At 37.1% G+C, this 72089-nt stretch overlaps 2 protein-coding genes, 3 long non-coding RNA genes and 1 pseudogene across 6 annotated transcripts; 4 read left to right on the forward strand and 2 right to left on the reverse strand.

The window, feature by feature from the left end:
- The first annotated feature begins 14360 nt into the window (after positions 1-14360).
- Positions 14361-19260, forward strand: LOC145066458 (disease resistance protein RML1A-like). The gene is made up of 6 exons (XM_079013716.1): positions 14361-14943; positions 15354-16488; positions 16588-16986; positions 17088-17948; positions 18045-18679; positions 19037-19260. The coding sequence occupies exons 1-5, from the start codon at positions 14426-14428 to the stop codon at positions 18672-18674; spliced, it is 3543 nt and encodes a 1180-aa protein (XP_078869842.1). The 5' UTR covers positions 14361-14425; the 3' UTR covers positions 18675-18679; positions 19037-19260.
- LOC145066459 (uncharacterized) lies at positions 19217-21630 on the reverse strand. Of its 2 annotated transcripts, XR_013688745.1 has the most exons (5): positions 21465-21630; positions 21254-21343; positions 20797-20934; positions 20614-20697; positions 19217-20098 (listed from the first exon to the last, which is right to left on the reverse strand). It is a non-coding gene; the product is annotated as an uncharacterized LOC145066459 (long non-coding RNA). The 2 variants fall into 2 exon arrangements; XR_013688744.1 differs by having other exon boundaries at positions 20797-21343.
- Positions 21631-22509: 879 nt separating this feature from the next.
- Positions 22510-25534, reverse strand: LOC145071326 (uncharacterized). The gene is made up of 5 exons (XR_013690396.1): positions 25116-25534; positions 24320-24487; positions 24092-24238; positions 23293-23382; positions 22510-22692 (listed from the first exon to the last, which is right to left on the reverse strand). It is a non-coding gene; the product is annotated as an uncharacterized LOC145071326 (long non-coding RNA).
- A 19145-nt stretch (positions 25535-44679) lies between these two features.
- LOC145066278 (disease resistance-like protein DSC1) lies at positions 44680-49733 on the forward strand. Its single transcript, XM_079013485.1, has 5 exons — positions 44680-45322; positions 46067-47207; positions 47298-47744; positions 47832-48668; positions 48769-49733. Exons 2-5 carry the CDS (start codon positions 46158-46160, stop codon positions 49333-49335), a joined length of 2901 nt encoding a protein of 966 aa, XP_078869611.1. The 5' UTR covers positions 44680-45322; positions 46067-46157; the 3' UTR covers positions 49336-49733.
- Positions 44805-45326, forward strand: LOC145067660 (toll/interleukin-1 receptor-like protein pseudogene; annotated as a pseudogene).
- Positions 49734-60762: 11029 nt separating the features above from the next.
- Positions 60763-63332, forward strand: LOC145071433 (uncharacterized). Its single transcript, XR_013690456.1, has 3 exons — positions 60763-60847; positions 62718-63047; positions 63168-63332. It is a non-coding gene; the product is annotated as an uncharacterized LOC145071433 (long non-coding RNA).
- The last annotated feature ends 8757 nt before the right edge of the window (positions 63333-72089 follow it).

Consider the following 72089-nt stretch of genomic DNA (forward strand, 5'->3'; position numbering starts at 1 on the left):
TCCACCCTCACTTCCCACCGATGACACATCAAAATTCCCACAACCAACTCACACCATCCCACCTGATGTACCAGCTACTATCATCCTTCCAATACACCAACCCACTGAACCCGATCCCATACCATCCCACGAAACCGAACCATTGTCACCCATCACCGACTCTCTAACATCTACCTCCTCCTTTACTGCCTCATCTTATATGAGTCCTCTGCCATTACCATAAGTCCCACCCTCACCACCATAACCCCAACTCCCTCCAACCCGATCACACAAACAAAATTCTAAATACTACAACCTCTCATTTGTAAACACAACCACACTACACCCTATCCCTCCGACCATTAAACCAAACACTCATCATCAAGCTCTCAAAGACCCACACTGGTGTGAAGCCATGGACCATGAATTTAATGCCCTATTAACCAACAATACTTAGGAATTAGTTCCTAAAGCCTCTCATACAACTATTGGATGCAAATGGATCTTTCGTATCAAACAGAATCTTGATGGAACCATTGCTAAATACAAAGCACATCTTGTAGCAAAAGGTTTTCTTTAACAATATGGCAAAAGATTACTTTGATATCATCAGCCCTGTCACTAAACCAGTTACCATTCAAACCGTCTTAACCATTGCCCTCTCTTAAAACCAGCCACTTCGCCAACTTGATGTCAATAATGCATTTCTCCATGGTACTCTTCATGAAGAAGTGTTTATGTCACAACCTTCTGATTTTTTTCATCCTCAATTTCCTACTCACATCTGTAAACTCAAAAAATCCTTGTAATGCCTCAAACAAGCACCACGGGCATGGCACACTAAACTCACCACATTTCTTCTATATGTTGGCTATCTCAAATCTCAAGACGATCCGTCTCTTTTTATCTACAATCACAATAATATTCTTAGATATCTTTAAGTATATGTCGATGATTTTGCCCTCACAGACAATGACACCTCATTCCTAATGACACCTCATTCCTAGATACCTTTGTGACTAGTTTAGCCAACCGTTTCTCCATCAAAGACATTGGTCCACTTCATCACTTTCTTGGAGTCAAGTTATACCCACTTCCAAGGGTCTTTTCTTGTCTCAACATCTCCATATGCAGGACCTATTGACTCGGCTTAACATGGATGGTGCTAAAGAAGTCGTTGCCCCACTAAACTCTTCAGTTTCTCTCAACGCTCAAGACGGGCCGGAGAGTGTAGATCCTACACCATATTGACGGTTAGTTGGCTCACTTTAGTACTTAACATTCACAAGACCAGATATTTCCTTTGTTGTCAACAAACTGTCGCAATTTATGCATTCACCCTCTGAGATCCACTGGAAATCCCTCAAATGTGTTCTTCCATACTTGAAAGCTACAGTACACCATGGCTTGTTTCTTAAACATAGTTCATCAATAGATCTCTGAAACGACCCACAAATACGACCCAAAATTTTCATTTTTCAATATAACCAAAAACCATAATCTGAGTGTCATATCATAAAAACCATACGTGATGTATCCCAAACATAATAAAAACAACACTGTGCGGAAACTGTATCATATCCATGTCATATAAAAATAAAAAACTAAATCAACTCCCAGGATAAAAGCTGAAGCTGTGGTGTGTGCGATGTCATCATCCCGAGCTCTTCCCTCTGCTAGCGGAAGTACCTGAAACCAAAACTAAAACTGTAAGCACGAAGCTTAGTGAGTTCCCCCAAACTACCACATACCATACAATACATATAAAGCACATACTGGGCCTTGCCCACTGCATCAGACCGAAGTCTGGAACTAGCTGCATCGGACCGAAGTCCGGAACTGACTGAGACCTTGTCCCCTACATCGGACCAGAGTCCGGAACTAACTTCATCGGACCGAAGTCCGGAACTAACTGCATCGGACCGAAGTCCGGAACTGATCGATCATGGCATAGCATAGAACATAACAACTATTATAATCACATATACTGCATACTGCATCGGAATAAAGTCCAGAACACATAGCACAAACATGCTTGTATCACAAAGACATCAAGCACTCTAACTACTGCATCAGACCCAAGTCCGGAACTACTGATAATTAAACGGGCCGGCATTGTGACCGCAAACCCGTTCCTACTGAAAGGAAACTCACCTCGTGAACTGGCTGCTGAGTGAATAGCTCTGAGGGCTAACTGCTGCTGCTCCGGTATCTCCCCGGCTACAAGTCCATAAACACACTCAATCAAATACTAAACACTGCACTGGGTAAAATGACTCTTTTACCCTCGGTCAAAGTCAACTCTCGGTCAAGGTCAACCCACAGTTGACCTGACTCGCCGAGTTGGGCCGCGAACTCGCCGAGTCCCTATTCTCACTCCTCGACCCTACTCGCTGCTACTCGTCGAGTATGGCATCGACTCGAAGAGTACTCTCTCGATCCAAGAACTCAGAAAATCTTCATCCGACTCGCCGAGTCCTATGAACAACTCGACGAGTTGTTCTTGAGCTTAAGAAGATTTCCTTAGACTCGCCGAGTTGTATGAACAACTCGCCGAGTCCCTCCATTACTGAGTCTACCCTCAAACTCGCTGAGTCCACTCCACTACTCACTGGTCCCACTCGACACCGCTCAAAAGGAAGAAATCGGGGACTCGCGACTCGACTCGCCGAGTCACCGCCATGCAACTATTCTACACTCGATTCTGCTCGAATCCAATACATACAAATGATAGATCTGAGTCCAATAAGCTGATTTACCACGTAAAGTTTCCAACTTTACGTGTACAAACACATGAACAAGGGAATAAAGGCTAAAAGATGCTTAAAAGGGGTAGATCTAGGGTTAATATGAAAAATAGCTCCATAAAGGCAATAGATCTGGGCTCTACAACTCCTAAATGAACAGATCTAAGGTTATCTCGGCATAAGAGAGCTTCCATATCAACATAAGGCTATAAGAAGGCATTAACAAGATCTAGAAAGGGGGGTTTAAGGCATAAAAGAGAAGGAAATCTGAAAATACCTCTAAGAGCTCTTGCTTTCCCTTGAATCTCTGCTCTACAATCCTTCTCCTTGTTCCTTTCTTCTTCTCCTTCTTCAAGCCTTCACAATAGCACACAAAATCACTTAGAATCACTCAAGAACGAATTAGGGTTTTCTCACAGCTTTTGAGGGTGAAGGAGGCGAGATTGGGGGCTATAAGGTGGCTTAAATAGTGGGCAACCCGGGGATTTAGGGTTTCTCCCAGACGGACAGACTCGCCGAGTCCAGAATATGGACTCGCCGAGTCGCCAGCTAACACGTGCTCGAAAACCCGACCCTACTCGGTGAGTCAGGCTATGAACTCGCCGAGTCCCTCTTATAAAACTTCAAAATAAATACCAAGGAATTATCATACCGGAGACGGGTCGTTACAATTCTCCCCCACTTATCTTAGACTTCGTCCTCGAAGTCTGCTACGGCTGAATCTGCAAATATCTCTGGGTAGTGCTCCCTCATCTCCTCCTCAGCCTCCCACGTCCATTCCGATCCCTTCCGGTGCTGCCACTGCACCTTCACTAACTGAATTACCTTGTTCCTCAAGGTCTTGGTCTTCCGGTCCAGAATCGCGACCGGCCTCTCGATATAATTCAGGCTACTATCAACCTGAATATCCTCTAGGGGAATGACTGCTGACTCATCCGCCAAACACTTCCTCAACTGAGACACATGGAAAGTGTTGTCGATCTGACTAAGCTCCTCAGGAAGATCTAACCGATAAGCAACCCGACCCACCCGGGCCAAAACCCTGAAAGGACCAATAAATCTGGGGCCCAACTTGCCCCTCTTCCGGAACCTGATGACACCCTTCCAAGGTGAGACCTTCAAAAGGACCATATCCCCCACCTGGAACTCCAAGTCCGAACGCCTCCTATCGGCGTAGCTCTTCTGCCGACTCTGAGCAGTCTGCAGTCTACTACGGACCTGCTGGATCAACTCAGTCGTCTTGAGCACCACCTCCGTGCTCCCGATGACCCGCTGACCGACCTCGCCCCAACAAATCGGGGTCCTACACTTCCTCCCATACAGCATCTCAAAGGGAGGTCAATCAATGCTCGCATGATAACTGTTGTTATACGAGAATTCCTCTAACGGAAGATACGTATCCCAACTGCCACCGAAATCTAGGATACATGCCCTAAGCATGTCCTCGAGAGTCTGAATCGTCCTCTCGCTCTGCCCGTCCGTCTGAGGGTGGAAAGTCATGCTGAAATGGAGACGAGTACCCATCTCGTCGTGGAACCGCTTCCAGAATCTGGATGTGAAACGGACATCTCGGTCTGACACCACCGATACCGGCACTCCATGACGTGCCACAATCTCTCGCACATAGATATCGGCTAACTTCTCCGCCGATATACTCTCCTAGATCGGGATAAAATGAGCACTCTTCGTCAACCGATCCACTACTACCCATATCGAATCCACTCCACGTGCGGTCCGGGGAAGCTTGGTGACAAAATCCATGGTGATGTCCTCCCATTTCCACACGGGAATGTCTAACGGCTGCATCCTGCCGTGAGGTCTCTGGTGCTCCGCCTTGACCTTCCGGCAGGTCAGGCATCTCTCGACGTACCAGGCGACGTCCCGCTTCATGCAGGGCCACCAATAATTAGGTCGAAGATCTCGATACATCTTCGTCGCCCCTGGGTGGATAGAAAACCGAGACTTATGAGCCTCATCCATCAACACTTGCCGTACTCCACCCCAGTACGGTACCCACACTCTCCCGTGAAGCGTCAGCAAACCACGACTATCATAATCAAACGAGGCTACTCGGCCCACGATCCTCTCACACTTCTGTCTCTGCTCCTTGAGGCCCTCCACCTAAGCCTCCTTGATCCGCTCCAACAACGGAGTGATCACTGTCATCCTCAAACATAGATCTCTGATAGGGGCCGCCGACACTTTGCGGCTTAGGGCGTCGGCCACCACGTTGGCCTTCCCTGGATGGTAAAGGATCTCACAATCGTAATCCTTTAGCACATCCAACCACCTCCTCTGCCTCATGTTCAGACTCGGCTGATCCATAAGGTACCTCAAACTCTTGTGATCCGTGTAAATAGTACAACGGACCCCATAAAGGTAATGCCTCCAAATCTTGAGGGCAAACACAACTGCCCCCAGCTCCAAATCATGGGTAGGATAATTAGCCTCGTGAGGCTTCAACTGCCTCGAGGCATAAGCTATCACATGGCCTCGCTGCATCAATACTGCTCCCATACATGTGATCGAAGCATCACAGTAGACTACGAAGTCCTCTACTCCCTCTGGCAAGGTAAGGATCGGAGCCTCGCACAACCTCTGTCTGAGGGTCTCGAACGCTGCCTGCTGCTCAGGCCCCCAACGAAATACCACCGACTTCTTGGTCAGTCGGGTGAGCGGCACTGCTATCTTGGAGAAATCCTGAATAAATCTCCAATAATACCCTGCCAACCCTAGGAAGCTCCGAATCTCAGATGGAGACTTCGGGACCTCCCACTGCATCACGGCCTCTATCTTGGCCGGATCTACCAAAATACCCTTCTGGTTGACGAGGTGACCAAGGAACTGCACCTCGCGCAACCAGAACTCACATTTGGAGAACTTTGCGAAAAGTCTCTCCCTCCTCAAAGCCTCCAGCACCTCCCGCAGGTGCTCCTCGTGCTGCTCCTGCGTCTTGGAATATACCAAGATATCATCTATGAACACTATCACTGACCGATCCAGCATCGGCCTACACACGCGGTTCATGAGATCCATGAACGCGGATGGAGCATTGGTGAGCCCAAATGGCATCACCACAAACTCATAATGACCATACCTGGTCCTAAAAGCAGTCTTCTGTACATCCTCATCTCTAACCCGCATCTGATGATAACCGGAGCGTAGATCGATCTTGGAGAACCAAGACGCTCCCTGAAGCTGATCAAACAAATCATCTATCCTCGGAAGTGGGTAACGGTTCTTCACCGTTACCTTATTCAACTCCCGATAATCTATACACATACGATGCGACCCATCCTTCTTCCTCACAAACAGGATCGGCACTCCCCAAGGCGAACTGCTCGGCCGAATGAAACCCTTGTCTAACAGCTCCTGCAGCTGTGTAGACAACTCCTGCATCTCAGGGGGAGCTAGTCGATACGGTGCTTTGGCTATCGGAGCCGCACCAGGAATTAGGTCGATCCTGAACTCGACCTGTCTCTCAGGAGGTATCCCCGGCAAATCCTCGGGAAACACGTCCGGGTAGTCTCGAACAATAGGAACATCATCAACTGTCGTCTTGCCCTTCTCCCGGGCATCCAAGACGTAAGCTACAAAACCAGCGCAACCCTGCTGAACATAGCGCCTCGCCCTTGCGGCGGAACAAAAGGTCGGTCCCCGCTGTGGCCTCTCGCCCTGAATCACTAACTCTCCCCCACTGGGAGTGCGGACCCTCACTAGCTGAAGCTCACAATCAATCACCGCCCCATTGGGCTTAGCCAATCCATGCCCACAATAACCTTATTCCCTCGCAGGGAATAGGTACCAGATCCACTGAAAACTGCTCATCAAATAACTGAAGAGAACACCCTCTATGCACTCTGCCGACCCTCACGGTCCTATCATCTGCTATCTCAACCTCTAATGGACAACCCAGCTCCCCTGGAGCTCTACTGAACCTCTTGGTAAGCGCAAGAGATACGAATGATCGGATAGCCCCCAAATCGAATAATACCAAAGCAGAAATGCCGTTCACAGAGAACGACCCTAAATAAAACATACAATCATAAGCAATATTCAGACGATAATAATAATAATAAAGAGATGAAGGGAAGATACATACCCGTCACCACATCAGGAGTCGCTCGCGCCTCCTCTGCTGTCATCTGAAACGCCCTACTCTTCGCCACTGGCGCATCAGCTCGGCCCTGCCGGCCATCTGTAATCCTCAAGGTAGCAGGGGCAGGTGCAGCCACCTTCCCTGCTGCGGCTAAGCTCTGACACTGGGACTTTTTATGTCCCCTCTGATTGCACTGAAAGCAAATCAGATATGATGCTGCAACGGCAGTAGCAGGGGCCGTACAGTCCCTACTCAAATGCCCAATCCGACCACACTTGTAGCAGCCGGAACTCCCTGCCTTGTACGCCCCCTCGTGCAATCTCCCACACTTGCCACATCGACCGTGGCTCTGCTGACTCCTAGATCTGTGATCTGAAACCTTGGGCTTTTTGCCCGAACCGCCTGAACCCGAAACCGCCTCCGGTTTCCTCTCTTCTCCATCTCGAGATCAATCTCCCTCTCCCGAGCCCTAGCAATCATATCTTCCAGCGTTTTACAGCTGGACCGGCTCACAAACTGGCGGATATCGCTCCGCAACATCTCATGATAACGGGCCTTCTTCATTTCCTCATCAGCCACGTACTGAGGAACGAGAAGAGCCCTCTCCCTGAACTTGGCGGTGATCTCCGCCACTGTCTCTGTAGTCTGGGTGAGGTCCTGAAACTCCCTAGCTAACTGCTGCACCTCAATAACCGGTGCGAACTCCGCCCTGAACCTGGTAGAGAAATCAGCCCGAGTCATGGCGTCCAATGTTGCGTCATCTCCAATGGAGTGTCCGACCTCCTCCCACCAATCCCGTGCCCTGTCCTTCAGAAGCCAGGATGCCAATCTGACCTTGTCCCCCTCGGGACACCTGCTAGTGCGAAAAGCATTGGCCACATCCGCCAACCATCTGGTACTCGCTATGGGGTCCCGTGCCCCATGATAGTCCGGAGCTCCACATGCCCTGAACTCCCTGAAAGTAAGGGTGCGCGACCCCATCATGGCCGCCACCTCGGCACGGAAGGTGCCCAATCTCTCATCCATCAGCTCCAGAATCCCCTCCTTGATCGAACCGAAGATCACAGGAGTCTGCTCTAAAATGATGCGCGTAATCTCCGAAGAAAGAAACTCTCGGGTCTGCTCATCTATGCGCTCGTCCCCCGAGCCTGAACCTGATCCCTCCCCGGCACCTCCGCTGCCGACTGCTGGTCTGGAACGCAAAACCACCATTCTGAAACACATCACAACTACATCAGAAAACTGAAATATCACAAGGGATCATTGATACTACAACTAGCTCCCTGGTCTTGTCTCAGCCTTTCTTGATTCGAGTACGGATCCTCTGCTTTCAGTAGTACGGGCTCATACTACCTTCCACATCTATCCGTACTTTCTTCAAGAACTGCCTTGACTCCACCAAGTCACTTCTACTACTACTGATCTCTGCTACTCTCATCCTAGGCTTGCCCTAGGGAAACCTCAGACTCAACTCAACTAGTCCTCAGCTGCTGAAGGTCTCCTTATAATGCTAATTAGCCACCACCTGAACACCATCACATGTGACGAGGATCAGATAATCCTTCAAGTAAAAGACCCGTCCCTATAACGGTTGGACTCAAACAAGAGCTGCGCAATAGGGCCAGTTCCAGCACTCTGGGATTATTCAACCCTGATCACATGTAGTGTGACGTGTTCACCTAATGGCTAACTCCCATCACTCAGAACTCCCACAAAGCATGAAGCAAGCAGCATTCAGATAAAGGAAACATACTCAGGCAAAATTATTCTCATAACGAGAAACTGTACTAGCATACAATGCTAAGCTCATACTATAAGGCATAACCTAAACAGGCTATCCTACTGCTGTCTACTCGATACTAGCATGCAATACTCATAAAGCTGTAACACATAAAGCAGGCACATAAGGCATCCTCCTAGATCCTTAGTTCTATACTAGCACGTTGTTCTACTGAAACTGAAACTGAACAAATAACTTGTATGGGTAATTTGGGAGTACTTACTTGAGCTCGGCTGATCGCATGCACCACACCCTTATCTTGTTTAAAAATTTCTTTCTTTCTAAGTGCTTTCAAAATTCTTTTAGAAAACATTTTCCTTTTTAAAAAAAAATCTTTTTATTTCCCCTTAGTTTGAGTTCAGATACACCCGGAAGTGTATCTGAATCCCTCAAGCCAGGGCTCTGATACCAACTTGAAACGACCCAAAAATACGACCCAAAAATTTCATTTTTCAATATAACCAAAAACCATAATCTGAGTGTCATATCATAAAAACCATACGTGATGTATCCCAAACATAATAAAAACAACACTGTGCGGAAACTGTATCATATCCATGTCATATAAAAATCAAAAACTAAATCAACTCCCAGGATAAAAGCTGAAGCTGTGGTGTGTGCGATGCCATCATCCCGAGCTCTTCCCTCTGCTAGCGGAAGTACCTGAAACCAAAACTAAAACTGTAAGCACGAAGCTTAGTGAGCTCCCCCAAACTACCACATACCATACAATACATATAAAGCACATACTGGGCCTTGCCCACTGCATCAGACCTAAGTCTGGAACTAGCTACATCGGACCGAAGTCCGGAACTGACTGGGACCTTGTCGCCTGCATCGGACCAGAGTCCGGAACTAACTGCATCGGACCGAAGTCCGGAACTAACTGCATCGGACCGAAGTCCGGAACTAATTGCATCGGACCGAAGTCCGGAACTAACTGCATCGGACCGAAGTCCGGAACTGATCGATCATGGCATAGCATAGAACATAACAACTATTATAATCACATATACTGCATACTGCATCGGAACAAAGTCCGGAACACATAGCACAAACATGCTTGTATCACAAAGACATCAAGCACTCTAACTACTGCATCAGACCCAAGTCCGGAACTACTGATAATTAAACGGGCCGGCATTGTGACCGCAAACCCGTTCCTACTGAAAGGAAACTCACCTCGTGAACTGGCTGCTGAGTGAATAGCTCTGAGGGCTAACTGCTGCTGCTCCGGTATCTCCCCGGCTACAAGTCCATAAACACACTCAATCAAATACTAAACACTGCACTGGGTAAAATGACTCTTTTACCCTTGGTCAAAGTCAACTCTTGGTCAAGGTCAACTCTCGGTCAAAGTCAACTCTCGCTCAAGGTCAACCCACAGTTGACCTGACTCGCCGAGTTGGGCCGCCAACTCGCCGAGTCCCTATTCTCACTCCTCGACCCTACTCACTGCTACTCGTCGAGTATGGCATCGACTCGACGAGTACTCTCCCGATCCAAGAACTCAGAAAATCTTCATCCGACTCGCCGAGTCCTATGAACAACTCGACGAGTTGTTCTTGAGCTTAAGAAGATTGCCTTAGACTCGCCGAGTTGTATGAACAACTCGCCGAGTCCCTCCATTACTGAGTCTACCCTCAAACTCGCTGAGTCCACTCCACTACTCACTGGTCCCACTCGACACCGCTCAAAAGGAAGAAATCGGGGACTCGCGACTCGACTCGCCGAGTCGTTCTTCCGACTCGCCGAGTCACCGCCATGCAACTATTCTACACTCGATTCTGCTCGAATCCAATACATACAAATGATAGATCTGAGTCCAATAAGCTGATTTACCACGTAAAGTTTCCAACTTTACGTGTACAAACACATGAACAAGGGAATAAAGGCTAAAAGATGCTTAAAAGGGGTAGATCTAGGGTTAATATGCAAAATAGCTCCATAAAGGCAATAGATCTGGGCTCTACAACTCCTAAATGAACAGATCTAAGGTTATCTCGGCATAAGAGAGCTTCCATATCAACATAAGGCTATAAGAAGGCATTAACAAGATCTAGAAAGGGGGGTTTAAGGCATAAAAGAGAAGGAAATCTGAAAATACCTCTAAGAGCTCTTGCTTTCCCTTGAATCTCTGCTCTACAATCCTTCTCCTTGTTCCTTTCTTCTTCTCCTTCTTCAAGCCTTCACAATAGCACACAAAATCACTTAGAATCACTCAAGAACGAATTAGGGTTTTCTCACAGCTTTTGAGGGTGAAGGAGGCGAGATTGGGGGCTATAAGGTGGCTTAAATAGTGGGCAACCCGGGGATTTAGGGTTTCTCCCAGACGGACAGACTCGCCGAGTCCAGAATATGGACTCGCCAAGTCGCCAGCTAACACGTGCTCGAAAACCCGACCCTACTCGGCGAGTCAGGCTATGAACTCGCCGAGTCCCTCTTATAAAACTTCAAAATAAATACCAAGGAATTATCATACCGGAGACGGGTCGTTACAATCTCACTGCCTTTTCTGATTTTGACTAGGGTAGTATTTAATGTGGCGATCGATCAACTACTGCCTACCTTCTCTATCTCGTTGAGTATTGAATTTGTCGACCTCGTCATTTATTACTTTAGCATGTTTCCCGTGGATATTTATATATTGTATGTGGTTAGTAAAGCCCACTTCTTAGACCGGTCCTCCACTCACTACCCAGTCTGCGAGCGGTTGCACTTCCTGTCCTTTCTTTGTTTATTTTATTTACTTTGTACTATTCGACCTATTTTATGGGATACGGTTATGATGCTTGCATATGGTATATTCTCATACATATTTTCCTAAAACTAGTGGCAATGCTTGTAAAGCCCACCTGGTGGGTACCGGGCTGGTAGTGGGTTTCCTTGGACTACCGACCTGGTACACCATTAATCTACTCCACCGATCTACACTATAAATATGCACAGTTCGGATCTCTAAAAGAGGGCGTCATCTTTATTTTTTGCATTCGGAGAATGAAGCTAGTGTGTAGTGATGATACACGATGATGGTGGTCTTTACCCAAAAAAAAAGAAGAGAAGAACAAGAGAGGCAATTTTTAGGGTCTAGGTGGCGGTAGAGGGTGTTTCTTTTATGATTTGTGCATTTTTCATGTGTTTTTCTAGCCATTGTGTTGATAGACCTGATAATTACATCTTCTAGATCATTTGGTTTATGTATCTAGTTTAAATATTTGTTTTTTGCTTTGTAATTTGGTTATTGGACCTATGGTTTTTGTTATGTATCTAGTTTGATCTAGGGTTTTTGTTTTTTTAGAGGGTTGTTATTGTAGTTGTTGCAATCGTCAAAGGTTACTAGAGGTGGTTTCTCGATTATTGAACACAAGTGGGGGTGGTTTTGGCAATTAAATGACCATATATTTAATTAGGCAGTTGATTATTCCACGAAAAAATTTCGTTAATCCATTTAATCTAATTTTTATGACAATTATACCTTATTTAAATTATCCTCCCTAATAAATGAAAATAGTTTTGCCACATGTCACTCTCTCATTAACTTGGACACATGTCATTTTTTTGTATTTTTGAATAAATGTTTTTTCCATGTGTTATTTTCTCATTGTTTATCTTTTTTTAATTAACACATCATATTTACACCTCAATTAATAATTGTCTTATTTAAAACTAACCATTAAATTACAATATTACAACTCATATATTATTAAATATGTTTCCTTTTAAATTCAAATTTTAAATTTCAAATTTCAAATTTAAATAAATTTTTGTTTAAATCTTCATATTTAATTTTTTTTTGTTTTATCCAACCCGTATAACATACGGGTCACACAACTAGTTAGATATATATTGGATTCTAGTTTCTTTTGGGCTTCTTCTTTCTTAAGCTAATTATACCAAATATACCACCCACTCTTTTCCTTTGACATTTACTCCGTATTTTGTTTTCTTTTTGGACATACATCCCTCATTTTAATATTTTTTCTTCTTTGATCATTCTTTACACCACTAATTTTTCTTAATTAGGTGTTATAAACACATTAACTAGAAAAAAAACACGACTTCAAACTAATGTAATATCAAATCAAAATAAAATATCGCCCAATAAAAATATTCAAGTTAATACATATCAAATATTCAAAGTACTCATATGCTATGCAATTATCGCGGTCCCAATTCCAATAACGGTCACCGGCCGCTGTTTGAAATTGCGGTTCGCAATGGTATAACGGTTTTTTTATATAATACATAATTCATATATTCACATATTTATATTCAACTGTTAATAAGATACAAACACTCTAACATTTCACAAATTTATGTTTTTATAATTCACAATCACATGTTCACAATAATACAAGTTCAGTATAAAATATTCAAAATTAAGATGATAATTCATAACTGGTAAGTAAATATATGCTAATAGAGAGGTAAATGTCATGTCATATATATACTAACATGATAAATGTCATAACTCATAGCATACTAACATGACAATAGATAACATAATAACATGATAATTGACATATCATCACTTGAAAAAGTTGGATATGCTTTTAAATCAAGTAATTTAAATCCTAAATGTTTGAACTTGAGACCCCTCTTGTAAGGAGCCTAAGCATTATTCGATGAGCCTAAATCCCAAATGTTTGAACTTGAGACCCCTCTTGTAAGGAGCCTAAGCATTATTCGATGAGCCTAAACATTGCATTCTCATTACTTATATAACCAATATTATCAAACATTTCATTGCTCATTTGGATGACACAAATATAAATTGAAGTTTTTTGTGTTTTTGATGATTCAACAAGTTCAAATCTTGAAGGATCTTGTGTAATAGAATTTTTTTTTTCCTTTTATTAAATGGTTGATTGTGTATCAGTTTTATTTAATTAATGTGTTTATAACCTCTTTAAAAAATTGGTTGTGTAAAGAATGATAAAAAATATTAAAGTGATGGATTTATTGTAAAAAAAATAAAAAAGGAAAAGGGAAAATGGTGGTGTAAACAATAAAAATGAGCAAAGAATAAAAAGATGAGGGATCTAAAGTGTAAATAAATTACTTTTGTTATAATCTGCTTATGAAGAACGAAGCAGCAGGCAATTTTTTTTTTTTTTTAAATCCATTGTATATCTAAATAGAATAGGGGTGTAGTTGTCAGACTCTTAATTAACTGCATTAATCAAATTCTTTGGTGGAAAAATAATTGTCCATTCAATTTTATATTTTTTTAACATATTTAATTAGTACTTCTTTAGTTAATTTATAATATAAAAAGGTTAAAATAAATCAGCAAGGAGCCTTTTTACAATGATTAAGAACCAAATTTGAAACAAAACAAACTGTTGAGAACCTTCTGAGTGAAAAAAATAAAATTAAGGAACAAATGCATACCTTACCCAAACCATATGGACAATTCGGGTAATTTACTCTAATGTGAAGAAGTGAAAAACATAGTGACAATTTTATCTTAGTTAACTTTATCAAAATATTATACGCCTTGTAAAATAATAGATTATCACATTTTTAATAGTATTAATTGTTTAAGTAGTTATTAATTATTTATAATACTCCACATTTAATTAGCCAAAATTCAATATTTTCTCAGCTAAAATATCATATGTAGTGTTTGTCTTTTCGAAAAGCCAAGAAACAAGTCAGCTATACAACAAAACAAAAATTGACTTTGGTAAACGTTGACTCAGCTACCAAACACGAGACATTCATCTCGAATTTCGATCTATGACAACCAAAATCAGAAGCAACGAAACTTATAATCCCAGCTGATCATATACACTCTTGTATTTCTTTTCAACTTCCATGGCCATCCTCACTGAATTACCAGAAGAACAAGAAGCGGCAATAACATATGATGTTTTCCTGAGTTTCAGAGGGAAAGACACTCGTCTGGGTTTTATGGATCACCTCTACCAAGCTTTGGTGAATGAAAACATCTCTACCTTTCTTGATGAGGAAGAGGTTGAAACTGGGGAAGAACTTAAACCCGAGCTTGCAAGAGCTATAAAAAGCTCCCGTGCTTCCATAGTTGTGTTGTCTAAGAACTACGCATCTTCAACATGGTGTCTGGATGAACTCGTGATGATCCTGGAGCAACGATGGGTCTCTGATCATATTGTTCTCCCTGTTTTTTACAACGTCGAGCCGACACATATCAGGAAGCAAGAAAGCACTTTTGGAGAAGCGTTATTTGAACACAAACAGAGGATTGAGTCCGAAAAGGATGCAGAGAAGAAAATTCAAGGGGCTCGTAAGTTGGAGATGTGGAGGAAAGGACTTACAGAAATTGCTGATTTGAAAGGAAAAGATGCAACAGGAAGGTAAAACTTTTATGCTTTATTTCCGCAGAAGTCTTATCATTTTGTGTCGACAGTATATTATCAGCCTATCCAGGATGCAATAGGAAACAAGGAAAAGTAAAAGGGAATCAATTAAACTGGTGTAATAACAAACGACTTTGCTAACCGACACCTTGAGAATCGAAACACAAATAAAACTATCATCTTGAATCTTGTTGAAGCCATCTGATGATATAGTTTCAGTCTAAATTTTCCGTTTCAATCAAGCTCTCAACCAAATCTTTTAAGTCCTGTAACATCCAGGAATTCATTCGGGTCATAATGGATTCTTAAAATAGATTTGAAGGATTCAAAAGACTAATTATCGATTAAATTTATTAATTTTGATTTACATGGGTTGACTTGTTTATCATATTTAATTCAATTTTCAGAAGAGAGACTGTATTCATTGACGAACTTGTTAAGGAAATTAGTAGTAGACTGGAACTACACACACGGACTAAAATCCCCCATCTAATTGGGATGGACATGTCTATTCTTACCATAAGTTCCTGGTTGAAAGGAGGATCATCATCAAAATCTGCTGAAATTCTCACAATATGGGGAATGGCGGGGATCGGAAAGACAACTTTGGCAAAATATATCTATAGGTTGCACTGCCATGAATTTGAAAGAAGTAGCTTTGTTGAAGAGATCGAAAGAAAATGTGCAGAACAAACGTATGCACTACTTGATTTACAAAAACAGCTTCTTAGAGATCTTCTTAGGAAAAGAAATACTGAAGAACATGATGTAGATGTGTGCACATCTAAGATTGAGAAAGCATTACTTAATAAACCAACACTTGTGGTTCTTGATGGTGTCGATAACTTTGAGCAGGTAGATGTGTTGATCGGCACAAAAGGTTTTCATCCAGGAAGCAAGATTATATTAACAACCAAAGATGGGCCGTTAACAGAAAAAAGTGCAATTTTTGGCATAAAAGTACCTCCAAAACATACAAAGCATGAACTTTATGGTTTAAGTGCTACAGAATCTCTAAGACTTTTATGTTGGCATGCATTCGGACAGTATGATCCTAAGGAAGGTTATGAGGAAGAGGCAATAAGAGCTTCAAAGTTTTGTGGAGGACATCCACTCGCGCTTAAGGTTTTAGGTAGTTCCCTAAATAATGAAGATGTGGGGACATGGAGTGAGACCTTTGAAATGCTAGCGACGGGAGAATTCCATACTCATGTACGCAAGGTACTCCAGATTAGCTTTGATTCTTTGCCATCTGAAGATTGCAAAGAATTGTTTAAGCATATTGCATGTTTTTTTGTTGCAAAAGATAGAGAAGTTACCGAAACAATATTAAAGGAATGTGGTATTCGCACATCATATGGGATCAAAAAGCTCATCGATAGATGTCTTCTCACGATTGGAGGAAGAAATGAGTTGAGGATGCACCAATTGCTTCAAGAGATGGGGAGAGATTTAGTTCGCAAGGAATCACCTGAGAAGCCATGGAAACGTAGTCGTGTATGGAATCATGGAGAGTCGCTCAATTTGTTGAAAGAAGACAAGGTAATAAAAATAACATACTCTTCATATGTAATCATTATTTTTGTTTCATCTATTAAAGACTATGCATATAAGGCTATCCATCATTATCTACATGACTAGGGTACAGGAAAGATCCAAGGTCTTGTCCTTGACATGAAAATGTTGGAGAAAGAACCTTTACGGGGATTAAGTGTTCCAGGGCATGAATTGGAAGACAATGATCCCAACATGATTTTTGGAATAGGCCCATCAAACCATAGCATTCTAAAGCTCTCATCTTCTCATTGCAAGAATATTGAATTGAGAACAAATGCATTACGGAAGATGGATAAACTAAATCTACTCCAACTCAATCATGTAAAGCTCAAAGGATCCTACAAGAATTTTCCAGAAGGTTTAAGAGGATTGTGTATGCATGGCTTCCAATTGAAATACATACCTTCAGACTTACCAATGGAAAATTTGGTTGCTCTTGACATGTCTTACAGTAATCTCACACAGCTTTGGAAGAAACCAAAGGTATTGAATTCACAGATTTAATTTACTTCAATTCATTTTTTAATTGATTATATGATATCTTCCTAATACTGTTCTTGATTGAATGATCTTCAATGCATCAGATTCTTGTGTCATTAAAGATTCTTAACCTGAGTTACTGCAAGTTTGTTAGAATTGGTGGCTTCCCTGGGCTACCTGCGCTTGAGAGATTGATCTTAGTAGGATGTGAAAAGTTGACAGAGGTGTGTGAATCAATTGGTGGATGTGATGAACTTGCTTTTCTTGATATGAGCTACTGCAAGGAGCTTCAAAAGATTCCAAGCAGCATTGGCAAGTTAAAGAAACTTAAAGTTCTATCAATAAACGGTTGCGTAGGCGCAAGTGCCTTTTCCAGTGAGATGAAAGTGCTAAATGCAGACGATATTAGCATGAAAACTGATAATTCTTTCTCTTCGCTTACAAATTGTATACCAGCAAGTCCAAAATCACTTTTGCTTTCATTGGCTCCATCATTACTATCCTTGTCACTTAAAAATAATAATTTACGGACTGAATCCTTTCCCAAAGACTTTAGTAGCTTGTCGAAGCTGAAGGAATTATATTTAGATGGAAATCCAATTGATTCTTTGCCTGATTGTGTGAGAAGCCTTATCAGGCTCGATAAACTCAGTCTTACAGGATGTTCAAAGTTAACATCAGTTTGCTGCCCCATAATTAGTACACTCAGAGATTTGCGCGTGGATGACTGTCAATCACTCGTTAAAGTAACATTTCATCCAGGAAAGCCACCATACTCTTGTAATTACCTTATGTCGGATTCCGTAACTGAAGTTGAAGGGCTAATCAAAATCCAAGATTTAGCGCAAATTGATGAAAAGATACTATGCAATTTAGGGTGGACAAATATACAGCATGTGAAATATCTCGATCTAACGATCTGGAATTCCGATTCATGGATAAGTGTAAAGAAACTTCCAATCCAGGTACTCTCCCTTTCACACACACACACACACAGATGCACAACAACACCATGAATCAATATTTTAAACTTACATCCAATTTATATGTTGTGCATGCAGATGTATTTTGAATATGGAATATTCAGCACATGTTTTCCCGGGGAAGAGCTTCCAAATTGGTTTGGTAACAGAAGCCCTGGATCATCATTATCATTTACTATTCCATCATCTCCAGTGAATAAAAGTCTTCAGGGATTAAATATAGGCTTTGTGCATATGTTTCCGGGTACAGGACGGGTTAGTGTTTTAGGGATAAAAGTAAGGAATGTGACAAAAAATCGCAGCTGGACATATTATGGTGTTGTATTTGCTATTCAAACAGAGAATGGAGGTTTAGTTTGGTTAAGCCATTGGATGTTTGCTAACAACGAGCTTGAAGCTGGTGATGAAGTTATTATTAACATAATAGATGATGAGGAAGAAGATGTAGAGCAGGATGGTGTAATAGTAACGGAGTGTGCAATAAGCCCTGTATACACTACTGGAGACAAAGAAGAAGATCCGTTGGGTTATTACAAGTCATGGAAAGTCATGGTTGGTGAATATGTTCCACGTTTGGAATTCACAATAGGAAATTACCTCATTACAAGAAGGATCAAATATATTTATCCTCGTGGAGAACATGGGCATCGTTGGAGGGGCATAAAACCCATGCATAGAGCTAGATATCGATATGGGGTTTTGCGATAACAAGTGTAAGTATTTTAATAAAATTTATCATCAGAGGCATCGCATAGAAATGGGTTATAGGCAAATAATTATTGACTATTAGGTTATAATTCCTTCCATACCCTAATTGACTATTTCCCTCTATTGTGACTGCTCTATCCTCCCGATATTTTTCAGAACATAGATCCCCTAATTCCCCTCGCAGAAGAGAGACTGTTTCCTGTACTGGTCATTGATTCCATTTGTATTTGGTCCATTAAAGTTATATAGACTTAGGTGATGGCTTGTTCAGTCAACCAAATAAAAGTTAAAGGGGGAAAAGGAGTTAGAATAACTATAAAGGAATATTCTAATTTTATTTCTACTTTATGGTGTTGATTCAGGAAAGAGAACTAGAAAGCCTTCCGCTGCCATTGTATCTGAATCCAGCAGAAAAGAGAATATCTTGTTTAGACATTTTGATGTAAAAAGAGCATTGCTTTAAATAAGAACCATGTTCATTTTCATATGCACATTAGGTGTTTCGTAAAAGTTCTCAACCATATCTTTGTTACTTGTGGTATTGATATTGCTAGTTTTAAATATTGGGATCGATCGATGTTTAATATTTGGCAGGAGATGGTATGTACAAACTTGTTTCTATCACTGGAAACTTGTATTCATCACAATTGTCCAGGTTTGTTGGTTGTTTAACCTTATATAATGCTTAAATATGATGTTATTACATAAACTCCACATCTCTCAAACCACAGTGTATGGCATAGATTGAAGACCCCCCCAGATCCAATGAAGTACTCTGCTACATTCTCTTTTTCCTGCACGTCAAAAGCAAATAGTCTATGAAAGATGATTTTAGAGGCTCATTACAATTACAACACTGATCATTCCAGAATTTTTATCAGCTCCATTTCACAAATTTCTTGTCATCAATCCAAATGCATCTATATTATTCGAGCTGAGCTGAAAGACAACATCAACTATATTTTTCCAGGAGCACCGTGAGCTTTCTAACCAAATCCAAGGAGAGTAAACCATCATCACAATGTATGTTTTTCACTGCTTTAGCCCAAAGCTATCTTTTTTGTTCTTGAATCTCCAAATCCATTTACAATACCTAGTCCTGCCCCCTTGCCTTTATCTGCCATGATTCTATTCCATTTAACCCAAGCCACATGAGATTCATTGGGTTATTCTCCCCAAAAGAACTTACTTCAAAGCATCTAGTGTTCTAGCTCTTTCAAACTTCACATCGGGACTTTGAAAATTGAAAACCAACAATCCCCTCATCCTGTCTGTTACGTCATTTTAAATTTGCTGTGAATAAATTTAAGTAAATAGATGTGTAACGTTGTTACCTCAACTAGCCAATCGACGATAATACCTCTCATCCTGTCTGTTATGTCATGTTGTTGTGACATGTATGTTGGTGAAAAACATGTTAATACCTGCAACTTTATTGGAAAATGTCATTCATTTTGGTCAAGCGGAAATGGGAATTTAAATATGTCTCATTCTACATTCAATCTTTTTTTTAATAACGCATAATACATTGAAAAATCTAGTAAATTATACCTTGTGTTTTCAACTTCAGATTAGGACATTATACTTTAAAAAGAAATGAAAGTAGGATGCTATAAACGTTATGCTATTTCTTGCAATTAATTCAACTTTGACCTCTTTTCCATATTAAGGCATTATATTTCAAAATTTTACTCATACATACCATTGTACTTCCAATTTTTTTATAAGACATTATACTTAGGTATTTTTGCCACCAAATAGAATTGTAATCAGTTTGCCAGTTTAGTCCATGTGTATGGAATGTATGGTTCCCCACTACTCATTTTTTACTTCTAGTAGAGACACAAATCTTCCATCAACGAATGCCCATGAATACATAAAACAAGAATCCTAATGACAAATGTGCATATAGACAAATAAAAAAAAAAATTAAATCTACCTCTTGCATTTAGTAGTGGGCAAAAATTTTATCAATGTACTCAATCAGCATTGTCAATGTCCAAAAGCGGCTCCTCGTATACATCTTCATCCCGAAATAAGGATCCAATACTTTTAAGTTATTTTCAACTTAAAAGAAGAAAAGAACAAGAAGATTAAACCCAAAGATGAGAAAATAAATTACCATCGTCTCTATGTCATCCAGCATAGCTTCTGTATGTTGAACAAACATTGGTGCATTGAAATCATCTTCAGCATCAATGATGCTCAAGTTTTCAGTCTCAATCTCATAAGAGATAATTTGGAATTTTGGCTTTTTACCCTGTCATCAAAAGGAAGTTGATGTATACAATATGCAAACTTAGATATACCATAAAAGAAATAAAAATAGGGGTTAAAGTCGCTCAAACTGTAGGCAGATTCTTACAATTTGTAAAAAGAAATCACAATGTATCCACAAAATCAAGAAATAAGGACTTTTACAGACTTAGTATTGGATCAACTGGAACAAGTTTCTTACTAACCATGGGTTTTTTTTCTAGAAAGAAAGAATATCAACATGGGTACTTGACGAAAGAGAAGATCATTGTTCACAAAGGTTAATCGATGAATAAGAAAGATACACAAGTTGATTTTATTACCCTGGTAAACCATTAGCAGCATAAGGATATGCTGGTGGAGCTCTGATGATGTTTTTGTTGATATTACTCAATGCTCTCCTCCTTTAAAGCCTAAAAGTATCAGATTTAAGTAGGTTTATAAGAATTTTTCCTTATTCAGACATTTTATCAAACAGGTCGTCTACATTTACTGAAGAAAGAACTACTACTTGTGGATCTTCATTTCAATTACCTAGTGTTCTTGTAGGGCGGATTACATTTGTTTTCTCTGGAAGATTTTCATTTGTTTTCTCTCTCCTGCCACCACAATGCTCCCATATTTCATAATCACCAAACAGATGTTGGGTAGGGCATTCAGGCATTTGAACATCCACAAATAAAGATCTTTGTGTTTCCTACACTGAAGGAGAGAATGAAAATCAGAACATATACATGGGATTTGAGTGCTCAAAGGACGGAGATAAAACAATGAAATATGCTCTGAGATGTTGTGAACCTATTATTACAAATCTGCATCTTTCTACATGACATACTTTACTTACTCATCTAGATTCTAGCATGGTTTTGGTGTTAATTGGTATGAGGAAACAACTGAGACATGCATAAAAGTGACAATGCAGAAAACTATTGTTCGTTTTTTTGTGATTAGAAGATTAGCTCATAAGTTCACAGATAGTAAAAACATGGAAAACAAACACTACAAGAAAATTTCGATTTAGCTACGAAAAAATTCCGTAGCTAAAAGCTAAAATTTTGTAGCTAAACCTGAATAACTACAAAAATTGCTACGGAATTTGTCAATGAGATTCCGTAGGTATATTTCTTGTAGCAAACTGTTTAGCTACAAAATTATAGTTCCATAGCATTTTTGCTACGACATTTATTACGTAGCAATTTAATTACACTATACTTCTGTAACAATTTCGTAACAATGAAGTGCGTAGATAATTCCGTAGCCATTTGTTCCGTAACAAATTCCGTAGCCGTTTGTTTCGTAGCAAATTTCGTAACCATTTGTTCCGTAACAATTTCCGTAGCCGTTTGTTCCGTAGCAAATTCCGTAACCATTTGTTCCGTAACAAATTTCATAGCCATTTGTTCCGTAGCAAATTCCGTAGCTAATTTTTCAGTAACAAATTTCATAGCTATTTGTGATGTTTCAAATTTCATAGCCAATTGTTCCATAGCAAAAATAGGTTCCAAAGCAAATTCATAACGATAAAAATATTCAAGAAAATCCAATTTCCATTTATAATATTAATTGAAATATATAAAAATGCAATAAAATATAATTTTAATAGTTACATAGATTTTTATAGATATATTACATAACTGAAAATCCTTTTACATAGTTCCCTAATCATCAAACCTAAATATTCATTACAAATATTATCACAGTTCAAATTGGAACCACCACAAACACACAAACAACCACAAATGCTCAACAAAAATGGCACAACCTGCAAAATCAAATTTATAAACAACTTTATTAACATTAAAATCTCTTGTATGAAATCCCATTATATCTCTAGTTTTTGACCAACTAGAGATTTAACATCTGGAAATAAACAAAAAATAGAAAAAACAATCCAACTCTTCTATTTGATACACTATTGCCATATACACAAGACACAAAATGAATCACCTTTTGAGCACCATCAAATCTAACGTTAGCATGTTGCCAACAGGATTTGAAATTAAGTTAAAACAAAATCACAATACAATGATCCTAGACAACTAGATATTAACTTGTTTTTATAAAACAAAACTTGATTGTCTATTATAAAAGGTAATCTAATAATTAAAGATTCAGATGTTTAAGTTTTTGTGTGCTTTCGTATCTGCAATATAATCACAGATGATTGTAAAAAAACCAAATTTGCATAATGAAATTTTGTAATGGTAGTGGCAGGAGTTGTTTATGATCTTATTATTTATATTGCTACCTATTTCCAAGAAACCAATATAACAAAAATTATTAAATTGAATATTATAGTTGGACTTTGTTTTCTTTAATTTTTACCATCAGCTGATGGGATTGTGTGGTAACGAGTGATTACCTGTTAAGCTTTATAGAGATTTTTCTAGCTCCCAACAAGCCATGACTACATCCATTGCATGGACACGAACAAGAATATAAAATAGTGTGCCTACACATGGAAAAAATGAACGGTTGAATATATGAAAAAAAACAATAAAAGATGAGATCAAAGATTCTTGAAATGAAGTTATAAACAAAAGATTTTGAAAAGGTAAGTGAACTATGCATTTACTCTATTCTTAGTGGCAAAGGCTTTGGAATAAGAGTATCATGATTAATTACCCTTGCCATTTGGGGGCCAATTTGGCCCGTAAAGTAAAGAAAAAAGTCTCAGGACATGTGTAATGTTAATCCTTAAAGCAACTTAACCGTTTTAAGTTTTACCCCTCGTAAACTTTACCCTTTCAGAAGAACTAATTATTATATCTTGTGAGATAATAACTATTCAAGAGGAAACATGTAAAGCATATTTCAATGGTTTGAATGATCCATTTATCGCATCATACAAGCTACAATGTCTTATATAAAGATAATACCAACACATCAAAATGAACATAAAGCATGATGGAACATGAAATCATAATGATTTATGGATGATTAAGAGACTTCAAGATTGAAATTATATGTGAAAAAAATCCAGATCTGAAGTGTAATTGTTTAAAGATGATTAAAGCCCAAGTTGTGTCATAGTGTTTAATGGAACATCCGTAATAGAAGTAGATCATAATGGAAACAGATTATGAAAACACTGTCAGAACTTTATTATTATTAATTGTATTGGAATATAATTCAAAGTAAATAAGAAACAAGTTTTTTACCTTTGGGGTTCTTCCAATCAGTCTCTGATATATGAAGGGAAGATTTCTAACAATCACAATCTGCCACTTTCCAATAAATCGTCCTCATTAAATATATGTCCATGAGCTTCCTATGTTGCAAGGGTAGTTTCGTCCCAAAATACAGACCTATATGTAAGTGTGATATCATTAGAATTAATTACCCATAAACTAATTCAAATTATGCATATTAATATGCAGAGTACATACCTTTTCAAGTGAGGCATTTGACATCCCAATCGGGTGATAAAGATCATCCCACCACCAAATGTGAGAGTAGGAACGATACTTTTTCATGGTTTTATGAAAGTTTTGTCTTCATTTGATGTTGTTAATCCATATGTTGAAGTTCTTCAAGAGGTAGAATCTTTAAGCAACCTGATACCATATACAAAAGTTTATCATAAAGTGAATAGAAATGTCCTTCCAATCTATTGCAAAGCTGAATAAAAAGAAGGCATACTAAATCCTAATTACAATTTATTCCCAAACCCTAACTCTATTCTTTCATTGCTAATTAATCATAGCTAGTAATAGTATGCCATATCATTATATTCATATCATCTTTTCTAGCTTGTCAATACTGTTCTTCTTCTTTTTTTTTTTTTTTTTTTTTTTTTAAATTAATTCATGCGTTGAATTTTGCCCATCATATTCATACTATCAATTTAAAAATGATATAATCCAGATTCATGGAGTTTGGGAGAGGCATATATGTTCATATTCATCTTAATGCTCTATTTAGAATAACATTACCACCATTAACTTTGAGGTCGTAATTTAGTAAACATGAACTAAAGAGTTTCACAATTTAATCATTGATTTTTACCATGGATTGTTCATATCACTAATCTAGAAAAAATTCTAGCCTTTTACCAATCCAGCCAAAGCGATAAACAACTTGTAGTCATTAAATCAATCAAACTTTGCTCAAGGAACAAGACCTACGCGCATATAATCATAATAAATGCAATTCAAACGCTAGAAGATATTATGAGTGACTTACATGGAGCATCTAGATGATTTAATCTCCCTTCGATTTCTTAGCCAGGATACCACTACATTAGGTTTTTTTTTCATGAATACCAAGTCTCGATTTGATCGTACTCGATCTCCAGCCAAATTCCAAAGCCTCGAAAAGAAGAAGTAGCATTGTCGCATCAATAAGCAAAACCGACCATCATCGTGTTAGATGCTAACTCACTTTCCCTCAGAACTCCAACTTTCTTGCTTTCTTCGTGGATCTTAACGCCGAATCGGGAAGGTCATGCACCGAATCAGTACATTGTTGTTGAACAATTATGCCTAATTACACCGCCGGAGATCTGTGTAATGTCGGTAGTAGTCGACGGCATCAGAACTTCGTTGAAACTATGGGTGATTTTATTCTAGCCATCTAACTTGGGGAACTATGAACAGATTTGGATCGAACAAAAAGGAAAACATGCACTTATACCCCTTGTACTTTTGAAATTCGCCAAGCCTATCCCTATTAAAAATAATATTATAACAAAATAATGATAATAAGAATAAATAAAAAACTTATAAAAATACGTAAAGAGATTTATTAATCATAATTAAATTATAATTAAAAATCACAACACGATTAAAATCAATAATATATTTTTGTTGGTAAAATATTATTCTGTTTTTTACTATGGAAGCATATTCCGTAACTAGTTGACTACGGAATATTCCGTAGCCACATAGCTACGGATTCAAATTTTGTAGCTATTTTCCAAATTCAAAAACAACTTAGATACACAAATAACAACAATTAACATTTCCGTTACAAGTTCCGTTGTAAATTAGCTATAAATTTTTAGTGTGTAGCAAATTTTTGTCACAAAATAGCTACAAATTTCTATTGTGTAGCCAACTAGTTACGGATTTTTATTTTATAACCGATTTTTATAGCCAACTAACTATGAAAATGGATTATGTAACAAGCTTCATAGTAAACTACCTACAACCAACAACCCTGTAGTATATTACGTAGTAAAATAGCTACAAATTTTAATTTTGTAGCAATAATTCGAGATTTAGCTACGGAAATGCAACTCTGTAGCCATTTCCGTAGAAAAATAGCTACGGTCATCCATTCTGTAGCGTATTCCGTATTAAAATATCTACAGATTTTGATTGCGTAGTAACTTTTTGTAGTTATTTTTAATTTAGCTACGGAATGTAACTCCGTAGCCATTTCCATAGCAAAATAACTATGAAAAGCCATTTTGTAGCACATTCCGTAATAGAATAGCAACAAATTTTGATTTTGTAGCAACTTTCCGTAGCTATTTAGGATTTTTCTTGTAGTGCAGTTTTTGTGTATGAGTAGGAATCTTTTAGACTTAATATGAATAGGGTATGACATTTCTTTGTATTTAATTAAGAACCAAGTTTTTTTCAGCAATTAGTACTTAGGCTCCAAGTATATTATCCTCTGTTTCCAGTTTATTGTCCCCTGTTCTTCCCTCTTCATCTTTGTTTCAAGTTCATCTGTTTCTTTGCCTTGGTGCACAAGGTGCAGGGGAGTAAATCTGCCCATGTCATTATATTACTGGTATTGAATCAGCCCTTTTGAGGCAAGTCTTTCTCAACCTAATTGCAGCTTTTCTTTTGTTTTATAAAAGGTTTCGTTCCAAAAAAAGGACCGGGTGTTTTCTAGTGAGGACTAAATAGATTAATAAGATGGGACAGAATAAATGAGGTATACATGAAAGCAGGATCACAAAATTACTCCTCAAAAGAACCAGAAGATTAAATACTGTGTCAAGTGTGGATGTGTCTACTCCTATTTCCAATAATTTAGATGCAGTAAAGGGAAAAGCAATTTATCAGCTTATCATTTGTTGATATAGAAATAACAGGCTTGGTGTAGGTGAAATGGCCCCATTAGCTGGAATTGGGGTTACACCACCTGCAACAACAAATGACAAAACTTATTATCATTCCTTTTTTTTCTTTTCACATCTATGGATATGCTTACTATCATGACCTGAGAAAGAAAAGAAAATTAGATACTACAGAGAATCAAATGGGCCTTAAGAATAAGATCCTCCTACCTTGGACATAGAAGGGCAATATGACTGGATTACAATTTTCAACCACATAAAGATCTGTTAAATGTTCTTTTAGAAAGTAATCATAAAGGAAGCACCACTTGGATTTACCATCAACAAATGATGGAAAATTTCAAATTTGAGGCCTCGGCATTACATCGAGCACCTGGTGGACAGAATTTGCAAGCCAGTTTTATAGGACTCAAAATCACAAAAAATAATAATAATAGAAATACAAAAAATAAGGAAAGAACGGATCCAATGGCACATACATTGGCTACTTTATCCTTCATGTAAATATGGTTTTTCGAATTCTGCCATTGTTATCAGATCTTGAAACTTTTCTACAATAGAAAAATCATTTGTTAAAAATAAACTGAAACAACTATGAAATAAAATAAATCAGAGACTGTCATACCTTCTTGACAGATTTTTGCACACACTATTGCACTGCTCATATATTTATCAAGCCCAAGAAACATATCTACACGTAAATATAGAATCAGGAGTTGTTTCAGTTCTAACACAAACTCGACCTCAATTTGATGTATGGTCATCCTTCCACCTGAAAAGTAAGAAAAAAATAGATACATTGTAATTTATTCACTACAAATTTGCCACAAAACATACCTGATGTGGTGGAAATGAGGTTCCCATCTGCAAAAAAAAAAACATATTTATATAAAGAGAACAAGCCCAGATTTCACACATTGTCTATAACTATCGATTTTAACATATAGTGTCCTGGAGTTGTAGCTAACATCCATGCTACCAATTACCAAAGTAGAGCAAATTCCCATTTAACGTCAGGCATGTTGCTCTGTAATAACCTTCGTTCCCCTCTACCTTTATCCCGAAATCAAAGATGGCTTACCATCATATGGAAAATTTAGTATCAGTTTTGAAATCTTGATTCTGTGTTTCAAGGTATTTCTCAATTCCCTTGATTATTTGTTCTCATTTTTTTCTAATGCATAGACAATGCATGCTAACTGTTTGTGGAAATGCCCAAGTGAAACTAATCTGGGATTTTGCGTTTTTGCTATGCGTTAAGGTTTTCATATGTATGAACTGCATATCAATGAAGCATGATATTACTTAAATTCCATTTTTTTTATCTTCATGGAGTTATCTTATGTTTGGAACATCCTTGCTTTATTGGTACTCTTCGTGTTTCTCTCTCTCCAATTTTGACCAGATTGGAAGTTTTCACAGGAGTTCCTCAAGGGTGAATATTTTGCACACAAACTTTTCTTTTTTCTAAATATGAAGTACTTTTTTAGTTAATCATGTTGGGGATATATAGTAACTGACTACTTCTCACTTGATATCATTTGATGGGAAGAAAATATAAGCTGAGTTTCTGTTGCATCATGAAATTTTCAGGTAAACTATATGAAATGTTATTTTGGATATATAGTACAATGCATTCTTTTTAGGGTTAAATTGCAATAAAGAGCAATGCACTTTGACTTCATTTCTAATTTGATAATTAGACTTTATAAATCGTTTTCCAAAAATGAATCTTTGATGTAAATTTGAAAAACTTATAAAATGATGAGGTAGTTTGATGATTTTACTACCTATTTTCGAAAGTTAGGTGATTTTGGTGAACATTTTTAAAGTTTTGTGATCAGGGAGGTTTTACTTCAAGGGAAAGGATAAAAATATACTTGAGAAGTTGATTTATCTTTTGATTTCTTTTATATATTATTATAGTTTTCAATCTTTATATCTATTTAACATCTTTCCTTGTGGTCCTGTTATCTAATCTTGGTCCATGGCTGTCAAATTTAACAGCCCAAATGTTAAGTTTGGGAAAATGGCAATTATTAAACAAATGTATAAATGGGGGCAAAATCGTCATTCGATATTTTTGACATATGTTTTCCTATTGGGGGTGAGGTGTTTGCATCTTGCTACTATAGGTAAAGAATTGCATGTTAATGCTCTGATGGGTAAAAACAAAATACATCACCCCTATTATGTTAAATGCTTCAAGTAGCACTGGATTTATGATGAGTTGTTTATTAAAATTTATTATTTCAGTGGTAAAACTTGTGTGGATGCTAGGAGTCCTTGGAAGAGGGTTGTGTATAGTTAGCACTAACTATAGCTTCCCCTATTGCTTTTTAGCTTTGAAGCATTTGTCCGAAGTTGACCTAAAATACCTTTATGAAGCAACATATATCTGCACAGTGATATTTATTCTAATGTTTTTGTCTTTACTAATTTAATGGATTTTTTCAATTTCAAGCTTGAAGTGTAGCGTTTGGTCTAAATTATTGTGCCAAGGAGAGCTTATTATGGACACCTGCCACAAAAAGTATGTATCCTGCACATATCATATTAAATTCTATTTTTTGGCATATAATTTTGTTTGGTAGTGAGTAAGTTGTAAATTTATATACTTCTTCCAGCCTGACTAAGGTTCAATCATATATAACTTTTTTAGTTTAAAGTAATATTTTTTTAATAAAAAAAGTCATTAAATTCCAAAGAACTTTTAATAAAAGTAATATAATTTTTGTTGTTTTAGAAAACTAAAATGGTATTTTTTTAATAAAAACTCTCTCTCTCTCTCTCTCTCTCTCTCTCTCTCTCTCTCTCTCTCTCTCTCTCTCTCTCTCTCTCTCTCTCTCTCTCTCTCTCTCTCACGTATACCACACGTAGAACATACACAACCCACAAACTCCTGGCTACCGAGAAGCACATTATATATCATCACCATGGCTACCATGGCCACCATCGTCGACCTCCACTGGCCACTATGCTAAATAGGCAATGGGTGGTGCTTCGTGTTGGTAGCTTTGAGTCATTATATCCTTAGTAGAAGCATAAACCCCTAGAATACTCATGATTTTACCATTCTAGCATTGCACTTTGAATTTCTCTTTTAAACAATATACTTTGGGTAGTGGTTTGAAATTCAAGGTGACAGTTGGACTCAATACATTGTATCCACTATTAAGTCATTGGTTTCCAACTTTGGGGGTCGTTTAATGATGTATTAGGAGGCTAAGAACCAAATTAACCCAAGAAGACAAAGTTGGAAAATTATATATTTTGCTCGTTTCTGCCATATTTTGCAAAAGTTATAGAAAGATCAGGGAATATTGGAATTGAGCTAGCCAGTTCCCAACGTTCAGGTTTTTAGTCTAGCAGTTGATGATTTTTTCCTTGACCGGTTGATGAATCTAACTAGGGTGAAAATTGTCATTTTCACTTATTGGTTCGAATATAGTTGCATTGATATATGCTGTTTTGTAAAATTCATAGTAAATCATAGAAAAATAAGTAGGCTTAGTGTAATATATCCATTTATAGGTATAGAGCTGAAATTTCTGAATATGTAATAACATTCTTGATTGATTGGGTTTAAGGGGAGAAAAATTGGTCTTGAACAGTTTTTGGGGTTAAAAACTGGAATTTGAACTAGGACTAACTAGTTTAAATGATAGGCTATTGTTTCTTATTAATACTCTAAAACACTTATATAAGGAAAAAGTAAGTGCCTTGAGTCCATTGGAGTTTTGGTTGTTGCTCGTTGTGATCCATATTATATTCGACGTGAGTTTCTTACTACACTATACAAATGTGTATGTTCTTTTCTTATAATATGTATGGTTATAGTATGCATGGTTTGGTATTAGAGAGTGTAGAGTCTAATATGTAAATTCTATTTACTTGTTCAGTCGGGATTGCTTTGTACTAGATGACTACTTGTGTGGCATGTCTGGATTACTTTGTACGGGATGATTACTTATATTGTATGACTGGATTGCTTTCTATCGGAAGACTACCTATGTGGTATGTCTGGACTGCCTTGTACCAGATAACTACCTGTGTGGTATGTCTGGATTGCTTTATACCGAATGACTACCTATGTGGTATGTCTAGATTGCCATGTACGGGATGACTACATGTGGTATGATTGGCTTTCGAATTATGTGTGTATATATATATATATATATATATATATATATATATATATATATATATATATATATATATATATATATATATATGGGTTAGGTTCATGTGAATGACCTAATTTTATGAGACCGTGAGACGCAATACTAGCCACTCATTTAGTAGATAAAAAAAATATTTAAATGCAAAATAATTGAAAATTTTCGAATTTTTTTTTCAAATATTATTTTCGGAATTTATAGTTTCCAAAAAAAATAAAAAAATACCAAAAAAAAACAATAAAAAAATACATTTTTTACATATTCTAGTAGAATATTAGAATATTCTACATATCTGACAAATCTAGTAGAATATTCTAACATTCTAAAAATCACGTTTGAATATTTACAGTGTAATATTCTATTAGAATAATTCACGTATTTAAAAAAAAAAACTATAATTTTGTTTTATTTTTTTTTATTAATTTTATTTTTTTAGATAATTAAAGTTCCAAAAATAATAATTAAAAAAAAATTTGGATTTTTCATTTTATTTTGCATTTTAAAATTATTTTTAGATTTGATCTCACAGTCTTTCAAAATTAGGATGGTCTCAAATGAACCTGAACCTATATATATATATATATATATATATATATATATATATATGTGTGTGTGTGTGTGTGTGTGTGTGTGTGTTTGTGTGTGTAATAGGTCTAAAGTATGTATATTGATGTATGATGTTCTGTTGGAATTCCTTAAGCTTCATTCTTAGGTACTGTTAAAGGGAAATGCAAGGTTTGACAGTACATGCAGACAAAATTTGATATTTTATCTCAAATGTGAGTTCAGTAACTTAATTTCGATGTGTAAAACTTATGGTTTGGGAGATATTGTTGAATTCTATTAATGTAAATGTTTTTAATTAAATTTAATGGTTTGTGTACCCTATTTTTTTTTAATAAATGGATTTTTAAAAGTTTAAATTTATTGAAATCTTTGGGACGTTTCAAGTTGGTATCACATCACAACTTGAGTGAATTAGACACAATTTGGTGTGTTTAAACTCAAGTTTGTTGCTCGGAAATGTTTTCTTAAAAATTTTTGAAAATAAAAGGGACAATTTTGGAGACAAGGATCGAGGACGCAATGTGTACAGTTAGCCGAGGTGGAAGGAAAAGGTTAAATGTTTGAAGTGGTTTATTGCTTTCTAGGACATAAGGTGTATGTATGCTAGATAGTCTGATACTTTTCATGTTGTGTCAGATGTTGTGTCAGATGTCTGTTATATACTATTTGGAATTTATGCTAGTACTGATAGGTTGTTAAGTTAATGCCTTGGGTTGTATGTCATAAGAACTATATAGACTTAGAATGCATGATTTAGCCCAGCGTGAAACTCTCGTTTGAGTCCAACCATTCTGATGCGAGATTTATTATTCGAATGACTATGTAGTTTTACATTGTATATGAATATGCATTCACGAAACGACATGTCAGGACTGGTGGAGACTCCATGTGAAATTGTAACATCCCAAAATACGACCCAAAATTTTTGTTTAAATAGTAATAAAAATCATATACTGATTGTCATATCATAAAAACCATACGTCAAATATCTCAACTCATAATAAAATGTCATGAAACAACTGTATCAAATCAAACTACGAATCAAAACAAACTCCTAGGAATAAGACTGAAGTTGTGGTGTGTGCAATGCCATCATCCCGAGCTCTTCCCCTTACTTGCGGAAGTACCTGAAACCAAAACTGAAACTGTAAGCACGAGGCTTAGTGAGCTCCCCCAAATGACCACATACCATACAATAACATATAAGCACGTACTGGGCCTTGCCCACTGCATCGGACCGAAGCCCGGAAACTGCATCGGACCGTAGTCCGGAACTGACTGGGACCTTGTCCCCTGCATCGGACCGGTGTCCGGAACTAACTGCATCGGACCGAAGTCCGGAACTGACTGCATCGGACCAAAGTCCGGAACTAAATGATCATAGCATAGCATAACACATATCTACTAGCATAACACATATCATTTAGCATAAACACATATACTGCATACTGCATCGGACCGTAGCCCGGAACACATATCACATAATACTGTCTGAGTCACGAAGACATCAAACATACTGACTACTACATCAAACCAAAGTCCGGAAACTACTACTAACTAAAAGAGCCGGTATTGTGGCCTTAGACCCGTTCCTACTGGAAGGAAAACTCACCTCGTAGCCTAGCTGCTGAAAGGATTGCTCCGGAATTTGTCTGTTGCGGTTCCGGTTTCACCCCGGCTACAATATCCATGAGCACCATCAATCAAATACTGATAATAATAATAATACTGAGGGTAAAATGACTCTCCTACCCCTGGTCCAAGTCAACCTAACTGTCAAAGTCAACATTCAGTTGACCTGACTCGTTGAGTTGGGTCGCCAACTCATCGAGTCCTTACTCTTACTTTCTTGATTCCTCTCGCTGCTACTCGTCGAGTTTTGGCACAAACTCGGCGAGTTCCTCTTCGCTACTAACACTCCAACAATCTGCATCCGACTCGCCGAGTTGTATGAACAACTCGTCGAGTTCTCCTTCATCAGATGATAATTCTAGCTGTGACTCGCCGAGTTGTATGAACAACTCGTCGAGTCTGTTCTTGAAGTATGAAGATGGCCTTGGACTCGCCGAGTTCTTCCACGAATGAGTCTAACCCTCTAGCTCACCGAGTCCACCTCTCACTCATTGGTTCCACTCGGCATAACTCGAAAAAGGAAACACAGGGAACTCGCGACTCGACTCGCCGAGTCAGAAGAATGATTCGCCGAGTCATATGCATGCAAACATTATATACTCGATTCTACTTGAAACCAGTCCATACCATTAATAGATCTGGGTTCCTGGGACTTGATTTACACGTAAAGTTTCCAACTTTACGTGTAAATAACATCAAATGAAGGTTTTAAGGTTCAAAGCACACTATAATAGTAGATCTAGAGCTTTCATGCAAAATGGATCCCTTAAGGTGATAGATCTAAGCTTCTGGAGTTCAAATCTAGCTAGATCCGAAGGCTAATCAACTCCATGAGTCCTCTATGCTACTATTAAGCCAAGAAATGGTTCAAGAATGGCTTCAAAAAGGATATTTAAGCATAGAAACAGAAAAGGGCCAATATATACCTTACTTTCTTCTAAAATTCCTCAAGGATCTAGGATCTCCTTCTCCTCTTCTCGATCTACCTTCCTTTATTTCTCAAAATCTTCAAAGAACACACCAAAAACACACAAAATGTAAAGAGGGCTCTAGATTTTCGAGAATGATGCTCAGAGGGGTGATGGGGGCTGACTTGAGGCCCCAAAAGTTGTTTAAATAGGGTGCAAACCCTTGAAATCAGGGTTTCATCCAGACTGGCGGACTCGCCGTGTCCGGAATATGGACTCGTCGAGTCGCCAACTTAAACGTGCTCGAAATCGCGACCCTACTTGACGAGTCCAGCTACCGACTCGTCGAGTCCCCCCCTTAAAACTTGAAGAAAATAACAATAAATAGAATATAAATATCATACCAGAATCGGGGTGTTACAACCCTCCCCCACTTGTCTCAGACTTCGTCCTCGAAGTCTGCTGTTGCTGAATCTAAGAACAACTCGGGGTAATTCCCCCGCATCTCCTCCTCGGACTCCCACGTCCACTCAGAACCCTTCCGGTGCTGCCATTGTACCTTTACCAACTGAATCACCTTGTTCCTCAAGGTCTTCACCTTCCGATCCAAGATCGCAACTAGCTTCTCGACATAATTTAGGCTGCTATCAACCTGAATATCCTCAATGGGCACTATTGCCGACTCGTCCACCAAACACTTCCTCAGCTGAGAAACATGGAAAGTGTTGTGGATCTGGCTAAGCTCTGACGGGAGATCCAACCGATAAGCAACCCGACCCACCTGGGCCAAAATCCTAAAAGGACCAATGAACGTGGGGCCCAGCTTGCCCCTCTTCCGAAACCTGATAACACCCTTCCAGGGCGATACCTTCAGGAGGACCCTATCGCCCACCTGGAACTCCAAATCTGAACGTCTCCTATCGGCGTAACTCTTCTACCGACTCTGCACAGTCTGCAGTCTGCCACGAACCTGCTGGATCAATTATGTCGTCTTGAGCACCACCTCGGTGCTTCCAATGACTCGTTGACCGACCTCGCCCCAACAAATCGGGGTCCTGCACTTCCTCCCATAGAGCATTTTGAAAGGAGGTCGATCGATACTCGCGTGGTAACTGTTGTTATACGAAAATTCCGCTAACGGAAGCTACGTATCCCAACTGCCACCGAAGTCTAGAACATATGCCCACAGGATATCCTCGAGGGTCTGAATCGTTCTCTCGCTCTGTCCGTCCGTTTGAGGATGGAAAGCGGTGCTAAAATGGAGACAAGTACCCATCTCGTCGTGAAACCGCTTCCAGATCTGGAAGTAAAACGGACATCTCGGTCTGACACCATTGATACAGACACTCCATGACGTGCCACCACCTCCCTCACATAAATATCAGCTAACTTTTCTGCTGATATGCTCTCCTGGATCGGTATAAAATGAGCACTCTTCGTCAACCGATCCACAATAACCCATATAGAATCCACTCCACGCGCAGTCCTGGGAAGCTTCGTGATGAAATCCATGGTAATGTATTCCCATTTCCACACCGGAATGTCTAACGGCTGCATCTTGCCGTGAGGTCTCTGGTGTTCTGCCTTAACCTTCCTGCAGGTCAGGCACCTCTCCACATACCAAGCGACATCCCGCTTCATGCAAGGCCACCAATAATAGGGTCGAAGATCTCTATACATCTTCGTAGCCCCTGGATGAATGGAAAATCGAGACTTATGGGCCTCATCCATCAACACTTGTCGTACTCCGCCCCAGTACGGCACCCAAACTCTCCCGTGAAGGGTCAACAATCCTCTACTATAATGGTCAAAAGCTACTTGGCCCACGATCCTTTCACACTTTTGTCTCTCCTCCTTGAGGCCCTCTACTTGTGCCTCCTTAATTTGCTCCAATAATGGAGTAATCACCGTCATCCTCAAACAAATGTCTCTGATCGGGGCCGCTACTGCCTTGCGGCTCAAGGCGTCGGCCACTACGTTGGCCTTCCCTAGGTGATAAAGGATCTCACAGTCGTAATCCTTCAACACATCTAACCATCGCCTCTGCCTCATGTTCAGATTCGGCTGATCCATGAGGTACCTCAAGCTCTTGTGATCCGTGTAAATGGTACAACGGACCCCATAAAGGTAATGTCTCCAAATCTTGAGGGCAAACACCACTGCCCCCAGCTCTAAATCATGCGTAGGATAATTAGCCTCGTGAGGCTCCAACTGTCTCGAGGCATAAGCTATCACACGGCCTCGCTGCATCAACACTGCTCCCATACCTGTGATCGAGGCATCACAATAGACTACAAAATCCTCCACTTCCTCTGGCAGGGTAAGAATCGGTGCCTCGTACAAGATCTGCCCGAGGGTCTCAAACGCTACCTGCTACTCAGGCCCCTAATGAAACGCTACCGAATTCTTGGTCAGTCGGGTGAGCGGTACTGCTATCTTGGAGAAATCCTGGATGAATCTCCGGTAATACCCTGCCAATCCTAGGAAACTCCGAATCTCGGATGGAGACTTCGGAACCTCCCACTGCATCACGACCTCAATCTTGGCCGGATCTACCAAAATACCATCCTGGTTGACGAGGTGACCAAGGAACTGCACCTCGCGCAACCAAAACTCACACTTGGAGAACTTCGCGAAAAGTCTCTCCTTCCTCAAAACCTCTAGCACCTCTCTCAGGTGCTCCTCGTGTTGCTCTTGAGTCTTGGAATACACCAAGATATCGTTTATGAATACTATCACAGACCGATCCAGCATCTGCCTGCACACGCGGTTCATGAGGTCCATGAATGCGGCCGGAGCATTGGTGAGCCCAAACGGCATCACCACAAACTCATAATGACCATACCTGGTCCTGAAGGCAGTCTTCTGCACATCCTCGCCTCTGACCCGCATCTGGTGATATCCGGAACGTAAATCAATCATGGAGAACCAAGACGCTCCCTGAAGTTGATCAAGCAAATCATCTATCCTCGGAAGTGGGTAACAATTCTTCACCGTTACCTTATTCAGCTCCCGGTAATCTATACACATACGGTGCGACCCGTCCTTTTTCTTCACGAATAAAATCGGTGCACCCTAGGGCGAACTGCTCGGCCTGATAAATCCCTTGTCTAGCATCTCTTGCAACTGCGTAGACAATTCCTGCATCTTTGGGGGAGCCAACTGATACGGTGCCTTGGCTATCGGAGCTGCACCAGGGACTAGATCAATCCCGAACTCAACCTGTCTCACAGGAGGTACCCCCGACAATTCTTCCGAAAATACATCCGAGTAGTCTCGCACCACCGGAACATCATCAATTGTCACCTTGCCCTTCTCCTGGGAATCTGAAACATAGGCAATATAGCCGACACAACCCTGCTGAAAGTAGCGTCTTGCCCTCGCTGCTGAACACAGAACTGGCCCGCGTTGTGGCTTCTCTCCCTGAATCACTAACTCTCCCCCACCGGGAGCGCGAACCCTCACCAACTGTAGCTCACAATCTATCACCGCCCCATTGGGGCTCAGCCAATCCATGCCTACTATGACCTTATTCCCTCGCAAGGGAATTGGGACTAAGTCCACCAGAAATTGCTCATCGAATAACTGCAGAGAACACCCTCTGTGCACCCTTGCCACCCTAACGGTCCTATCAGCCGCTATCTCAACCTCAAGTGGACAATCTAGCTCCCCTGGAGCTCTACTAAACCTCTTGCTAAGTGCAAGAGAGACGAATGATCGGGTAGCTCCCGAATCAAACAATATTGTAGCTGAGATGCCGTTCACCGAGAACGACCCTATACAAAACATATAACCATAAGAAACAATGAAGAAATAAATACTGAGATAAGGGAAAAATACATACCCGTCACCACATCAGGAGTCGATCGCGCCTCCTCTGCTGTCAGCTGAAAAGCCCTACTCTTCGCCACCGGCGTCTCGACTCGGCCCTGATGGCCATCTGAAATCCTCAAGGTAGCAGGAGTTGGGGCTGACACCTTCCCCGCTGACGCTAAACTCGGACACTGGGACTTTTTATGTCCCCTCTGATTGCACCGGAAGCAAATCAGCTCTAATGCCGCAACGGTGGTGGTAGTGGCTGTACAATCTCTGCTCATATGCCCAGTCCGGCCGCACTTGTAGCAGCCGGCACTCCCTGCCTTGCACGCCCTGTCGTGCAATCTCCCACACTTTCCACACTGAGCGTGGCTCTGCTGACTCCTAGCTCTATGATATGAACCCTTGGGCTTTTTGCCCAAATTCCCTGAACCTAGAGCCGCCTCCGGCTTCCTCTTTCTCTCCATCTCAAGGTCAATCTCCCTCTCTCGAGCCCTAGCAATCATGTCATCCAACGTCTTACAGCTGGACCGGCTCACGAACTGGCGGATATCACTCCGCAGCATCTCATGATAACGATCTTTCTTCATTTCCTCATCAGCTGCGTACTGAGGAATAAGAAGAGCCCTCTCCCTTAACTTGGCGGTAATCTCCGCCACTATCTCTGTAGTCTGGGTAAGATCTTGAAACTTGCGTGCTAACTGCTACACCTCAATAACCGGTGCGAACTCGACTCTGAATCTGTTAGTAAAATCTGCCCAGGTCATGACATCCAAGGCTGTGTCATCCCCGATGGCATGACCAATCTCCTCCCACCAATCCCGTATCTTGTTTTAGAAGACAGGACGCCAATCTGACCTTGTCCCCCTCGGGACATCTGCTAGTGTGGAAGGCGTTGACCATATCTGCCAACCATCTGGTGCTCGCTATGGGGTCCCGCGCCCCGTGGTAATCTGGAGATCCACATGCACAGAACTCCCTGAAGGTAAGCGTGTGTGACCCCATCATGGCCGCTACCTCAACACGAAAAGTACTTAGTCTCTCATCCATCAACTCCAAGATACCCTCCTTGATCGAACCAAATATCACAGGAGTCTGCTCAAGTATGGTGCGAGTAATCTCTGAAGAGATAAAGTCCCTGGTCTGCTCATCCATCTGCCCGGCCTCCAGGCCTGATCCTGATCCCACTTCGGCACCTGAACTGCCGACTGCTGGTCTAGGGCGTAATACCACCATTCTGAAACACAACATAAAAACATCAGGAACACTGATATATCTCAAGGAATCACTACTACCACAAGTTTCCCGGTCTCATCTCAGCTTTCCTTGATTCGAGTACGGATCCTCTGCTTCCAGTAGTACGGGCCCATACTACCTTCCACATCTATCCGTACTTTCCTCAAGTACTGCCTTGACTCCACCAAGTCACTATTACTGCTAATGATCTATGCTACTCTCATCCTAGGCTTGCCCTAGGGAATTCTCTGACCATACCCGATCCAGTCCTCAACTGCTGAAAGCCTCCCTGTGATGCCAATTAGCCCTCACCTGAATACCATCACATGCGGCGAGGCTTGGATAATCCTTCAAGTAAAAGACTCATCCCTACAACGGTTATACTTAGACAAGAGCTGCGCAATAGGGCTAAGTCTAGCACTCTGAGATTATTCAACCCTGTTCACATGTGACGTGATGTATTCACCTAATGGCTAACTCCCATCACTTAGAGTACCACAAAGCACAAAGCAAGAAGCATTCAGACATAGGAGACCACTCAAGCAATTCTATCCTCATAAAAGGGAAGTTGTACTAGCATACAATGCTATGTTCATATTATCAGGCATAACCGAAACAGGCTATCCTACTACTGACTACTCTATGTTAGCATGAAATTCTTATAAGGCTGAAACACATAAAGTAGACATATAAGGCATCCTCTTAGATCCTTAGTTCTATACTAGCATGTTGTTCTACTGAAACTAAAGCTGATATTCACAACATAACTTGTATGGGTAATTTGGGAGTACTTACTTGAACTCGGCTGATCGCATGCACCACACCCCTTTTCTCTTTTCAAAGTTCTTACCTTTCTTAAAAAAAATTCTTTTTACTTTTCTAAAACTCTTTTCTTTCGAAAAACAGTTTACCATTTCCTTAGTTTGAGTTCAGACACACCCGAAAGTGTGCCCTAATCCCTCAAACCAAGGCTCTAATACCAACTTGTAACATCCCAAAATACGACCCAAATTTTTTGTTTAAATAGTAATAAAAATCATATACTGATTGTCATATCATAAAAACCATACGTCAAATATCTCAACTCATAATAAAATGTCATGAAACAACTGTATCAAATCAAACTACGAATCAAAACAAACTCCCAGGAATAAGACTGAAGCTATGGTGTGTGCGATGCCATCATCCCGAGCTCTTCCCCTTACTTGCGGAAGTACCTGAAACCAAAACTGAAACTGTAAGCACGAAGCTTAGTGAGCTCCCCCAAACTACCACATACCATACAATAACATATAAGCACGTATTGGGCCTTGCCCACTGCATCGGGTCGAAGCCCGGAAACTGCATCGGACCGTAGTCCGGAACTGACTGGGACCTTGTCCCCTGCATCGGACCGGTGTCCGGAACTAACTGCATCGGACCGAAGTCCGGAACTGACTGCATCGGACCAAAGTCCGGAACTAAATGATCATAGCATAGCATAACACATATCTACTAGCATAACACATATCATTTAGCATAAACACATATACTGCATACTGCATCGGACCGTAGCCCGGAACACATATCACATAATACTGTCTGAGTCACGAAGACATCAAACATACTGACTACTGCATCGGACCAAAGTCCGGAAACTACTGCTAACTAAACGAGCCGGTATTGTGGCCTTAGACCCGTTCCTACTGGAAGGAAAACTCACCTCGTAGCCTAGCTGCTGAAAGGACTGCTCCGGAATCTGTCTGCTGCGGTTCCAGTTTCACCCCGGCTACAATATCCATGAGCACCATCAATCAAATACTGATAATAATAATAATACTGAGGGTAAAATGACTCTCCTACCCTTAGCCCAAGTCAACCTAACTGTCAAAGTCAACATTCAGTTGACCTGACTCGTCGAGTTGGATCGCCAAGTCGTCGAGTCCTTACTCTTACTTTCTTGATTCCTCTCGCTGCTACTCGTCGAGTTTTGGCGCAAACTCGGCGAGTTCCTCTTCGCTACTAACACTCCGACAATCTGCATCCGACTCGCCGAGTTGTATGAACAACTCGTCGAGTTCTCCTTCATCAGATGATCATTCTAGCTGTGACTCGCCGAGTTGTATGAATAACTCGTCGAGTCTGTTCAGGGCATTGACTCACCGAGTTCTTCCACGAATGAGTCTAACCCTCTAGCTCACCGAGTCCACCTCTCACTCACTGGTTCCACTCGGCATAACTCGAAAAAGGAAACACAGGGGACTCGCGACTCGACTCGCCGAGTCGTATGCATGCAAACATTATATACTCGATTCTACTTGAAACCAGTCCATACCATTAATAGATCTGGGTTCCTGGGACTTGATTTACACGTAAAGTTTCCAACTTTACGTGTAAATAACATCAAATGAAGGTTTTAAGGTTCAAAGCACACTATAATAGTAGATCTAGAGCTTTCATGCAAAATGGATCCCTTAAGGTGATAGATCTAAGCTTCTGGAGTTCAAATCTAGCTAGATCCGAAGGCTAATCAACTCCATGAGTCCTCTATGCTACTATTAAGCCAAGAAATGGTTCAAGAATGGCTTCAAAAAGGATATTTAAGCATAGAAACAGAAAAGGGCCAATATATACCTTACTTTCTTCTGAAATTCCTCAAGGATCTAGGATCTTCTTCTCCTCTTCTCGATCTACCTTCCTTTATTTCTCAAAATCTTCAAAGAACACACCAAAAACACACAAAATGTAAAGAGGGCTCTAGGGTTTCGAGAATGATGCTTAGAGGGGTGATGGGGGCTGACTTGAGGCCCCAAAAGTTGTTTAAATAGGGTGCAAACCCTTGAAATCAGGGTTTCATCCAGACTGGCGGACTCGCCGAGTCCGGAATATGGACTCGTTGAGTCGCCAACTTAAACGTGCTCAAAATCGCGACCCTACTCGACGAGTCCGGCTACCGACTCGTCGAGTCCCCCCTTAAAACTTGAAGAAAATAACAATAAATAGAATATAAATATCATACCAGAATCGGGGTGTTACAGAAATAGAGTAGAAGAGTGAATGTGATTCTTACTAACTTAGAAGAAATGTTAGTGTATGCTAGTGTAGAGTGTTTGTGATATAATTTTCTATTAGATTGACTCCTTGAAAGTTTTTTTTTTTGCTTTGTGCTATGAGAAACCTATATTGATATTAATTAAGTATTAATCAAATGTGTTAGGTTACATGCACTAAAATTAAATAGATTTAGAATGCTTGATTAGGCTCTATTGTGCTACCCGCGTTTGATTCTAACCGTTGTAGTGCATGATCTTTCAATCGAAAGATTTCTCAATTTTAGTTAATGCAATTGTATTCGTAAGAATGTTAGTTAACATTGTTAAAAGTTTCTTTTGTGACTGTTTACTCACCGTTTTTTAACTTGTATTCTGACGATTGAATTTTGGAAGCTCTTATATCCGGAGAGGCACGCAGGGTGGTTAGAATGTGATGTAAATTATATTAATAGGTTCTTGTTATGTACTACTCATTTAATAACAATACTTACTTTACTGCAAAAATTTTGATTGACAGTAAACCATGTCGGTGATCTCATTATTGATATAGCGTAGACAGGATGACGGTCGACGGACAGTTGTGTTGTCAGCTTTCATCACTGATACATTTGATTGGAGTGACATGGCTGACAGATTCGTTTACCTAACTTAGGTAGACTGCGATACAATATAATTGTGTTTAGATTACATTACCTAAGTATTTATATACTGTAATGTGATTTGGTGATTAATTGTTTCTAACATTTTTTTTGTAGCTTTACATCCCAATCAATATACCAAATGCTTACTGGTTTTTGGGTGCTTTGGATTTGAAGACATTCAAAATGACTATATATGATAGTCATTGGAAGAGCAACTACTCTTCAGAAATTGAGAATTGGTTTATTGGTATGCGAGCCTGCATTCACAGACTGCTAGTCGGTATCAACTACTTAGGTAGTGAACCAACTGAGTCAATTCCACTTGAGATTTTGAACATGACACTCGAAAAGGCCCTACAAGTACCTCAACACATTGATAGTAGAGAGTATTGTGAGGTGTTTTTGTGTTGGTTCCTAGAGACGTTAATCATCAAGAAATTGTATTTTATAGAGGGTATAAGGGGTCCATGGGCTATGACATATCGTTAACGATTAGCCTATTTTTTTTGGGGGGTAGAAGGACAAAGATGATTTGAACATTGTATAATTATTTAAAACAAATCCCTTTAGTTTTTTTTTTTTTTTTTTTTTTTTTTTTTTTTTTTTTTTGATTTTAAGATTACAATTTCATTTTAGATTTTGTAAAACCAAAATTTATACAAAAAGAACAAAAACACATTTTACGCATAAAAAAAGGAACTATTTCGAAACAATGGTCTGGAACCCTACTCCAGTCCAGAACACGGTATCCAGACAAAATGATTATTTTACAAAAAAAATAATAATAATAAAATAAAATAAAATAAGAAATTCGAGTCATTTTTTTCAAAGAGTTCATTTGTACGGGTTAATTTACTCAATTTCCCTTTAAATGTTTATGTAATTATAAAATAATATTTTAACATATTAATTAAAAAAGAAAAGAAAAATGAGAGGTGATGTGATAAGACTCCGTAGCTGTTAAATGAGGTGAAGGGAGAATAACGAAAAGAAAATTTGATATGACGTTTGATGTGAAAACTCAAAACTATGATAAAATGAATGACCACACCCATAGCATTCAGTATTAGAATATTTTTCAAAGTTTCATCCACCATAAAATCAAACTTTTTTAAGGCCAAATCACTTTCTTCAAATCTAGAATCACAATGCTCCTCCATGTCATTGTAATCAACAATAAAAACTATAACTGTCAATAACAATAAATTACTTGTAATCAAGAGATGTAGCTCAATTTAAACATTCTTACCTTCTTAACAGTGTGCACATGTATTCGTTCGGTAATAAACACCAATAAAGTTACACTCATTTAATTTAACCCTCCATTTGTTAAACCTTTTGGTGTTATAATAAACCAATATCCATGTAATACCATTTAATCGAACAAAGTGTATTATTCACATAGATAGGTCGTAGGCAATTGGTAACTTCAAATATAGTAAACACTGGAAAAAAAAAAAATACATATTGCGATGTTCAATTGAATGAAAAACAAAATTATAATATAATGATTTTGGTGCAGTTAATTTTAGCAAACAATATAATCAGCCAATATTGAATATTTTCTAAAAGTTAAACATCATAATTCATATGTTATCATGTTAGCGATACTTTTTCCAAAAGAGAAGAAAAAAGTATTCACGCGGAGACCAAATCAGCTAAAGAAGACAACATACATTGACTTTGCTGCCAAACATTGACTCTTGACTCTAGTACCAAACAAGAGACATTCATCTCGAATTTAGATCTAAGACAACCAAAATCAGAAGCAACGAAACTTATAATCCCAGCTTATATACACTCTTGTAATTCTTCTCAAGTACTTCCATGGCCATCCTCACTGAATTACCAGAAGAACAAGAAGCGGCAATAAAATATGATGTTTTCCTGAGTTTCAGAGGGAAAGACACTCGTCTGGGTTTTATGGATCACCTCTACCAAGCTTTGGTGAATGAAAACATCTCTACCTTTCTTGATGAGGAAGAGGTTGAAACTGGGGAAGAACTTAAACCAGAACTTGCAAGAGCTATAAAAAGCTCTCGTGCTTCCATAATTGTGTTATCCAAGAACTACGCATCTTCAACATGGTGTCTGGATGAACTCGTGATGATCCTGGAGCAACGAAGGGTCTCTGATCATATTGTTCTCCCTGTTTTTTACAATGTCGAGCCGACACATATCAGAAAGCAAGAAAGCACTTTTGGGGAAGCGTTATTTGAACACAAACAGAGGATTGAGTCAGAAAAGGATGTGGAGAAGAAAACTCAATGTGCTCGTAAGTTGGAGATGTGGACGAAAGGACTTACAGAGATTGCTGATTTGAAAGGAAAAGATGCAACTGGATGGTAAAACATTCATACTATATTTTCACAAACTTCTTCACTTTTGTATGGAGAACCAAGTCCATTAAAAATCCCACAATCCATGGAGACAAAAATAATCCAGGGGTATTTTGGGAAAAACTGTCATATTTTAAGTTTTTGGTATTTGTTTAGAATTCTATTTTCCATTAGCCGTATTGCATTAGGTTTCTTTCATTGTTTAGTATAAATAGGATTCATCCATAGTTGTTTTTTTAATTCTTAGTTCTAACTAGTTTTGTTTTTACCTTTTCTGTCCCAAGTTCTTTTTCATCACCTGATCACGTTTCTTTTTTGAAGTTTTCTAGAACAAAGACTTGCACTTGTTCTATTATTGCATCTGTGTTTATTTACACTTGAAAGACTTGGTTAACAAGTAAATTTTCCAAAAGTTTTTTGGTTACCTGTTCTTCCTTTCCTCTCCCCTGTTTTCTGTCCCTGTTGCTTTGTTGCTGTCACAAAGCTTAAACCTTAAACTTAGAGCATACCATTGTGAGATTTAGCTTTTAACCATTGTTGGGATTAAAAGCTTTGTGGGGACTAAGCTGTCGAAACATATACAAAGTGCCCACCCTTATGGTTAAACTGTGCGTATATTTTTATTTTAGTCCCTTAATTTCATATTAATTAAAAGGATGCAAAACACTAGTTATTGTCTTATTGATCAGTTTAATCAATTTGATATATGGGCTGCTGTATCTTCTTGATAGAATTTGATTCCTTTTTCAGAAGAGAGACGGTGGTCATCGAAGAAGTCGTGAAAGAAATTAGTACTAGACTGGAACTACACTTGCAAAGGAGAATTCCACACCTAATTGGGATGGAAGATTCTATTTATACCATCAGTTCCTGGTTAAAAAAAGAATCTTCTGAAGCTGCTGAAATTCTCACAATTTGGGGAATGCCCGGGATCGGAAAAACAACATTGGCAGAATATATGTTTACCTCGCACCGCCATAAATTTGAAAGTAGTAGCTTTGTTGAAGCCATTGGAAGAAGATGTGCACAACAGCCATATTCGCAAATAGATTTGCAAAAACAGCTTCTTGGAGACGTTCTAAAGAAAAGAAAGATTGAAGAAAATAATGCAGATTTATGCACATCTAAGGTTGAAAAGGCATTATCTAGGAAAAAGGCACTTCTGGTTCTTGATGATGTTGATAACTTTCAGCAACTGGATGTGCTTATTGGAACAAAAGGTTTTCATCCAGGAAGCAAGATTATAGTAACAACCAAAGATGGCTCCCTAACAGAAAAGTGTTCATTGTTTCGTATGAAATTCCCTCCAAAACATACAAAGCTTGCACTTCATGGCTTAAGTGACACTGCATCTATGAGACTTTTATGTTGGCATGCGTTTGGAAACAATGATCCGAAGAAAGGTTATGAGAAAGAAGCAGAACGAGTTGCCAAGTTTTGTGGAGGACATCCATTGGCTATTAAAGTTTTGGGTTGTTCATTAATTAATAAAGATGCAGCCATATGGAGTGACGTCCTTGAAATGTTGGAGGCAAAAGGATATTTAACTGATGTACAAGAGAATGTACAAAAGGCTCTGCAAATTAGCTTTGATTCTTTATCAGGGGACTGCAAAGAACTTTTCAAGCACATTGCTTGTTTTTTTGTTGGAAAAGAAAGAGAAGTTACACAAACAATATTAAAGGAATGTGGGTTTCAAACATCATATGGGATCAACAAGCTCATTGATAGATGTCTTCTCAAAATTGGAGGAAGAAATGAGTTGAGGATGCATCAATTGCTTCAAGAGATGGGGAGAGATTTAGTCCGTAAAGAATCACCTGAAAAGCCATGGAAGCGTAGTCGAGTATGGAAACATGAGGAGTCCCTCGATTTGTTGAAAAAGGACAAGGTAAATACGACATAGTCATTAAGAGTATTCGTTAGCTAGCTTTATCATCTATATAAAAATTAGTGTTTGTTGTAATTTTCTTTTTGATAGGGCACCCATAGGATTCAAGGTCTTATCCTTGACACGAATCTATTGAGAAAGGAGCTATCGCATAGATCAGGTAGTCTGACTGAGCATAACTTCCAAAATGATGATGTGAACAAGACTCTTAGAGCTGCCCAACCAATCCAGATGGTCTATGAGTTCTTTTTAAGAATTTGGTTGTTTTTTGCTCGGCTTCTCCTAATGCTTTCATCTTCTCATTGCAAAAAAGTCGAATTGAGAGCAGATGCATTAAGAAAGATGGATAAGCTAAAGCTACTCCAACTCAATCATGTAAAAATCAACGGATCATACAAGAATTTTCCAAAAGGTTTAAGGTGGTTGTGCATGCGTGGATTCCATTCAAAATTCATACCTTACGACTTACCAATGGAAAATTTGGTTGCTCTTGACATGTCTTACAGTAATCTCACACAACTTTGGAAGAAGCCAAAGGTATGAAATTAAAGCTTTTACTTCAACTTTTAGTCTATTAATACCTTCGTGATAATATTCTTGATTAGAGGATATCCAATGCAACAGCATCTTGGGTCATTGAAGATTCTTAATCTGAGTAATTCCAAGCTTGTTAGAGTCGAAGGCTTCTCCGGGTTACCTGCACTTGAGAGGTTGTATCTTACAAACTGTGAAAGCTTAGTTCATGTGTGTGAGTCAATTGGTGGATGTGATAGCCTTCTTGTTCTTGACTTGAGCTACTGTGATAAGCTTAGTAATGTTCCAATTAGCATTAGCAAATTAAAGAATGTTAGAATTTTATCATTTGACGGTTGCTTAGGTGCTAGTGAATTTCTAATGCGGATGAAGGATATGAAGTCATATGCATATTCCTCTTCTGTTGGAGAATTTATACCGAAAACTCCAAAATCAATTTTGCTACCTTCACTAGTAACCTTGTCGCTTGTAGGCAGTAATTTATCTAATGAATCCTTTCCAAAGAACTTCAGTAGCATGCCAATGTTGAAGGCATTATGTCTAAGGAAGAATCCAATTGATTCCCTGCCTGATTGTGTGAGAAGCCTTAGTAGGCTTGAGGTACTCGACGTTGGAGAATGTTGGATGCTGAAGTCGGTATTGTACCCTCCATTTACAATCAAACAGTTGTCTACTGAAAAGTGTTTGTCACTTATTAAAATAACATTCCATCAAGAAATGTTGTCACCACCAGTTGTGTATTATGATTGGTCGGAGTCATTGACCGAAATTCAAGGCATAATCAAATTTCAAGCTATTGCACAAATTGAGGACCAGATATTATGTAGCTTGGGGTGGATAAATTTACAACATGTGAAAGATCAGAGGATCCGGATATCGGAGTCATCCTTATGGTCTCGTGCAAAGAAACTCCCAATTCCAGTCCAGGTATTCTCTTTCTTCTGCTCTGTTGCTATGGATCTCACAAACACAAACACACACACACAAATATGCAGAAAATTCATACAATCGAATGTTTTATTCGCAGATGTTTTACGAATTTGGAATATTTAGCACATGTTTTCATGGGAAAGCAGTTCCGGATTGGTTACATCATAAAAGCAAGGGTTCATCAATATCAATAGCCATGCCATCGTCTTCAATGAATAAGAGTATACAAGGAATAAATATAAGCTTTGTGCATACATTTCCAGGCATAGGAAAGCAAAGTCGTTTAAAAATAAAAGTACAAAACGTGACAATAAATCGCACCTGGATATATTATGGTCATATTTTTTCTTTCCGAGAAACTGATGAAGATATGGTATGGTTAAGTCATTGGATGTTTGGGAATGAGATAAAAAATGGTGATGAAGTTTGTGTTACAATATTAGAAAATAAACTATATGGTGGAGTAATGGTAAGAGAGTGTGCAATCGGTCCTGTGTACACTAATAAGGACAATAATGAAGAAGATCCTTTGAGTTATTACAAGTCGTGGAAACATATTATTGGTGGTGATCTGTCCGATTTTCAAGTAGCCTCAGGAGAGTACTTTCTAAACAATTTTCGTTTTATTTCTCATTACCATGTATTTAAAAGACCTCTTAACTAATTTTCTTGTGGTACAAAAGTTAATTTGTAAAAAATTTTCTAATTCCAAATTTTAAAAGGTATACTAATGAGATTATCACTCCTTAATATTGAATATGAATGGACTTACAGATCATGAGGGTTTGTATTAAGTAGTTAAACGTTTTCTCAATGATAAATATCACGTCAACATTTGGGACAAGTCTCTCTCAACCCCAATCGTAAGCAGTATAGTGGTGTTAGGTATTTGGTCAAAACTTTGTACTTTACAGCTTCTTGCAGGTTTTCTTCTGTTTTATAAAAGTTTTCGTTCCAAAAAATGTGGGGTGTTTTCTATATAAGGACTAAATAAAGTACGGTAATAAAATGTACTATAGTTAGGGTAGAATACCCCTGTTTAAAAAACCTTACTCAATAGTTAAATATATTTTACGACAACAACTTTTGATGTGAGGTCCAAACTTTTAATTTTTTTGCGAGTTTAGTCCGTTTTGCTTTGAACATTTTTTAAATGACGATTTTGCCCTTATTTTTTCTTTTTTCATTTTTTTTATTAATCTTATTAATTTTTTATTAAAATAAATAAAAAGAAAATTGAAACTAATTTCTCTCTCTCTCTCTCTCTCTCTCTCTCATCCTCTCTCTCTGTACACGTACCTATCTTCTTCTTCCTGAAAATCAGTCCAGATGAACAAAAAAACACCGATAACAAATTGTTGAAGTCGTTGGTTATCAATGGAGATGGAGAAAACAGAAGGAGAAATCATATCTAGGTTAGGGGCTGTTTGGCAAGATCTGAATTTTTAAGATCTGAATTTTTAAGAGATCTGAATTTCTAAGAGAGTCTGAACTTTTAAGATCTGAATTTTTAACGTGCTGTTTGGTTGGAACCTCTTAATTGCTGTGCTGAATTATAAAAATGACCATTTTACCCTTCTGTATTACTTTTTGTTGAATTCATTATTTTTGTTTATAAAATAACGAACTAACTTCTTGAATAATCATAATATATATATATATATATATATATATATATATATATATATATATATATATATACAAACACTATATAAAATGCAAATTAAACTTAAATCAAAATTAGACACAAATCTATCAACTATAGCAATCAAAATTGCTTTGTTTTGGATAACATTGCTATAACAAAATAGAATCACATTACTATAAATCAATAAAAGTATATTACTATAAACACACTTTTAAACAAGCTTACAAAAATAACCTGAGCTATATGCTTATATGCTTACATTACATGTATACAACCATGTTTTTGTGTGTTCCACATGAGTGATATCTCCATAACCTTCAAATATACACCAGGGACAAAAATGTCAATAAAGATTCACAATATGTTTGACTCTACATCAGTTTGATTTTTCTTCTCCAACTCCACCATTATCATTTGAAGTCATTGCAGTATAGTCCCGATATCTTTTCAACTGTTGATTGCTCTTGGAAGGGGATTATCTTCCTTAAATAACAAGAGCAATGATGGTAACGATGAATAACCATGGATAACTAGCTTCTAATTTCAAATACAGGAGAACTAATCAAGTTTATGAGGAAAAAAACTGATCAAACTGCAAACGAACACAAATCTACCTATAATAAATAATACAGCTGACTTTAAATCTTCAATACCATCAGATGAAAAAAGATTAATACCGAAAACAACATCATAATAAAAAACATAAAAGCCCAGCAACAAGAGCACACCGAGAACCATTATTTGATGCACAAACAGGTTTCAGAAATAAACCCTAGAAATCGATTTCAGAAATTGGTTTCAGAAATTAACCCTATAATCGATTTTAGATAGACAAATAGGTTTCAGAGAGCTATTACCTGATGTTGTTGTCGACGAGTTTGAGGGGGTGGAGGGCGGCGCAGGCGACAACTCTGGTGGAGGTGGAGGCGATGATCGGACGGTGGTTAAAGCAATAGCGGAGGGTAGCAGGTCGTCGAAGATTGTTAGGAGGGAGAAAGAAGTCGCCTCATGAAATAGAACAGGGAAGAGTGAATATGTTTTTGGGCAAAACTGGAAACACGCGTGCTTTATTTTTTTCAGATACAACCTCAAGTCTGATAAATTAAGAGGCTTTTTTTAATTTAAGAGACAAAAAATAAGAGACTACCAAACACATCATATCTGAAATTTTAAGAGATTGCCTCTTAATTTTTCAATTAAGGGGTAAACAAACGACCCCTTAGTCTTCTCCATCTGTGTTTTGAGATGTTCGTCTTCTCCATTTGTTTCCAGATCTGTTTGTGTTCTCCATCATAGTCATGATTGGTTTACAGCACCACCCTTTCTCAGTTTATCTTCTCCATATATGTCTCGGTTTTCAGATCTATCACCAGAAAACCCACCTCAACCACACCCTTTAGTATCATGGTATATCTTCAACATATGGTCTCCAATCTTCGATCTTGTCGCCTCCGTTAGAAATCACCACCATTCTCAAATTAAGCAAAATGAATTTTAGAAGTGAAAGGAAAAAAACCACCTTCCTCTACCTTCGATTTCCACCATGTTTTCCTCAAACAAAACCTTCATCATCATCAATTCCGAAATCAACAATGCCCTTAATCTCATTTTTTTGACGAATCTGTACTTCCACATAGACCAATTTCTCATCAGGGTTTTTTAAGCCACCAGTTGTTCGTAGTAGAACAAGATGAATTTGGAGGTTGAATACGAAGTTTGAAAAGTACCTTCATCCATTGATGAACAACTCTGATGAGCATCAATGGTTTTTATACGTCGCCAATCTCTTTCTTGAACAGATATGATGACGACGCAACTGGAGAAGATAAATGGTGGCGGCGATGTTCCAAATCGACAACAACATTCTAGACCGTTTTCTAAAAACTGAAGACAACGATGACAATCTAGATTTGAAGAAGGGGAGTGTTTACAGATCACCAAAAAGTTGAGAGTTCGATTGTCTTCGACGAAAATCGATGCTTTTTGGTGGTGGCGTCAATCTTTGAAGATGGTGGTGGCGGCCTTCATCTTTTCCGGTGGTGGTGTCTGGTGGTTATGTTACCTATGTGTGTGTGTGTGTGAGAGAGAGAGAGAGAGAGAGAGAGAGAAAAGGTGGGTGGGGAAGGGAGTGAAGGTGGGGCTTGGTTTCTATTTGTTTTTTTTCTTAAACTAGAAAAGAGTTAAAAGTAAAAAAAAAAAAAAGAAGAGAAAATAAAATATAGAGGGTAAAATCGTCATATAATAAAGTTCAAAGAAAACTAGACCAAACTCGCAACAAAATAAAAAGTTTTGACCTGTGGTGCTAGTCCAAACTTTTTTCGACCAAAGTGGTAATTTTGAGCTAACCTTAGGGACCATTTGTGCAGTTTTGTCTTAAAACCCTAATCTACTATCAACCACCGTCAAACTCCTCTCATTGAGACCCACCTATTACGAGGGTGTTTGGCTTAACTTTTAAAATGACTTTTGACTTTATCTTTTAGAAAAATTCAAAAAGATGTTTGCTAAGTGAAAAGGACTTTTGTAAATGACTTTTCCAATAGAGTAATTTGAGTCTTTTTGAAAAGTAACGATTACGTGACTTTTCCCAACTTTTCACCAGCTAAAAATATTAAATTACCAATATACCCCCATCTACCCTAATTAATTCTTCATTCATAGATACGATTCCCTCATTACTTCTCGTTCTCTCTGTTCACCCACTCTTCTCTCTCGTATCTCGACCTGCAACATCACCCTATAACACCGACGACACCGACGACCTGCAACGAACTGAAGCACCAGCCTTTCTCGATCTCTGATCAGCTTTGTTTTCTTTTCCAGTCGATTTCCGATCTCCGATTTTACAATATTCTTGTCTATTTCCGATTTTCAGTAGCAAAGAAATGTGTTCCTCCCGATTTCTGAAATTGATATGTTGTGTAATTGATGTGCTGTGAAATGTGTTCCTCCCAATTTCAAATTTTCCTTGAACTGTTCTTCTCTCTAGCATCTGAAATAGTGATTATTCTGTGATTTGTTCCTCCCGATTTTTGAAATTGATATACTGTGAAATAGTGATTATTCTGTGAACTTGATGAAATATGAATTAACAATTAGTGAAATTGATGAAATATGAAGCTGATGAAAATTTTTGTTCGGGGATGATATTTGTGTTAACAGATAACTGATTTGTGAAATTGATATGCTGCGAAATAGTGATTATTCTGTGAACTTGATGAAATATGAATTAACAATTAGTGAAATTGATGAAATATGAAGCTGATGAAATTTTTTGTTTAGGGATGATATTTGTGTTAACAGATAACTGATTTGTGAAATTGAGATGTTGTGATATTCTATTTTTTCTGTTTTGATTAGAATTTTGATAAATTAATGAAATCATTTAGGAAGGTTAATGAAATTGGTTTGTTGCTTAAATGTTGATACTATATGTAATTCACAGATAATGGATGAAAACAACACTACAATTGTTGATTGTGAAAAATCTTTAAAAATGAAAAAACCAAAATTTGGGTGGGATAATCGTAGCTTCATGGTGTTTGTTGATTCATGCTTGATTGAACAAAAAAAGCCATAAACCCACTACCTCCTTTGATAAAGTTGGGTGGGAAAATATACAAAAACACATTAAGGAGAAAACAGGTTACAACCTTGAAAAAAAAACAACTAACAAACAAATGGGAGAACATGAAAAAAGAGTGGAAGCTTTATGACCGCTTAATGAGGCTTGAAACCGGACTCGGTGGGACGAGAAGCCTAGTAGATGCGTCCCCTGAGTGGTGGGAGGAGAAAATATAGGTATGATTACTATTCTTTTTAATTATTTCAAGTTATGATTGCATATAGATTGAACATATTTGATTTACAATATCTTTTTTTCTTGCATGAGAATAAAGATTATGCCAAATATAGGAACACAAATTTGAGCATATTTGATGAGAAATATGCTACTTTGTTTCGGGATTCTGTTTCCATTGGAGATCAGACTATGATTCCATTACAATTTCAAAACAATAGCAATCCAAACGAAGAAAGTATGGAGGGAAAAGGAGATAGTGATGAAATCAATTTAGATGATGATGAGCCTCTTTTTACTAGTCTCCAGGAAAGTAGTTCAAGTAAAAGGAAGAGGTCTAAGTTTGTTTCCAACAACCGTCCAACCAAGAGTAAAAGTTCAATTGATGAAGAAAAAGTTGATGCTTTATTGGATGCCATATTATCAAAAAGCACACAAACTTATCCACAAAATAATCCGTCCCCAACAATAGCATATTGCATGGCCATTGACATCAAGTTCCCCGATTTTTGTGAAGGGTCCAACGAATTTTCACAAGCATTGCTTGTCTTCACCAAAAAGCAAAATCGTGATGCTTTTATGTTCCCAACGAACGACGAAGCCAAGATGGAGTTTCTTAAGTTACTTATGAAATAATGATTTAGCAATATGTGTTATGCTTTGACATTTATGTGTTATCCTTTGACAATATGTGCTATGCTTTGACATTAAGTTTTATGTTTTGACATTATGTGTTGTCCTTTGACATTATGTATTTGATATTTTATATTATGTGTTATTGTTTGTCTTTATGTTATGTGTTAATGGTTGACATCTTTTTATTTGTATTATGTAGGATGGATAGTGATGATTATAATTCATCCAATGATAATGAAGAATGTGAAATGGAAGAGGATAGATAATTTGAAATGTTATGTGGATTAGCTTTGAAAGGGATAATACTCGCTCGTAACTTACGTACGCCATGTCACACTTCAGACCGCACAGGGCACATGTTTATTAGTGAAGTACTAAATGGCCATCCTAGATGTTTTTATGAGATGTTTAGACTCAACGTACCGGTTTTTAGACAATTATGCATAGATCTTGCTACAAATTACGGACTACAACAAACACGAAAAGTATCTATTGAGGAGTCTGTAGGAATATTCTTGATGACTTTGGCTCATGGGAGTAGCAATAGATTTGTGCAAGAATTTTTTAATCATTCGGGGGAAACGATTCACAGGAATTTCCATACAGTTTTGGAAGTCGTGCTAAAACTGAGTGCCGACATCATCAAGCCAGACGCAAACTATAATGATAATGTTCCCGGATATATATTAAATAAGCTTCGGTATTATCCAATGTTTATTTTCTTGGTAGTCAAACTTTAACAAATAATTTATTTATGATATATTTTTGAATTTGAAGGATTGCATTGGTGCTATAGATGGGATACATGTCAAGGCATCGGTTCCACTAAAAGATGAAGTAAAGTACATTGGTCGAAAGGGATATGCAACACAAAATATAATGATTGTTTGTGATTTTAACATGTGTTTTACATTTGTTTGGGAGGGGACTGCACATGATACAAAAATTTTCAATGAAGCCTTACAGAGACCCGATCTTAATTTTCCCTATCCAACGGGTGGTTAGTATTTTTTTAACACAAGTTTTATGTTTTTACTACTTGTTTGAAACGAATAATAAATTTTTGTTTTATTTACAAATAAATATTACGTTCTGATGTTGGATATCCAAATACGAGAGGGTATCTTGCTCCATACAAAGGTACAAATATTCGTTATCATTTACCAGATTTTTGACGTGGACACACGGCTGCTATTCGTGAACCTCATGGACCGAAAGAGAAATTTAACTATCTCCACTCATCATTGTGAAATATCATTAAACGAACTTTTGGAGTGTAAAAAGCTAAGTGGGCGTTATTAAGAGACATGCATGTTAATTACAATTACAAGAACCAAGTGAGAATTGTGGTAGCATCAATGGCGAGCCATAACTACATTAGAAAGGTTTGTAGTTTTGATGAAGCGTTTAATAGGGCACTACAAGAATCCTACAATCCCGTACGAGATGATACCGGTAGTGATGTTTACGAAGAAGGGTCAAGTACACATCACACGAGCGATGATGATTTATATATGGCAGCGATACGGGATATTATTGCACAAGATATAATCACATTGCGAAGATGAATGTTATATCATCTATGATATTTTTTTATGAATTATTTACAATTTGTATGAACGTAATTTTAATATTGTCATGGTCTAATCCAAAAAAATTAGAAATATTTTAATTTGTATGAACGTAATTTATATTTTATATTTGTCTGAACGTAATTTTAATATTGTCATGGTTTAATACAAAAAATATTCTTATGAATTATTTACAATTTTTATGAACGTAGTAATTTTAATATTGTCATGGTCTAATCCAAAAAATTAGAAATATTTTAAAAGAAATTTATATTTTATATTTTCTAATAAAATGTTTACAAAATTATAATATGTGTTTAAAAAAAATTTAAGTATAAAATAATATATGTAAAGTAGTAAATCAATGTAAATATGTAAACATGTCCTTTTTTTTATCATTTTACATGTACAAGTTAAAACAACCACTTTAACTTTTGACTTTTTCCCTTACAAAGATAATCCAAACACATTTTAAAAAATAACTTTTGTAAAAATTCTTTTTACAAAAAGTCCTTTTTTCGATGGCTTCGTAATCCTTCGACTGTATCAATTTCTACTTGATCATCATTTGCCTACTACTATTTGATTATTTTGCTTGAACGAGTGATGTAGGTAATTGTTTATTATTCACAATTGATGTTAGTTCACTTTTGATTATCTTTTTTATCTAATTTTTAATTTTTGGTACGTGTATCCAGAAGTGTAAGAGTTGAGGACCGGTTCTGTTTTAGATGACATAATCATGCCCTGTTGGTAGATGCTTGAGGATGGAAAGATTGTCGTATGTAAGTGTTTTTCATTTACCTTTTCTGGTCTTTGAATATTCCAAAATTTCTAGGTGTTCATTAAGGTGTGATCAGATTCAAATTGGAATTTGTGTAATGTTTTTTTATTCTAGAAAAGAGCCAAGCCAATTTCATTCCTAAATCCTAACATGACGTCATTATCGAAATCAGGTGGCCTTCATTTATCTGTGTGCCTCTGTAATTTTCTTTTCTTTTGATTTCTACATTAAATTATTATCTTTATAAAAGTTGTCTTTATAATCATACCCTTCTTCATATGCCAAAAGGTTATAATTTCTGAAGATAACCCTAATTGCAGTTGGTCTCACACAAATCCTGAAATTTCTGGAGTTTATTCTAAATTTGAAAATTATGGAGCATTTGTAGAATCAGAAAAGATATAATACTCTAAAGGTTTTTTTTCTCACACTCTAGAGTTGGATGACGTGTATTTCATTTGTTTACTTAAATTGATTCATTTCAATATTATTTTGGTACAATGAATGATGTTTTATGTAGTACCATACAAAAAAAATTATCATTTTTGTGGTTTTTTTCAGTAATTTGTGGTAAAAAAAAACCACTTTGATTTTCAAGTGTTTTAGTTAATTTTACTTAGCTATTTGACATTTGTGTTTTGATTATTGAGTTAAACCTAGGTCTGGCAGTTATTAAAGATAGTGCTTCAAATAAATACTTTAAGAAGTTTCTATCTGTAAGCTTATTTTGCCTCACATCCTCATTTTGTTATTTAATTGATTAGGTCACGTTCCAAGCAAGTTACACCACCCAATACGATTTTGAGTTTCACAGCAAAATATATATTACATTACTTACATTTTTGGTCATATGTATTATTGTTTACTTGAATATTTTTGAATTTTAATTTCTTACATCTCTCTGTTTGTAGGTATTGAAATGTGAGTATGTTGTTGGTGGTGATGACATAAGGTAAGTTTTATGATTTCTCCATTTTCTTCTTTTTTTTTTACTCCAACTGATGTATTCTATACTCTATGATGATTTTGACATTGATTTTGAGTCTATTAGAGTTTTGTTGAATTAGATTTGTGGATATGTGTGCTTCTTTTAGTTTGAATGATTTTATGAATTTAATGACAATGATTAATATGTTTATTTTTTCTTTTTTTTTATTCCAAATAATCTGTTGTGTGGATTCTTTCATGAAGTCATGTATCAAGATAAAATATCACTCGAGATTTTGAGTTCATCAAATGGGTAGGTATTATAGCCTTTTAAATATGTTTCCATCTTTCTCTTTTGTTTAATTTGTTTAATTTGACCACTCTCATAACCAGTTAAATCTGATCGCAACTCATCTTGAAGAAAGGAAAGAAAAGGTCATTTATGAAAATACGATGTTTTTTGTAAGATATGTATATAAGCTCCTTACTTGATTAATTATTTCAGTTTTTATTAGTTTTCATTTCACTTCATTGTGTTTTGATATGGATTTATAGAATATCTTTTTGGGTTGATTTGGTTTTAGGCAATTGCTAAGATTCTAATTTTGTGCTTCTGGATATGATAGGCACTTGAAAATGTTGGGGGATTACTTAGCGTTCTTAATTTATGAAGTTGATTACTTGGTCAAGCATTTCTGCAACCTCATAGTGTGCTTATTAATTTACTCCAGGTTTGTTACTGTATTTTTATCTTTTTTCTTACATTATTGGTCTGTCACAAATGTAAATGAAACAACATTTTTTTAGTAACTCTCTTTAGTCTTTCTTTTTGCTTCACTGATTTGTCACAAAATTAAGTTTTTTGTTGGTTTCTTCTTGATAGGATAAAGTGTTTCTGTATCTTTAGCCATTTTTTTACTATATATTGTACTATATATTGTACTGACATAGTCGTAATTTCGGCAAAAGAAGAGTAGATGGGTACAGATGCATAAAGTGAAGAGTTAACCTCCTAACCAAGACTTGAAAATAGACAACCATCTGAAAATAAAAGGAAACATAAACATTCTGGTTTTTTCTCTTTCTAATTGGATTTCGTGACAAAATGCTTAAGATTTTGATCATGCTTTCTTATATTTTTAAATATTTGGCAAGTTTTCTTCTCAACTGATTCTCAAGTGAAATAATCAGTGTAAGTTTCAAATTATAAAGTTTAAAGTAATGTTGGATGTGCATTAACTAATCTACCACATAGTTTATTTTTTTCATTTCACCCACTACAAGAAAAAGGGGCTTTTGTGACTAACATATCTGGGACCGATTAATCAGTCTTTGATATAATGTATCTAGGACTGATTAATTAGTCTCAGATAATATCTAGGACTGATTTTAATGTACAAATCATTAAAGGCTGGCCGATCTTATTCGAGACTAAAATTCAGTCCCTAATATGGTTGCGTCAGTTTAGGTTTGTTAGGAAACACATTAGGGACTGAATTTCAGTCTCAAATAGTTGAGCGCTAACTTTGAATTTTGGGGGAAAGTTATGAGTGACTGAATTTCAGTCCCTGGTAGACTTGGGTCAGTTTTGGTTGTGTAAGGAACTTATTAGGGACTGAAGATCAGTCATTGATACAATTGCACCAATTTATCCTGCGTACATGAAACTTTCTAAAGACTAAATTTCAGTCCCTAATGGACATATACTATTTGAGATTCAAATGAACACTTAAGAATGGTTATATTTTGGTATCTAAGACTGATTGTTTAGTCGTAGATAACATAGACATATACTATTTGAGATTCAAATGAACACTTAAGAATGGTTATATTTTGGTATCTAAGACTGATTATTTAGTCGTAGATACCATATATCAGAGACCGATGAATCTGTCACGAATACTATTTGGAAAGAAACTTATTAGGGATTGAAATCCAGTCTTGGAGACTAACCACTTTTTGGATTTGAATAGAAATCATTAGGGAGTGAATTTTTAGTCTTTGATAACTGTTAGTTAGTCATATATATATCATATATGACTACCACCACCACCATTACCATCACTGCCACTGTCACTACCATCACTCACCACCACAACCATTTCCCTCACCACCGCCGCCTCCCCCACCAACCGCTACTACCACCACCACTACCCCTGCTTTGTTACCGGTCGCCACTACCAGTTGACACTGGCACCACCACCGCCGCCACCATCATTGCCCCCCACCAGCACCTAAGGGTCTTATCCCTAGTTTTAGTTGTCAATTGAAAGTTGTTGGGAGCATAACCGCTACTCTTCTAGACGTGTACTCGTCTATAGGGGATGTGTGTGGGTGGATGGATGGATGTCGGATTCGTGATACCGTAGGGTGAGATAGTGTATCCATGTGAGTTTGTAGGTTGGTAAGGGGTAACTATTTTTTTTCAAATATTCAAATAAAATAAAAATACATTCTACTTATGACCAAAAAACGAAACAAAAAAATAAAAAAATAAAAAATAACTAGTTGAGTATGAAACTATGAAAAAAAAATTTATAACCAAAATCAAAACTACAAATTAAAACAAGTTTAAGAAAATTGAAATAAAAAAATAATTAAAAAAAGGAAAGAATATACTTGCTTATGGATCGTATAACAAACATAATCACTTCCTGGAATTAAGGATTGTAGATTTATTGAACGGTAAATCCCACATTAAACCGTATCAAAGCCTTACGTACGAGAAGGAACATCAATCGAAGGAGATAGACGTGCACAAAATCAAGGGCTACGATAGTTACTCGTGAAACATTCATCGATCTTATCTAGGTAACTAATCTTCTTCTCTATCGATTCGTTTGTTAAACTTTTGTTATTCAATTTTATGTTGATCGTGGATTCCTTCTTCAATCAATATTAGCTTAGATTGTTTTGTTTCCATTAAAAATGCTCCAAATCATATGATATTTTGGATTGTTTTGCATCGATGATAAAAAAAAATAACCAGGAAAAATAACAATTACATGAACAGGGGTAAAATAACAGGGGACAAGAAAGGTTTGAAAAATTTCTTGGCTAAGTAATTACTTCTGAAATAAACGTAATACTAGATTGAAAACAATAAAGTAATCAATCTTAATTCTAAAGTAACGTCAGGATCCACCAGAACATTCATTCCATCTGTTTCAATTTCAATTGCAAAATCACATATATACGCCATCATATATATATATATATATATATATATATATATATATATATATAATACATTTACAGAGTAGAAAAATAGAAAAATATATGTATAATACATCAAATATAAACACATATAAGCCATAATACGTAGACACAAAAATCACATACAAGCAACACCAACTGAAAGTAGGAAAATACTGTAAATCTACAAAGAATTGAGCATGGTATTGAAATATGGGCACTTCTATAGATCAAGGGCATAACTGTCCATTTTTTGACCAAAAGAGAGCCTTCTACTTAAATGTCTGGTTTTTGCTTGTGGATTCCTTCTAAAATCATTATTAGCTTAGATTGTTTTGTCACCATTAAAAATGCTTAAAATCATATGATATTTTGGGTACTATAATTTTAAATTACCTCTGTGGGTACTTACATATATCAGGGGCATAAATGTCCATTTTTTTTAACAAAAGAGATTGTCATGATGTTAGTACATTGTCATGATGAGAAAGAAGCATCATTGTAAAACTTCAATTGTCTGTTTAGATGTTCTAAATAGTTGTCCCATTATTGCCACACATTTTTTATAAACTTCTAATACTTGTCCTAATACTCTCTCTTGAACTCACAAAAAAAATGATATCTACAACAAGAATAAGAACAAAAAGCTTTAATAGTTTTTACTGAAAATACTCAAATTAACAAAAAGATAACAATTGTGTTCTACCTTTCAACGTGCTAATCCCTCACATTAAAGATTCTGCACCTTCGCTACACCAACTAATAACATTTTCAACCTAGATTAACAAATAATAGTAACAGGGCTGCTTTCTGTTTTCACCTTGTGCACCAAAGAAAAAAGATAGAGAAACAGATAGAAGATGGAACAGGTGATAAAAAAGGAACATAATGCTAGATTGAAAAAGAACAGGTGTTAAAAAAGGAACCATGGGAAAAAGAACGGGAAAAAGAACAGGGGACAAGAGAGGCGATAAAAAAACCTGTTGGCTAAGTAATTACTTCTTAATTAAACATAATACTAGATTGAAAACAATAAAGGAATTACTCCGGTTTTTATACTATTAGACATGAAAGATGCCTAATTTGATACCAACACTTTTATCTTTTTCCCCAAAATACCCTTAAGATTAAAAACGCCCCAGAATTATGAATTATGATTCCAACATTGTTAAAAGTTAATTGTTCATAGGTGAAGCCAGAAAAGAAATTTCTAGTGTTTTAAACATAAGTCCACCTTTATTTGTTGTCTGATAACATAGGCGTTGCTTAAATAAAAGGTACTCAATCTATGGGCTCGATTCTCTAACACATACCTCTCATATGCATTTAAGAAAACACCATAAATGCATTTTATGGAGCAACAAATATCCAATTTGTATGATTAAGGGTCGTAAGTAATTTAGTCTTTTCTCTTGAATTTCTCACATTAATGTTGTTTTTTGTCTCTTTCTTCTTCTTCTGTATCTCCCTTTTTGTCTATTTTTAGTTAATAACTTCACACTAAGACACGATGGCCAAGAGTTCGACGACAATCAACAATAAGGTCGATCTGAAGTTCATGAACGGGCCGATGGATTTTGCGGAGATGGATAAAGCATACGTTGATAGCGAAAGTCTTACACCATACCAGTGCAAGTTGTTGCTGCGTCATAACATTGATGTCATGCATGTTGAAAAAAATGTGCTTGAGAACATTTTGGGGACTTTGTTAAACATAGAAAAGAAGACAATACACACTGATAATGCTCGCCAAGATTGTCGTAATAAAGAAGATTGGATTTATTTGGGTGATTATTGGGAGACAGATAAAGCACCGGTAAGTTTGTCACTCTTTATATATATTCACCTTTTACATAATAAAGTCTTATTTATATGTATTAATATGATCATCGAACACCAATTATCCTTGTACTTATGGTAATCTTTATTATTGCAGAAAAGTAAGTTACTGCACTCGAGGAAGTGGTTCGAGAAAACAAAGAAAAAGTCAAAGAAAGTGATGAGAAATGTGAAAATATGACATGAAAGATATATCAGATTAAGAGTAATAGTTATGACCTTTAGTTTAAATTTATAATTTTTTTCAAATATGGTTTACTATCCAGAGATTGCTTAGATATTTTATTTATTGTTTTAACTTGGAAATGATGTCTAGATTACAATACATTTTTTTTGTTTGGTATGGATTTGGGGTAATGTGTGGGTATATGGGGTTGTGTTGGGGTGGGCATGGGTGGATGTGGAGATTTTGGCTAGGGTCTGTTTGATATGGTGTTGGTATTGGTGTAGGTGTGATTTTGGCGTGAGTGGTTTTTGTAGTGGTGTGGGTCACATTTAATAGTTAGGGGTGACTTTTTTGTGTGTGGATTTATGTGTAGGTTAGAGATCCAATGAATTTTCATATGAAGAAAACGGTGTAGGTAAACCGAATTTCCAATTATCTAAAAAGAAAATGAGTGGTTATTTATGTTTTTAAAAAAATTTGGGATCCTCTATCTGTAGTATCTTTATGTAAGTAATTATAAACAACAATAACTCGGTAAATAAGTTATACAATCTCTATTATAGATACTATAATAATAATAATAATAATAATAATAATAATAATAAAACCCAATCATGGAATATGCAACAACCTACAATCTGCTATCAAGACATTGGTTAATATTACGTGAACCAATATAATTTAAACAATAGATAAAATAGTTAGTTACTCGTAATATTATTCTAATTCCCTCGAATTTACGTGTTTGGTTGGACTTAAAAGGAGTAAAGATATTCTTAAATGAAATAAACTTTCCGACGCATGGAGGAAAGTGGATTCCTTCCAAAGTTGGAAAGAAAACATTCCTTGTCAGCAAGGAAAGTGACAGACTAAAAAAATACTCATTTACTTATCAGAAAACCCACAACCAACACAATCACCCATCACCGCCTTCGCCACCGCCACTATTACAATTGTGATCACCGCCACCACCAACACCACTACCATCGCCGTTGCCACCGACCACCCACCGCTACCACAATCACCATCACCAACAACAACCACAAACATTACCTGCCACCACCACCACTACCACCGCCACAACCACAAACACCGCAACCGCCGCCGCCACCACCACCACTGCTACAACCACCACCACTGTCGCCACTACCACCGCCACCGCTACCATCAACACCACTACCGTACCGCCATGGACCACCTACCAGCACTATCGCCACAACCACCAACACCACAACTGCCGCCGCCACCACCACCACTGCCACGACAACCACTACCACCGCCACCGCCACCATCACCACCACTACCGCTGCCGCCACTGACACCGCCGCCGCCGCCGCCAACACCACCACCGGTACAACCACCACCATCATTGTAACCACCACCAGTGCAACCGCCGCCACTACCACCACCACCGGTAAAATTGAAAGTTAGGGGAGCACCCCTACTCCTCTAGACGTGTGTTCGTCTGGTGTAACTTTTTAGCATTACTAACATTATCCTAGTCATATTTATTCTTCTTTTTATGTAATTTTATGTATTTTAAAAATACATTTTAGTTATGACAAAAAAAATATAAAAATAAAAAAAAAATTGAAAAAAATAACATAAATTAAAACAACAATTTAAAACACGTTAATGAAAATTGAAATAAAAAAATATAAAAAAATAATTAATAAAGGAAAGGACATACTTGTTTATGGATCATATAACAAACATAATCACTTCCCGAAATTAAGGATCGTAGACTCTATGGAACGGTTTCTCCCACATTAAACCCTATCAAAACCTTACGAGAAGGAGCAACTATCGAAGGAGTCAGACGTGCATTGAAATCTAGGGCTACGATATACAGTTACTTGTGAAACATTCATCAATCTTAGGTAACTAACCTTCTTGTCTATTGATTCGCTGGTTAAGCTTTTGTTATTCAATTTTAATGCTCTTGGATTCTTTGCTCACTCATTATTAGATTAGATTCTTTTCTCTCTATTAAAAATGCTCCAAATGATATGATATTTTGGCTATTAGAAATTTAAATTACCTCTAAAGTAACGTCAGGACCAGAACATTCATTCCATCTGTTTCAATTTTCAATTGCAAAATCACATATATACGCCATCATATATATATATATATATATATATATATATATATATATATAATACATTTACAGAGTAGAAAAATAGAAAAATATATGTATAATACATCAAATATAAACACATATAAGCCATAATACGTAGACACAAAAATCACATACAAGCAACACCAACTGAAAGTAGGAAAATACTGTAAATCTACAAAGAATTGAGCATGGTATTGAAATATGGGCACTTCTATAGATCAAGGGCATAACTGTCCATTTTTTTACCAAAAGAGAGCCTTCTACTTAAATGTCCGGTTTTTGCTTGTGGATTCCTTCTAAAATCATTATTAGCTTAGATTGTTTTGTCACCATTAAAAATGCTTAAAATCATATGATATTTTGGGTACTATAATTTTAAATTACCTCTGTGGGTACTTACATATATCAGGGGCATAAATGTCCATTTTTTTAACAAAAGAGATTGTCATGATGTTAGTACATTGTCATGATGAGAAAGAAGCATCATTGTAAAACTTCAATTGTGGAGTTACAGCCCTAGGAATTCACGATGGCGTTGAAGAGGATTATTATGGATATGTTGATGAAGTCCTTGAATTTTCATTCATAAAAGGATATCGAGTTATTTTATTTAAATGTGTTTGGTTCGATACCGACCGCAGAAAGAAGCATGTGATGTTTGAGCCTCATTTCATCTCTGTAGATACAACCAAACAAGCTTATAAGGAAGATCCGTTTGTCTTGGCAAATCAAGCAAAACAAGTGTTCTATATAAATGATCCCACACGTGCCTCGAGCTGGAAAATCATAGAAAGGAGCACACATAGACATTTATGGGACATACCAGAGAACGAGGATACACAAGATTTGTTTGAACATGTAGGAACACCGTCACAAACAACCCCATTTGAAGCATCTGATTGTGAAAATTTCGAGTTTCATCGAGAAAACGGCGAAGAAGAGTTTGTGGAAGTCGTTGATGATGATAGTTTTGAAGTTGATTTAGATGATTTTATCGATTATGATATTATCTCCAACGAAGTTATTGAGGAATTACCCGATGAATCAAACGAAGATTTAGATGATAGCAATGAAACAAATTTGGCACTATATGATGAGTCGGATGATGAATATGAATAAGTTTATTTTTTGTGTTTCTTTGTTGGTGTCTTTAATTTAGTATTTAACACTTTTTGACAACGGATATGAATAAATGTATTCTTTTTGTATGTTGTTGGTGTGTTTTGTAATTTGTTAATTATTTAGAACTTTTTTGACAATGAATATCAATAATTTTACTCATGACTAACTTGTGTAAAAACCAAATTTTTGCAGGTAAAATGTGGATATTTCTTGTGTTGATGACGATTGCTAATCTCGGAGGTACGAAGCGTGTAAGGAAAGAACCTCGACAAATTTCGGTTGTGTCAACTGGTGAAGAAAGTGGAAGTGAACTGGATCCAAAGTTGTGCATGATTCGTACACGTAAACGTGTTATGACATCCGTTGCATCAATAGGTATAACCTTACATGTTAATTTCTGATTGCATTTAACTGATTCATCCATAATGTGTTAAAGTTGAATTTGGTGACCAAAAGTTAAAGGGTTATAATGAGTGTAGGGGCTGTTTGGTAAATGTTAGTGTATGGGGATGTTTGGTAAATCTTAGTGTACGGGACAGTTTGGTAATGAGTGTAGGGGATGTTTGCTAATGAGTGTAAGAGTTGTTTGGTAATTGTTAATGAAGGGGTTTTTTGGTAATTGTTAGTGTAAGGTTTGCATTTTTTTTACTGTCGTAACAGACGTAATCGGTCATAACTAATGATTAAATCTCTGTAGGAGCAACTGTTGCGAGAGAAAATACTCGATCAACTTCATTTCAGCCTGCCCAAGAAGAAAGTGTCTCTAGAACAACTTCTAAAACAACTGAACGCCCTCTTTCTCAAAATATGGAATCTTTTCCAAACTCAGGTGATACATGTAACTACATTTGTGTTTAATATTTTGAGTAATAGTAAATTATATAAATGGTACTTGTCTTATATTAGATTATAGTATTAGGCCATTGTGTAATAGTAAATTATAAACCGGTCTTTTGTAATAGTATATAAATTACATAAATTATATACTACATAATAGTAAATTACTTCAATTGTACATGTGTTAATTAATGTGAAAATAGCAACAAGACAAAGTGGTTCCACCGAAGATACTCAAAGATTTTCAATACCGTTAGTTGGTGAAGGAAATGTCTCTAACACGATTGATAACATGGAATCCCAAACTGAGCACTCTCCAAGTAAGTAGTATGGATTTTATTATTGTATTTATAACATTACATATTAAGAACAATATATATTGTGTAGATCAACGACGGAGGCGAGGCCCTAATATTAATAAAAAGGCTTCGCATATTTTGGACAAGATTGTGGAGAATCAACCAGATGCACGGATTACATTGAGAAAAGATACATATACTAAGAAATTCGTTGGGGATTCAGCAACATATTTTGCAACGGAGGTTGGAATTGTGATGCGAAAGTTTTGTCCAATGGAATTCCATACATGGGAAAAAGTACCGAAAGAAAATAAAGAAGAAATGATTGATAGATTACGTGTAAGTTATACTAGAGTTGGACCAAAATTTCTTTTTTAGCATTTTTTTTAATTCACTCATTTTTAAAATATGCATATGTCAGTCATATGAAGTAGATATGACCTGATTCTTTTTCAACACGTAATTTATTGTTTTTAGTTCATTTTAGACTGCACAAAGTTATATTTTTGTTAAATACTGAATCATCTACAAGTCCGGCAAGATAGCATATCTATGCTGTGTTTTTTTTTTTTAATGTTTCGCTTCATATAATAAAGCAAATCCGGTTCGAGTTCCGAACCGGTCGAGTTCTAAATCTCATCCCTAAAAGTTAAAATATGTACTAAATGCAGGCAAAATTTGAAATACTGCACGCAGATATAGTTTTGATGGAATGTGTAGATGAGCAAATGCGAAGGCAATGGAAACGCACACGAAATACTTTGAAAGATTTTTGGAAGAAAAATGGAGGAATGACCGATCCACAATTAGCACGATCTAAAATGAAGCCAGATTGTCGTAGCAAAGAAGATTGGTCTCATTTGTGTGATTATTGGGAGACAGATAAAGCACAGGTAACTTTTTCGCTCTTTATAGACATCTTTTACGTAATTAATTCTTATTTATATGTTAGTAACCATGTTTAATTTAAATTTTGTAGAAGTATGCTGATCAAATGAAAAATAATCGAGAAAAACTTGTGATTTCAAGTAGAGGAGGTTCTCGATCAATAGCAAATCACAAATTTAGCATGGCAACTAGCCAATTAGTTTATATTTGTATTAACATATTCATTGAACACCAATTATAAATAATTGATCTTATGTAATTTTTATTATTGCATGCAGAAAAACAAAGAGACTCAATTGCCTCCCACCCCAATCGAATTATATCATAAGTTGCATTTTCATCCTACAAAGGAATGGCTAAATGATGAGACACGCATTCAATATGTAAGAATTATTTACCGAGTAATATTAATTTCCATCTGTAATATATTGATATTGGTGTTATATATAAGTTATTATAATATGTTTTTATGTTTTTTTAGGAAAATATTCTCCAAATGAAAGAGGATGAATGTACCAAATTAGTTTCTGCGGGAATAAGCATTACTCCAGAAATGGAATATGAATAGAGAAAAAAGCCGTTAAAACCGTTTGTGCAAGACATAAAACATTACTATCTGGATGGGAGGCTTCAAGTGGACCTATTATGAGGAAAAAAGATCTACATATCTTATCAGCAGCGGAACCATCTCAATCAGCCTCAACGGATGAAATGGCTTTGAAAAATAAAGTTACTGCACTCGAGGAAGAGGTTCGAGAAAACAAAGAAAAAGTGAAACAAAGTGAGGAGAAATGTGAAAAGATGCTTCAATTTATGATCTCGAAGTTCCCAGATTCTCAAAACATATTATGCCCGCCTGATAAAGAAGGATTTCGTGCATCTGATGACATGCCAAACATATCAGATGAAGAGTAATAGTCATGATCTTAAGTTAAAAGTTAGAACTTTTTCAGATATGGTATTACTATTGACTTATTGCTTAGACTTTTTTTGTTTATTGTTTTAATTTGGAAATGATGTCTAGAGTACAATACATTTTCTATTTTCAGTATATTTTGTCTTTAACTCTAGCACTTACAAGTAGTTATTAATACTAAAATGATATTGCATATGAGTTTGATATCTTGTCACTAAAAAAAGGTTAGGGACTAAATGATATTTCATTTTAGACTGATATTCAGTCATTGAAAAAGCATGTTAGGGACTGAATGACATTGTATCAGAAACTAATATTCAGTTATTGAAAATTCATGTTAGGGACTGAATAGCATTGAATCTTAGACTGATATAGAGTCACTAAAAAACCATGTTAGGGACTAAATGACATTGTATCCTAGACTAATAATCAGTCACTGAAAACATAAGTTAGAGACTGAATATCATTGTATCCGAAACTGATATGTACTCCCTAAGAAACCTGTTTAGAGATTGATTGATATTATATCTGAGACTGGTATTCAGTCCTTGAAATATTAGGTTAGTGACTGAATAAAATTGTATTAAAGACTGATATTCAGTCATCGAAAAATCATATTACAGACTAAAGGACATTGTATTTGAGACTGATGTCCATTCCCTAAAAATCTTATTAGAGACTAATGACATTGTATCCGAGACTGGTATTTACTCCTTGAAATATCAGGTTAGGGATTGAATAACATTGTCTTTGAGACTGATATTCAGTCTTTAAAAAACAATATTGGAGACTAAGCTAGGTAGTTTAGAAGACTGATATTCAGTCCCAAATGATATCAAAAGGGTCTGATAGGACACGAAATAAAGATTTCAATGAAAATATTACAGACTGAATAATATATTATAAGGGGCTAATATTCAGTCTTTAAAAAATAGTATTATGGACTGATATTATATCAAATTGGGGATTTGAATAAAACAAATTAGAGACTGAATATGATATTATCTAAGACTGATTTTTAGTCTTTGATACATTGATCAATTAGGGACTAATTTTCAGTCCCAAATACAAAAAAAATCGATTATCTAAGACTAGGTCTCGGGGACTAGCTGGGGACTAGCAAAATCAGTCCCTGATTCTCATCAGAGACTGATTATTGACCATTAGAGACTGATTATATCAGTCTTTGATACCCTTTTTTCTTGTAGTGACCGTGTACTTTCTAATATTTTTCTTGAGGATGAATTTGAAAAGAAGTTGTGAAGAACTGTACTTGTAGAAAATGATAAATCGTGAAGTTACATCAGCATCTAATTTTCCTAGACATTTCATATATGTAATTTTAATATTTTCACCAAGTATTTGTTATGCATTTTTGTGTTAATGATGGTGATTGCAGTGATATAATGTTAGTGGTTGTTGATGATATTGGTATTCAAGCAAATGATTCTGATTATAGTTTGATTGCAGGACTCTTGGGTTGAGGTATTCATAACTACACAACTAGTAGGTCAAATAATTCTGGTTTGAACCTGTATGAAGAAGTCCCAATTTATGAGGATGGATATAAAAAAGGAAAAGGATCTAAAGGTTGAAGAATACCTCTTTTAAGCTTTTCAATTTCTTCATGTTAACCATTAATTTTTTATAACTATGTTATAAAAAGTCTTAGTTATATATATATATATATATATATATATATATATATATATATATATATATATAGAACTTGGCGAATTTGGATTTATGGACATTTATTAATATCATTTTTGTGTAAAATTAAGAATGAAAAGTCAACTATAAAGTAAAGTGGGGTAAATTTAAATTTAGAATATATTTGGACATAAAGTTAGAAATCACAGATATGGAACTGATTGGAGCTTGTAGTTCTTTTTAAAATAATAAAGAGAAATTTTAGCATACTGTATACATTTACATAATTGATCCTCAAAAATAAAGTATTAAATAATCTTGATTGGGATGAACAAAGTGATAGAGATTGTAACAAGGTTTCCAAAAATAGAAAGAATACTAAAATCCGAGTTATAACGAAGAAGTTATGACCAATCGAAAGTCCGCGACAAAACCAGCAAACACTATTCAGTGTAAAAAGTGAGTTTTTGATAAACTACTTTTTAGCCTTAACAATCTAAATGAAAGTCGTAGTATTCGTTAAACCAAGAAGTTTCATAAAAAGAACGCCCAGATCTCTGACTTTGTATAAAGAAGTTATGATTTTTCTATGTTTCGGAATAGCGGTAGACAGTTAAAAACCCGAAATAAAGATCGAGCAAGATTTAGCCGAAACTACCTAAACGAGAATCGAAGGTCTCGTCAAAAGTAGTACAACGGTAAAAAGTCTGACGAAAACGGACGTTGGATGAAGAAGTTATGAATTTTTAACGGATTTTCCTGTCCCGGTCTGTTAAAAATAATAATATTAAAAATAAAGTCAAAATTAGTCGACGAAGTCTAAACGAAAATTGTAGATTATGTTCTCGCCTACGCGTGCATATAAAGAACGTCAAAAACGGAGTTCGTATGCTAAAGTTATGAATTTCAGAATATTTTGGCTCAAAAACTGCGAAAATATTGAAAACCGGGAAATTTCGCATGGCTGCCATCCGGCCACGTCACCTCGCATGCGAGACAGCCTTGTGTCCGCCTCG

Source organism: Lactuca serriola, chromosome 8 (assembly GCF_051521515.1).
Source record: "Lactuca serriola cultivar US96UC23 chromosome 8, Lser_US96UC23_V15, whole genome shotgun sequence".
NCBI lineage: Eukaryota > Viridiplantae > Streptophyta > Magnoliopsida > Asterales > Asteraceae > Lactuca > Lactuca serriola.

Coding starts and splice junctions, on each gene's coding strand:
- LOC145066458 (XM_079013716.1), top strand. CDS start 14,426: ATGGCCATCCTCACTGAATTACCAGAAGAACAAGAAGCGGCAATAACA. Junction 16,489..16,587: donor ATTTGTTGAAAGAAGACAAG/GTAATAAAAATA, acceptor CTACATGACTAG/GGTACAGGAAAGATCCAAGG. Junction 17,949..18,044: donor TAAAGAAACTTCCAATCCAG/GTACTCTCCCTT, acceptor TTGTGCATGCAG/ATGTATTTTGAATATGGAAT.
- LOC145066278 (XM_079013485.1), top strand. CDS start 46,158: ATGGAAGATTCTATTTATACCATCAGTTCCTGGTTAAAAAAAGAATCT. Junction 47,745..47,831: donor AACTTTGGAAGAAGCCAAAG/GTATGAAATTAA, acceptor CCAATGCAACAG/CATCTTGGGTCATTGAAGAT. Junction 48,669..48,768: donor AACTCCCAATTCCAGTCCAG/GTATTCTCTTTC, acceptor TTTTATTCGCAG/ATGTTTTACGAATTTGGAAT.